General features: G+C 36.9%; 2 pseudogenes across 2 annotated transcripts; both read right to left on the reverse strand.

Annotated features, from left to right (window-relative positions):
- Nucleotides 1–12,517: 12,517 nt before the first annotated feature.
- LOC149214658 (beta-phenylalanine coenzyme A ligase-like) lies at nt 12,518–27,195 on the reverse strand (annotated as a pseudogene). Its single transcript, XR_016250947.1, has 6 exons — nt 25,769–27,195; nt 24,470–24,659; nt 23,917–24,062; nt 23,728–23,795; nt 23,072–23,174; nt 12,518–12,691 (listed from the first exon to the last, which is right to left on the reverse strand). The product of XR_016250947.1 is annotated as a beta-phenylalanine coenzyme A ligase-like (transcript).
- LOC149214659 (protein POLLENLESS 3-LIKE 2-like) lies at nt 18,745–21,766 on the reverse strand (annotated as a pseudogene). The gene is made up of 5 exons (XR_016250408.1): nt 21,634–21,766; nt 20,872–21,544; nt 20,629–20,778; nt 19,026–19,094; nt 18,745–18,936 (listed from the first exon to the last, which is right to left on the reverse strand). The product of XR_016250408.1 is annotated as a protein POLLENLESS 3-LIKE 2-like (transcript).
- Nucleotides 27,196–72,089: the final 44,894 nt, after the last annotated feature.

A 72,089-nucleotide genomic window follows, 5' to 3' on the forward strand; every position in this document is an offset into this window, starting at 1 on the left:
GTATCATGGATCTAACAATGATAGAACAAGGGATAGCCATGCGGGTCTCTGCATTGCAGAAGAACTTCAATAGAATTTAGACAACGAGGCACATAAGGATAGTGCACAGCCTTTAGTGTCTATGTCCTTTTTTTTTTTTTGACAGTTGGTTGTCGGTAACTAGCTTAACGGGTTGTAAAGTTGTTCAGTGATATCCACTAATTCTGTAAGCTTCACAATAGCAAGGTAAGGATGAAAAAATCCCCTTGCGAGCACCTTAGGCTAGTTTGAAAATCGTCAGAGAGATGGTTGTCCAATTATGGACAAACGATGATAAATATGTAGTCTATCGTAGTAATATCATTTTGTACAAAAGTAGCCAAATGAGCTATCTTAATTTTGTTGCGGTTCCACAACGTTGGTTGTTACCCTGCATTAGACCAGTTTAGCCTAATTGGTGGATTCCATATATTTCTGTAGTAACCATGTACTAAATCTCATCGGATGTTCAAGAAACTGTACATCCTAAGTTTTAATAATCCTTAAATTAGAGGTATATATTGCAGTCATTGTTTTTCATGTTTGAGTTGCATGGCTTTCAGCTCAAACTTAACTCTTTGATTATCAGGCACCCACCCTGGCTTGAGAGGTCACACCCATAGCATTAATAGCCTAAGGGGATATTGATTCACTAGTGAGGTTGGCGAAGTATTAAACTGTCCCCCAAGCTTTCTCACTATGGGCTACCCCATCCATATGGCACCAAGGAATGAGGCTAGGTGTAGATCTCAAAGGATTTTAACAGAATAGTTATCCCTTAGACCCGGCACCTCAGTCGAAGAATGCAGCCCCTCACATCATGTTTCTTCTTGAAACGCTCAAAAGGGTAGAAGAAAATTTCTATGTCCTAACGGGACGTTCGCTGGTATTCAGGCATTACTAAAATTTTCTCTCTGCAATCATTGGGTGGATTGTATGACTGTAAAAATCTCCAGTGCCAGTTTATTATGATTTGTTCTAATAGAAACATAGATGAGAAATTGGGTCAGGATTTCTAAGAATGTAGAAGCTACGAAGAACCTAGCTCCTTTAGTTGAATTGAATAGAACTACAAAATTTAGTTCGCTCAAGTCAGGCATGATACAGAGAATTGTGCTTGGCTTCAGGCTTTGGATCTTTAGTGTACAATATACTATAATCTTCTACAATTGGATGGCTGAAAATAATGGTAGACGTTATGGAAGCATCATCGCGAACAATGACCGATACCAAACTCACTCGTTGAATCATTGGATGGATGGTACTCACCAAGGCAAACAAAGAGAATTCCAAAAGGCTTGAAGGTTGTAGATGAATCAGACGCCATGGACCTCAATGCTTCTCTTCGTCCTCCTGGTGCTCCTCTTCGTCCTCTTGGTCTCCTGCAAGTCCGGATTAAACCTCCAAACTTTTGGCTTGAAATGAGATGATAAGTTGTGCTAAAAATGGGTGAAGGTGCAACAATTTGGGAGGGAGAAGATTTTAGAGAAAAGAATGAACTGAGAAAGAATGGGCGATGAATGAGGTTGCACACCATCAACTTCATCTGCCACCCATGGATTGATAAATCTACGCAATTCTTAGAGCGAGAGTATTCCTTTGTCAATGTAGACCCGTATTTTGATTGCGTTGATTGGTCATTGTCATCCATAAATTGATTACAAGGAAGAACTATACTAGATTTCTCAGCAAACCCATATCTTCCATATACATTGCATTCAAATTCATGACGTTTATCATCATTTGCAATATCAAGATTCACATTAGAGCCTTGGGATTTGCAGTCCTTACCTCTTCCCGTATGTTCTTCTTCTTCCGCACAATCCGAAGGTGTTAACTGCAAAACTCCTCCCAAGAAGCCCTCAATTCCTTGGAAGCAACAAAAGCACATTTTCTAGATATATCTCCATCTGCTTTCCTTTCACTGTATTTGCATTCAGCGGGTTCCTTCTCGGGCCGATCATGCCTCTTTGGAACAAGGAATTTGCAGGGTTGAGCCTTGACCGAACCGCAATCTGGGTAGTTAGCAACACGTCTCCTAGATTTAGGTGAATGAATCCCAAAGGCATTTCACAGGCCCATTAGATGTTTTCGCACTAAAATTAGGATCACGGTTCTCTCGAGCAATGGCAGTAGAAGGAGAATTGAGCCCATTGTTAATATCCTCTTCCTGACTTTTTCTTCCTATTGCGAGGACTCTTGAAACGAGCGTTGGGACTCCGCTGATTTGGGTTTCCGAGGAGGGGCATTGAGCAAGAAAGTTTCCTTCAGCAGGGAAAGATTTCTCAGCAAACCCATATCTTCCATCTACATTGCATTCAAATTCATGACGTTTATCATCATTTGCAATCTCAAGATTCACATTAGAGCCATGGGTTTTGCAGTCCTTACCTCTTCCTGTATGTTCTTCTTCTTCTGCACAATCTGAAGGTGTTAACTGTAGATTCTCCTTGCAAAACTCCTCCTGAGAAGCCCTCAATTCCTTGGAAGCAACACAAGCACATTTTCTAGATATATCTCCATCTGCTTTCCTTTCACTGCATTTGCATTCAACGGGTTCCTTCTCAGGCCGATCATGCCTCTTTGCAACAAGGAATTTGCGGGGTTGAGCCTTGAAATTGACCAAACCCCAATCTGGGTAGTTAGCAACACATCTCATAGATTTACATGAATGAATCCCAGAGGCATTAGCCAACGAAGGTGTTTATGAAATATTGGATTTCAGAGACCCACCAGAGCTTTTCACACACCCATTAGATGTTTTCGCACTAAAATTACGATCACGGTTCTCTCCAGCAATGGCAGCAGAAGCAGGATTGAGCCCATTGTTAATATCCTCTTCCTGAGACTTTTTCTTCCTATTGCAAGGACTCTTGAAACAAGGGTTGGGACTCCGCTGATTTGGGTTTCCGAGGAGGGGCATTGAGCAAGAATGTTTCCTTCAGCAAGGAAAGCGTTGGGTTCTGTTGAGGACCCCGAAATCGGGTCGACAACAAGGGGGATACCCACCCGGTCCGGAACCTGGTTGGCGGCTCCTTGCCCGTTTGGAGTAGCGGGTCCGACTGGGGATAACGGGACCAGTTTCCCGATGTAAGGGGTGTGCGTGTGTGTGAGTTTTGATTTATGCTGTTTCTAGAGAGCTTTTTGAGAACTAATTTTAATCTAACTCATTATTTGACTACAAGCTGCTAAAATCAGAATAAAAATAACATATATAACCTACGCTAACCCGGGATATATCCTTTCCATCATGCGATCTAAAAAGATTTCATATAATAACTGGTAATGAAGATTATTCAGCTACTATAAGAATATAAACCATTTGAGATAAACCATTCTGCATAAGAAGTTACACAGGACGGTTGTGGACTGCATATCACATGATAAATCATTTACATGTCAAACATAAACAGATGATTCCACCGTACAAAAGTGCCAAATGGTAACCATAATTCTATACATTAACATGCAAATAATATCAGCTGTATATCACTTTAAGCAAATCAGCAGAAATTCGTCAAGAGATAAAAGTACCATTTATGATTCATTTCTACTCACAACTTCAAGCAATAATGATCTACTTCTACTTACTTAAAACACCTACTAAGAGTACAGAAATGCAACATCAGTAGCAGACACTAAAATGCAAATATAAATAAATCCGATCCTTCCATTCATCAAACCCTCCTCTGAGGTGCAGAAGTGCATGTTCTGAGGACAAGTTCTTGACAAATTTCTGGACCCTTCTCCAATGCAATGAGAAGGGTTGAAATACTACTACCTAATCTTAATAATAGTATGTTTACAAAATTGAGGATACGGTTCTCAAATGACCGCCCTTTTTCTAATTTAGTCAAAAAGGAAAAAACAAAATTCTAAATGGAATTACTTCTGAATCTGGTCTCTGAAATTGCAGTTGTCAAGCATAGGCTTGAGAAGAGTAGGCTGGCTGATTTTTGTGCTTAGCTGGGCTGCGAAAACAGCATCCATAAGAGCTGGCGCTACCTTCTCGGCTGCGTTCATGATGCATCTTACTGTCATGCATTGGCTGTGCGGCTTAACTAAGAAAGTCCAGTAACTTTCCCAATTTAGTCTAGCCAATGCCTGGATTGTTTTCCCGTTTGCCTGTGTTCTCTGTCTCCATTCTGCCTCCAGTTGCGACGTGCTCGGTAGGTACCCCGGGGTGCTTTCTGAAATCAAATTAGCCCTATGTCAATTTTCATTTACACTGTCAATAAGGATACTCGCTTGTGTCGTTGCTGTCTCTGCTGCTTGCTCCGCCTGTGTAATTTGTTCGTCCCATTTGTTAAAGAGCAGCTCCTTATGATTTTCGTTAATCTTGGGTGCCCCTGCTCTTTTCCCTTCTTCGTCATTTTGCCAAGTTAGGTATTCTGTTACTCTTTTGTTGGCCTGGTCATAGTCGTTCCGCAATTCCACCACCTGGCTGGTGATTTTGTCGCTTAGTTCACAAAAATGCCTCCACTGCGATATTCTACGCACCATATCTTCCTGTTGCTGTGACAGTTGGTCGTTCAAGCTGATGGACTCTGAAATGAACTCTGACAGCTTTGGTTCATCTTTATGCATTTCTTGCACCGTCTGCAGCTGCTTTTCTTTTTCTTCGAGATTTCTTTGATAGCTCACCTGCATCTGGCGAAAGTCTTCTTGTAGTTTTTCAAGCTGCCTGGAGGCTTCAGCGTTCGCATTGGCTTGCTGCAACTGTTGTTGTAGCAGTTGTATTTGGTTTTCATGTTCTTTCAGAAGTTGCTGGACTTCAGAGGCCTTGTCGATGGTTGCAGAAGCATATGCTCCTGCAATCTGAGACAGTTTCGTAAGATTCTCGGTTGGATTACTATTCGGGTCTTTCCACAAGACATCTAGATGTTCAGCATCTTGAGATAGTACATTCTCGAGTTTTCTCTTCTTTCTTTGTCTCCTTACAACTGCTTTGTGCTGGGGGCTGTAGAATACGTCCAGTGGAGGAATTTCTTCTACGCTGAGTAGAAGTTCTGAGGATGGAGCGATAGGGAGATGCTCCGTTTCTGCGGCACTACTGACTATAGTTGAGACGACCTCTTGCACCACCTGTGTATCGCTCACAGGTGTCTTTGGGGTTTGACCTTCAAGGTTAATCAATTCATTGAAGGTGTCCCATTCTTTATCCAACTCTACTGTGACAGGAGGTGTTACGACGACAGGAGGGGGAACCTCTCTTGGTGGCGAAGTGATAACTTGCGGCTGAGCCATCGTGCTTGATTGAGCTGTGTCTTTAATTGTCTCTTCGTTCTGTTCTTTGTTGTGCACAGACTCTTCAGGATGTTCAGATATTTCTTTAACAGCGTTGGACTTAGATCTGGAAGCGCTGGAGTTCCCGCTGAGGCTGATGCTCGGAGTCGTTTCTCTAGTAGCTACCCGCAGTCCTTCCAGTGGAATACTAGCCAGTCTCCTTTCTCTGAACAACGTGAATTTCTGAAAGTATTCTGGAGACAATCTTGACTGAGCTTCTCGCAAAACTTCTTTGAGCGAGTCTTTGTTCAGGAAGAGATCGTCAAACAGATCTTTCTTCCCAAAGAATACCCTTATCTTGACATTGGTTGTAAATTCCTGGGCCACTTTATGCGGGTCGAATGGTCTCGATGAGAACTTAAATAGTTGGAGACACGTCACATTCTCCACCTCATCAAAAGCGTGTCCCACATCGAACAAAGAGAAGGCCCCACAAGTGACGGGGAATGGAGGCCAAATGGCCTTCTTTTTGTCCTTTAGTTCCTTGGTTAGGCCGCCTTCAGAACAAGTTTGATAAGCTATTTCCCGGGCCAACAATTTATCAGGAACATACAAAGGTAAGACATGTGGAGGTACATTGCTTCCAAAAACTCGAATATAGGTAAACCATTCTTCCCCAAACCATCTTGCGATGGGGAGGATATCAACCAGGGCTTCGGGAGAGCACCTTGGGGGGTCCTTATTATATATCATTCTATGCATGGGCAATATGAGCCCATGGCAGATCTGGTAAAAATGAGGGGCAAACTGGGAATCCCATAAGACTTTATGATAGACATGAATGGGCAATGGGTCTTGGGTAGTCCATTTCCAACCCATAGTAGGGAATTTCGAAACAAGACAGACAGAGTCCATTATATAGGCAGACAGATAAAAAGGAGGATAGGTCCTTTGGGAGAAGGATCTCTTAGAACGGTAGTGGAGAACTATCATGTATAGAGTGTCAGAAAGGATTTTGGCCCAATCCACTATTTCAGAACTAGTCGCGGAATCAATTAACGGTAGCCATTCAGATGAAAACTTGTTAATATCGGGCTTACCAAATAGCCTACAGAGCATGGCTGCAACAAAACAATATGGAGAGTTAAGGGAACCAGTGCTATACATACCGTTCTTATATTTTTTCAACGGCTCATCTCTTCTCGACCATTCCTTAGTGGTGTCTGATAGGTCCGAATTCTCCACTGCGAACTTCCTAACAAACTCTGCATTATAAGTCGCTTGTGGTTCGGGAAGATGATACATGAGCTTCAGGTCTGAGGCAGCAAACGATCCCACGAGCCCATATCCCCGGACTTTGAACTGTCTGTGATGTAACTCCGCATCATCTAAAATCCACTTGATCATGTCTGTATACGGTAGAATCTTCGGCCTTGCCGCTATTCTATGGAGGAAAGAACACGCCAGGTCTTCCAGGGATGCTTCTGAAGGATGTGATGCACCCGCGACGGCAGCAGTTGCTTTGATTATTCTAGGGTTCTCTTCTTCTAACAGCCTATACATGCCTTCCCATGTTGAGATACCTGCATCTTTATTGCATGCAGTATCTGTGTATAGGGGCGCCATCTCCTTGGTCTTCTCTCTTGTTTCTGAGCTTTGAGCTTTGTTCTTCTTCCCCATTTCGCTTAGCGTTTCTATCTGATTTTGCCTTCACACTTTGCTCCTGCAGGTTATGAGTAAAATGGAAAGATTGATCAGAAAGGTGATGGGAGAGTTTTAAATGCAAGAGATAAATCAGATACGCCACCTTACGTGAAGCAAATCCGCATTAAGGCACGCGTCTTGATTCCACTTAATAACTGACAACTGATTTATTACTATCATTAAAAGCGCATAATTCCAAGTCAGGTCATAGTAAGTGGCTTTTCTTTGGGTGGCGCGCCCGAGGGATTCGTACTAAGGTGCTTTTATGATCTGCCAACGTACCCTTGCATGTCGCGCGATCGCAAACAGTATTGATCGCAATATCGCAGATCGCCATATCACAGATCGCAATAACTCAATGCTTGTTAATCTTCGCCTACCTCATTTATGCGACATGCGATCGTGCGATCGCAATATCGCAAATCGGCGGGTTTGTAAGCTTTTCTTTATGGGTACAAACATGTTGCGATGCGATGTTGTTATTAACACTGAGGCGGTGCGCATATTGGTCTTTAGAAGGGAAATGAAGGTGTTTCTCATTCTCTTTTGTGATGCACCCTTAAAGATTTGCTTTCATGAACACAGGTTTAGGCTTAAGTCATTCAAGAAACCCTTTTCTAAGTGTATGTTTGTACTTTTAGAATGAAATCTTTGTTTCTCAAAAATTAACTAAGGGTCCCCATTTATTCTAGCATCGTGGCTGATACTAGATTGAAGATAAAAAGGGGGGGGGGGGGGTTGTTGCTGGCCACAACAATTGGCGATTCACTTGGGAGAACCAGTTATCTCTGTTCTTTTTCTATTGACTTCTTCAGACTCCTAAGAAAATTTTTCTCAGAAATTTTGAACTTTATTATAAAAAGATAAAAACAAATGATACTTTAAAGCATCAATGACGTTTTGTTTTAGCCCCATTCTATTTCAATTATTTTCATTCCCAGATTGTTTTCGAATTCAGGTCAGTCATTACTTGGTCTTGTAAAAATAAAAATAAAGTGATCTCTGTGTATCAACCCCTTTTTAAGAATGCTCCTTTGTCGCAGGTAGAGCCACTGCTGTCATCAGGCGTCCATAGCCTCGACAGGGTTACCTATTATCCAGGAATGATCCTTTATCCTGCTTAAGTTTATTTGCAACTCTTTCAGAAAAATCCCCTTCTTGATGCTTTTTCCTTTTTTATTCTCTAAAGAACAATGTCTTGGTTTGGTGGCCAAATTATGACACAGTCATTCACTTGATTTACACTTTTGTTGAACAAGCTGGCCCGCGATGAGACCCATTGTCTCTTGATTGCAACAATCTTGAGTCATTGCCCTGTTTTGGTAGACAGTTTTGGCAAAGTCAGCAAGTTATAATATCTGTGATCATGATAAGTCGGCTCGTGATGAGACCTCTTATTCTTTGAGATATAGCATCTTTTTAGGTCGTTCTTCTGAATGTCGCGTTTTTCTTCAACAGGGAGGAAATCAAATTCTCTTTCCTTAAGAAAGTTCTGGACGACAATGATAGGGCTGCTTTTGATAGTGGTTGTTTCCACAGAGAATCTTTATTTTAATATTGATACCTTTCATGGTGCTGACCTAAAACGATTTCCATACTGAGATAGCTTTTTTAGTTTTTTGGAGCTGAAACTATCATCATTTCTGGGTTAAAGTTCTATTGATAATAAAGATCAAATTCTCAAAAGACTTGCTGTTAATAGGAGCCGAAGTTTCAAAATCTTCAATAGAGACGAGGCTTCTTTAGTAAATGTCAAATACTGTTTAGTCAGAACGAACTTTATTTGAGAGAGGCAAACATTCTCTAGGGTTATGTAGAGAATATAACTAACTTTGCCTATCAATTATTGAAAGCAAAACTACTCCTACTCCTATTCTAATTATATACAGGAAATAACTAGGTAAAGTGATATTTCCAATGGAACCAACGATTCATTATTATCCCTAGCCATATGGATTTCCCAAGCATTGGTAAAAAAACTCGAATTTCCCTTGGATTGAATTTGTTGGCTAGGGAGTAAGAACTTACAAACTCAATTAGAATTCTGTCTGATTTTATTTTCTCATGAGAGGTCTTTTCTAACTGAGTACCTATTGGATCAAAAAATCGGGATCGATTTCTTTTGTGATTTGGTGATCTTTCAACAGGAGGGATAACAAGTCAAATTGTGAAATGGGTTTTTCGGTTTCGATGGCTTGTAACTCATTGCTTGTTGTCGTTGAGTTTTTAGCGATTTCGTTTGAAATAAAAGTTGTTATATGTAAATCGCTGAAATCTAATCTATCAAAAATTTGAAAATTTGAAAAGAGATTGGATTTTGTACAACCTGAACGTGAGTGAGAAAGAAAAGATTGGGTATGTACATAAATTGTGGTATCGCACAACTGGGAGTTATTTGTGACTCTCTGCTTTTCACAAGAACTGGCCAAGTTTTGTGAATCAGGAACTGAGTTATGATTGCGAACAGGGATGAAGCTTTCCTCTTGATATGAATCATAGATTGGAGTATCATTTTGGATAGTAAAATTATTCAAATGAGCTTTTGCTTTGAGGTAAGGGTCAGCTGGTATAATTCCTGATCCAAGATGTTCTTTATCATCTGACCCTAGCTGAGTTACTTGTGATAACTCATCATCATCATGATCGGCAAAGCAACTATCACAAAAGACCTTAAAGTGCCCCCTAGGTTCTTCTTTTTCATTATATGTTTTCAGATGAGGGAGGTGAGGCAGCTCTCGTTTAATATGGGTCAAAAGCTGTGTTAAAGTGATCTCTTTATTTTGAAGACCCAATGATGGTTCGTTCGAATAACCTTCTGTTTCTGTTGAAATATGCTTAGTATTATGAGGGGAATTATTGTCATCACTAAAAACATTGGGGTAAAGAGAAAAATGTAAATCTGGAACAACGCATCTAATAGAATCAACTAAATCTCGTTCATCAGATTCATTATAAGCATCGGGTTTTAGATCATACCTTTTTATGCCGATATTTTTCGAGAGAGAAACAGTAGGTGGATCTAACCTTGGCATCATCATTTGTTGGTTTGAAATGATATTGTCTGACTCGATGTCAAAGTCATCTTCTGGTGCTACAGTATTCTCCCTTTCGGTACTTTCGCCTTTGTTTTCTGGTGTCAGAGCATGCAATATTCCTAGGCTGAATTCTGTTTGGTCAGGTACAGGAGGTAGGAAATACTCATCATAATCTGAAGATTCTTCATCTGTGAGCTCATTCTCGAGGTCATATTGTAGACACTTAAGATGAAATCGCATATTGAAATCCCTTACGGGTTCGTCTTCTTTCCGCAGATAGTCGATTTCATCATATACCTGGTCGTATTCATAGCAATCAAATTCCAAAACGAAAATCCTAACGAATTGGTCCCAGTTGTTAACTGATGCAACTGGGAGGCTTCTGCACCATCTTCTAGCTTCGGCTGTAAATGTAAGAGTAAAAATTCTGCACAAAACGCCTTCGTCAATTTTTTGAATATCAGAACTCAAAACTCTTTGAATGAATTGCAGGGCGTGATGATATGCAGAAGAATTATTCTTACCATTGAATTTTACCTAAGACAATAGGCTTACCACATCTGGTGGAGTGTTGGAAGAGGCAGGAACATGGATGCAACTCCAAATAGGAATTTTGTGAGTAGCCATCCTGTTTCGAGATTTATAATTAAAAACATTCCAATCAGACAATGTGCTCAGGCCCTTATAACATATTTGGTAAGCCCGATATTAACAAGTTTTCATCTGAATGGCTACCGTTAATTGATTCCGCGACTAGTTCTGAAATAGTGGATTGGGCCAAAATCCTTTCTGACACTCTATACACGGCGGTTCTCCACTACCGTTCTAAGAGATCCTTCTCCCAAAGGACCTATCCTCCTTTTTATCTGTCTGCCTATATAATGGACTCTGTCTGTCTTGTTTCGAAATTCCCTACTATGGGTTGGAAATGGACTACCCAAGACCCATTGCCCATTCATTTCTATCATAAAGTCTTATGGGATTCCCAGTTTGCCGCTCATTTTTACCAGATCTGCCATAGGTTATATATGTTATTTTTATTCTGATTTTAGCAGCTTGTAGTCAAATAATGAGTTAGATTAAAATTAGTTCTCAAAAAGCTCTCTAGAAACAGCATAATCAAAACTCACACTCACGCACACCCCTTACATCGGGAAACTGGTCCTGTTATCCCCAGTCGGACCCGCTACTCCAAACGCGCAAGGAGCCGCCAACCAGGTTCCGGACCGGGTGGGTATCCCCCTTGTTGTCGACCCGATTTCGGGGTCCTCAACAGGTTCCAAAGAGGGGCATTGAGCAGGGGAATCATCCACTGATTTCGGTTTTCCAGGAATGCCATTGATTTGGGTTTCCAAGGAGTGGCATTTCAAATCAGTATGGTTTCAGTTATAGTTATATGTTTAATCCAACGATGGCAATTATTTGAATCGTGTAACATTTCAATCAAACAGATTATAGCAAGACAGGTGTGACAAGAGGGGAGTTAATTTCATAGGGAACACCTTACGGCGTAATTAAGTTAAAATAAAATATTTTGTTGTGATATGAGTTACCATTTTTCAGCATGTGAAATTGATAAGTCATAGTATTGGTCCATGGTAAAATGGGGGTGAACGTATTAAGTTTTTATGTGCTTATTAATTAAATTTAAATATGTTTTGACTCTAAAAATGGATTTTCCGATTTACCATTATTAATTTATCATTCACCAATCCAATTTATAATGTTTAACTTTGAAAAACAATATTTGGTTTTCAATATCATTAAAAAAAATAGTTTTCAAACATTTGATGGAACCATAACTTGAAGGTCTTATTGTAGTCTTTGCATAATATAATCTCATCTAGATAACTACATCACATATTTTAAGCCATAATTTATAGATATGATTCCAATATTCATGCATGATTTTTAGATATTTGTATCCAAAAATAAAAATAAAAATTCAAAATAACTCATACTCACGTAAATAACGTATTTATCATAAGTTACTCCCCATCATAATTTAATCAAGTCCTTGCATAAAAATGGGTAGAAATAAGATGTAAATAAATATACTTATTAGGAGTCACTTCCCACCATTATTTATGCTTTCTTTGCCACTTTTGTAGGAGTGAAACAATAGATGTACAACTTATCTATTTAACAAAATTTATGCAAGTTCTTGCGCGTCGAGGATCAATTAATTTATCCACTTCACATCTCAATTTATCAACTTCTTCCAAGGCAAGACTATACGATTGCAACACTTGTTTTAATTTATATGTTAAAATGGATTTTAAAATATAACTAGTATTTATATGTTATATATTTTAATGTGGGCAGAGTCTAACTTATAGACAAATGATTTCTTTTTCCAATCATTTTTTTTGGTTAATTTTAATTAAAATCCAACAAAGATTTTTTAAAAACTTGAATTTAAGTTGTTTAATTTATAAAATTTAAATGTCCTATGAGTTTTTCAAGACAAACCAACATTAAAATTTTTATATTCATTTACCGATATTACAATATCTCTCCGGAGTACAACATCTCTTCGAGGCTCTATGTCACTTTTTTACTAAATTGTAAAACACCAATCCAACCGCAAATACATCATAATTTGGGGATGGCCAATTTAATCAAGTCCTTTCTTAATATCTTTCCTGCAGCATTTTTGGAATCTCACATACAAAAGCCACATGACGAACCTTCTTGTATGGTGCCACCTATGAAGACAAACCCAAACCAGGAAGAGGTATGACATGTTTAATAATGATAGTAGTGACATAACTAGCATTTGCACTTAATGTTGCAAAGGAAACATCGTAAGGCATATAGAGTGTGGAGGAATATTGAAACGTATTGTCTCCTATGTTGTTTAGGGTTGGTGGTGAATGTATTAAATATTCATTGATGGAATTTCCTTTTTCAAGTGCAAAGTGATTTTCGTATAGGAAAATAGGTGGAAAATAGAATGGCCCTTCCTTGAATTCTTCAAGTAGTGTATGGAAGACTTTTTTTAGAAAATGTTAGATCTCTTCCATGTGTGGTGTCATGAGAAACATGGATGATGGAAACCATCTTCTCGAGGCTGGTTTGGAAGGTTTTTATGGAGAATACAAAAGAGAGATCAATACAAATTTCATCACCAATAACCAAATCAGAGGACTTTATTTGACTTTATTTTGCAACAGTTCATTCCTATCTTGTCATATGGTAAGTCTCTATCTTTTCTTCCCATGTTTATATTGTACAGGAGTGATTAAAAGCTTGAGATTGATAGGTTCTTACAAACTTAGATCTATTCTCTAGACTTCAATCTATATTCGAGATGTTGGGTTTTTACAGAAATTGATTGAGTCACAACAGTTGTTGCATTCATTCATGTAATCTTATAGGCATGCAGTTCATTATTATAGTAACAAGTGTTCATTGCTTGGTCATAATGTTTGAGTTTTCACTAATATATTGAGTCACAACAGCTGTTGCATTCATTCATGTAATCTTATAGGCATGCAGTTCATTATTATAGTAACAAGTGTTCATTGCTTGGTCATAATGTTTGAGTTTTCACTAATATATTGAACTGTGATTTTAACTTTTAAAGGCTTGTTGTGGTAGATGAGGAGACCCAACTTTCATTTTTGTTCATTGCTCAGTCATAATGTTTGAGTTTTCACTAATATATTGAACTGTGATTTTAACTTTTAAAGGCTTGCTGTGGTAGATGAGGAGACCCAACTTTCATTTTTGTAGAGTTGGATAAAGAGCCACCTTGAAGATGGAAGCAGGATATTGAAAAAACCAGTTCTGTTAGTATGGGAAATCTTACAAAGACCCATGATTTCACATGAGTGAGAGAGACAATTAAATTGATGTGGTTTATGAACATGTATATGCATCTGCTAAATGGGGAGGAGTAGGTGGAGGAGCCATGTTTTGACAGATGATGGCAAAGGAATGAGTTCATATGGAGATGGGTATCAGATTGTTTTGTCTGAGCATCCATCCGCAACAGCTCTGGTTTGTGCAAAGTCTCATAAGTTGGTCATTTATTTACCAGGATGTAAATATTTGTTTGAATGGCATTTTGTTTACTAATTTTTATATTGAGTGATTTTCTATATGTCACGATTCTTCTAGAATTTATGCCTTGCGGCGTTTCTTTTGCAACATTTGGTACAAATGCTAGTATAATACCTTTTCAAATTTAATCTAAAAATCTAAAAGATTTCAAAATAATTTGGCCAAATAACCTACTATAAATCTATACACATCTAATATCATTGATCTTTATCTGCGTAAGAAAGAGATATCAAAATAATCTTCTGGCCAAATAGCCCATTATAAATCTACACATCTGATATCATTAATAAATAGGCCAAAATCCATCTACCCTGTTCAGTCAAACACCCTGGCACCTAATAGGTGACCGCTTGTATTGCTTTAGAAAATGGGTCCATCAAAAGTTCTGCAGCAGAAGGCCTCACTCGTGCTACTGTCAGGCACTTTTCAATAAACTATATCATTTCTTGATTCATAACATTTCCCAATGCTGCAAGGCTTATATCAGAACTCACCATCTTATAAATTTGAGCAACGCTACGGTACTCACTTTAAGGAATTTCCAAGGTAACGATCTCCAGCAAGCACATGTCGAAAGAATAAATATCTACAAGCTCATTATAATCCTCCTCATATAATTCTGGAGCCATGAATTCCAGAGTACTGAGGGCAGAATGCGCAGCATGAACATTTCCCAAGGTAGTGGCAAGACCCAGATCTCCAATCTTCAAAACGCCACCATTTCCATTCCCAAAAATATTGATGCAATTCAAATGTCTATGAATTACACAAGGCTCATGATTATGAAGATAATGCAACCCTCCAGTATCTGAAGTGACCAATTCTTCAAAACCTTCATTGAGACATGACGGTGCTTCTGGCGGTACTCTCTCAGAGTCCCCGAGGTACAGACCTCAGTAATGAAATTCACATGACTTGTCTTTCTGTCCAGCCATGCATTGTAGAGCATAATTATGTTTTCATTCCAAGAGATTTCAACAGACAGACTTCTGCATAGATCCTCTGTGTGGAAGCATCATCTAGGTTTTGCAGAGGCACCTTGTTCCAAGCAACCTCAATATCCTCTTCTTGATCAAAAGCTCGGTATACCTTCTTCATAGCACCACGACCCAACACATCTTCATAGCGACCATACCTACCAGTGGGATCCAGTTCCACAAAGGGCTCCCTGTCTTTATCACAGGTGTCATATTCTACACTAGGCATTTCTCCACCTCCTATAGGAAAGGAAAGCCTTACCCCAGAATTCCAAATTAGGTTCCTCTTCTAATTTGAATTTAATGAACAGAAACCCTTGCAAGGCTATAGGATGACAGAGAAATAGAGATTTTCCCTAAATTCGGAAGACGAACAGACAACAAAGACAGAAGACTTTGCTTCCTGTGGGATTCAAAAATCCACCCAATAAATTTAAGTGTAAAAAATAAAATTGCCACGCAATCTTAAATCAAACTAGGAAATCCAAAACCCTAACTCTACATAGAAACAAATTATGTTGGCAAAAAAGAAATCTCATAAAACTATTTTCATAAATAGAATCCTCGAAAAATAAATCTGTGAACAGAACCCTTGCATGCATAGGGTTCCATACACAGTGTGCCACGAGTTCTATGCAGATTGTTTTCAATAAATTGTCTCATTTCTTGATTCATAACATTTTCCAATGCTCCAGGGCTTATATCAGAACTCACCATCTTATAAATTTGAGCAACGCTACAGTACTCACTGTAAGGAATTTCCAAAGTAACCATCTCCAGCAAGCACATGCCGAAAGAATAAATATCTACAAGCTCATTATAATCCTCCTCATATAATTCTGGAGCCATGAATTCCGGAGTACCGAGGGTAGAGTGCGCAGCATGAACATTTCTCAGGGTAGTGGCAAGACCCAGATCCCCAATCTTCAGAACGGCACCATGTAAAAGTACGATAAGAGTTTGTTCAATTGGTTTAACCATAAGCCAAAAAGCATCTTGTAGATAGGAATACCAGAAGGGATGGTTTAAATTTGATAGAGTCGAGCAAAAAAACTGATAAGCATTAATTTCACATTCATATTCAACCATTAACATCATATATATATTTTTGTTAATATTCGACACATGCAGGCACAATGTAAGGATCAGCTGACTGCTGATTTTGAAGGGGAGCCTGGTTGGGAAGGCGATAATGCAGCAACTTTCGAGATGACCATCGTAAGGACGTTGCAGGGGGAGTTTCAAATCTCAAACGGTTATGGACCCGAGAAAGCTACACAAGTCTTGAACGTAATGGGCAATTCCTACTAAACATCTTACTCTTACATTGTTGAGAAATAGTAGCCAACGGGGCCTCTCATGATTTTACTTTTTGGTCTCTCAGGAACACCGAAGCACTTTCATTACAGAGAATGATTTCGTTTTCCTGGCCAAGCACGGGATAAATGCTGTCAGAGTTGTTGTTGGATGGTGGATTGCAAGTGATCCAAAACCTCCTGCTCCTTTTGTTGCAGGATCTCTAGCTTGTCTCGACAAAGCCTTCTCGTGGGCACAGTAAGTGAAAACTGGCCTTCATTCTGACAATTTTCAATCCTGAAAATAGAAAACAATCAGAAGTCAAGATAATGGACTATAGGTTAATTAACTTTTTGGAAACAATGCTGCAGGAAACACGACATTAAGGTGATTATCGATCTCCATGCTGCTCCAGGCTCACAAAACGGTGATGAGCACAGTGGCACCAGAGATGGATTTATTGAATGGCCTGAGTCGCAAGAGAACATCGACAAGAGTCTTTCTGTCATTGATTTTCTTGCTGCGAGGTACAACAAATTCCTATAGCAGTAATTCATTTCGATAGATTTTGACATGGCTTAAGAAATTGCTCCATAGAGTAACTATATTTCTGGATATAGTAGAAAAAAGCCCCTTCTTTTCCAATCAATCAGGTCCATAGCAAATTTTTAAAAATTGCTTCTGTGATTGACAGATATGCTGCACACCCTGCCCTTTTGGGCATTGAACTATTGAATGAGCCACGTTCGCCTGCAGTTAGCTTGAAAAATGTGACTGATTACTACTCACGGGGTTACGACATAGTTCGAAAGTATTCGTCGTCGGCGTATGTGATAATGTGCAACAGAATCGGCCCTGCTGATCCAAAAGAGTTGTTTCAAATTAACAACGGCTTATCCCGCACAGTTGTGGATGTGCATTACTACAATCTCTTCGATGACGCCACTTTCAAAAATATGACGGTTCAGCAAAACATCGACTATATCAAAACCACAAGAGCTCAAACTGTGCAGAGCCTCATCTCGGCCAATGGTCGCACTTTTCAATAAACTGTCTCATTTCTTGATTCATAACATTTTCCAATGCTGCAGGGCTTATATCAGAACTCACCATCTTATAAATTTGAGCAACGCTACGGTACTCACTGTAAGGAATTTCCAAAGTAACCATCTCCAGCAAGCACATGCCGAAAGAATAAATATCTACAAGCTCATTATAATCCTCCTCATATAATTCTGGAGCCATGAATTCCGGAGTACCGAGGGCAGAGTGCGTAGCATGAACATTTCCCAGGGTAGTGGCAAGACCCAGATCCCCAATCTTCAGAACGCCACCATTGCCATTCACAAAAATATTGTTGCAATTCAAATGTCTATGAATTACACAAGGCTCATGATTATGAAGATAATGCAACCCTCCAGTATCTGAAGTGACCAATTCTTCAAAGCCTTCGTTGAGACATGACGGTGCTTCTGGCGGTACTCTCTCAGAGTCCCCGAGGTACAGACCTCAGTAATGAAATTCACATGACTTGTCTTTCTGTCCAGCCATGCATTATAGAGCATAATTATATCCCCAATCTTCAGAACGCCACCATTGCCATTCACAAAAATATTGTTGCAATTAAAATGTCTATGAATTACAAGGCTCATGATTATGAAGATAATGCAACCCTCGAGTATCTGAAGTGACCAATTCTTCAAAGCCTTCGTTGAGACATGACGATGCTTCAGGCGGTACTCTCTCAGAGTCCCCAAGGTACAGACCTCAGTAATGAAATTCACATGACTTGTCTTTCTGTCCAGCCATGCATTGTAGAGCATAATTATGTTTTCATTCGCAAGAGATTTCAATAGACAGACTTCTACATAGATCCTCTATGTGGAAGCATCATCTAGGTTTTGCAGAGGCACCTTGTTCCAAGCAACCTCAATATCCTCTTCTTGATCAAAAGCTCGGTATACCTTCTTCATAGCACCACGGCCCAACACATCTTCATAGCGACCATACCTACCAGTGGGATCCAGTTCCACAAAGGGCTCCATGTCTTTATCACAGGTGTCATATTCTACACTAGGCATTTCTCCACCTCCTATAGGAAAGGAAAGCCTTACCCTAGAATTCCAAATTAGGTTCCTCTTCTAATTTGAATTTAATGAACAGAAACCCTTGCAAGGCTATAGGATGACAGAGAAATAGAGATTTTCCCTAAATTTGGAAGATCAAGAAACAGCAAAGACAAAAGACTTTGCTTCCTGTGGGATTCAGAAATCCACCCAATAAATTTAAGTGTAAAAAATAAAATTGCCACACAATCTTAAATCAAACCAGGAAATCCAAAACCCTAACTCTACACAGAAACAAATTATGTTGGCAGAAAAGAAATCTCATAAAACTATTTTCATAAACAGAATCCTCAAAAAATAAATCTGTGAACAGAACCATTGCATGCACAGGGTTCCATACACAGTGATCAAGGAAAGCTAGCTTACAAAAACAAATAGGAGCATGCGTGCAGTTTTGGTGGATTTCCCATTGAATGCAACTCCTTGCTGAATTAGGCGGAGCTTATGCTTCAATAGTCTAATCTGCTCATCAAATCTCCCACATTTCTGCAATACAAACGCACGACATAATATGTTATAGAGCAGAGTATATACTGTATAGTGCTTATGAATATGTGATTTGTTTGAGATTATACCTTAAAGAGATCAATGAGTACATTATCAAGAGACTCCTGTGCTTGCTTAGAATAGAGGTGTCTGAAGGACTTTATGGTTGAATTGAGGCTTCTGTGATCCATAACAATTATAAGAAGAAATTTCAGCGTAAATCACATTCAGAAAATCATTGTCGACGCGTTTCGAACCAACCAGTGTGGTTCATCGTCAGGACAAGTTGAAGAGACAGATCCAGCTTTGCATGTTAAATAGTCTGAGCAGAGCTTCCAACGGCTACTTTGACCAACGGCTAATTTCGACTTAGGGAACAGAGTCATAAAATCAATTTTATAATTTAAAAGAAGTTAGTTAAATTCGGTGACCTTACCTTTATAAAATATATAAATATATAAATTTTTTTTTTTAATTGGTGTTTAAGTTAATAGTTAGTTAAAAAGGTATCATTTAATAATTAAAAATTATGAGTTATTTGTAATTTAAATGGGATTTAGTTATAAGGAAGACCTTTCTTTTTATATAAATATATATAAAGTAATTTTAAGATAATAGTTAGTTAGAATATATATTAGAACTAGAAAATAATGATAAGTTCAAAATAAATAAATACATTAACAACGAAGCAGGGAAAGGTTAAAGTTAGTTGGAAAAAATAAAAATAAAAAAAAATAAAAAAAAAAAAATATATATATATATATATAATAAAATAAAATAAAAATAATAATAATAAATAAATAATAAATAAAATAAATAAATAGATAAAAATAATAATAAATAAATAAATATATCCGAAAAATAACATTCAGTAAAAAAAAAAAAAAAAAAAAAAAAATAAAATTAAATAAATAAATAAATAAAATAAAAAATAGAAACAAAAAATAAATAAATAAATAAATAGTGATAATATAACAAATATATATATAAGTATACCTGAAGGAGAAAACTAAAAAATAGGCCCGGGGGGTTATTTAATAGAATAAAGAATATTAGTTAAGATTTTATTTATTAATATCTATCCGGAAAAAATAAATAGAAAGAGCGACACAAAATAAAAAGACGGAGAAGGACAGGAAAAAGACCAATAGAAAACCTAGGAAAAGACAAGGCTCCAGGGGGAACAACGAAAGCTCAAAAAGGATAAAAGGGGGGCGGGGGGGGGAAAAGACTAGGAAGAAAGGGCAGGGATCCAACATCTACTGATCTTCCAGCCGTCATCTCTATTGAGATTGTTAGGTCTTCTTTCAATCTCAATAGCTTCCCTGAATTTACGATGATGGAACTGAGCAACTTTGGCAATAACCTTGGCCTCCTCTATACAAACCTAATGCTTGGTCTTTTCCGCATGCTCTGCTAACACTGAAGACTTGGTTCTCCCATGTCTTAGGTCAGTTGCATGTTCGTTGATCCTCTGATGGATGGAGCGCCCTATTTCCCCGATATAAGGGGTCCCACAAGAACAAGGGATCAAGTATACACCCTTCATGTCCTTAGGGTCAACGGGATCTTTCACCGATCGGAGGGATTTACGAATGGTGTTGAAGGGCCTAAAGGTTGAGGGAATATCATACCTCTTAAGGATCCGAGCAATCTTGTCCGTGGTTCCTTGGACATAGGGAAGATGGACACCTAGGACTTTATGGTCTCGATGGCCTCCAGTGACCGATTCTGCTGGTTCATCACGACGGCCATATCCTTCAATGCGCTGTCAATACGGTCTCCGGCATTAATAGCTTTTCTGAACAATGCAATGGCGCCAGCAGGATCCTTTTCCACGAGCTGTATCCTCAAAATTTCGATTAATTTGATCTTTCACACAGAAGGTATGAATAAAATAGCATGTTCTAAGAAACATCTGACAAAATAGTTCACCTGAAGGTGCTTGGCTCTACCGTAAGGGGTGTCTCCAATCGGGACCTTGTACAGAGCATGAAAAGGATCAGTTTTCTCCTGTGTTTTCAGGAAGCCGATTGGCTTTGCCTGAGCAGAAGCAGGGAACGCATTGTCCTGCTCATAGCACCGGGTAACGCGAGGATTTCTGGAAGAAAACGGAGAAGACTCGGCTTCGATTGTCATTTCCTTTGATTTTACAGTCTATTTCACCGAAATGTGCAAAAAGGTTCCTATGCCACGAGTTCTATGCAGATTGTTTTCAATAAATTGTCTCATTTCTTGATTCATAACATTTTCCAATGCTGCAAGGCTTCTATCAGAACTCACCATCTTATAAATTTGAGCAACGCTATGGTACTCATTGTAAGGAATTTCCAAAGTAACCATCTCCAGCAAGCACATGCCGAAAGAATAAATATCTACAAGCTCATTATAATCCTCCTCATATAATTCTGGAGCCATGAATTCTGGAGTACCGAGGGCAGAGTGCGCATCATGAACATTTCTCAGGGCAGTGGCAAGACCCAGATCCCCAATCTTCAGAACGCCACCATTGCCATTCACAAAAATATTGCTGCAATTCAAATGTCTACTGAATTAGGCGGAGCTTATGCTTTAATAGTCTAATCTGCTCATCAAATCTCCCACATTTCTGCAATACAAACGCACGACATAATATGTTATAGAGCAGAGTATATACTGTATAGTGCTTATGAATATGCGATTTGTTTGAGATTATACCTTAAAGAGATCAATGAGTACATTATCAAGAGACTCCTGTGCTTGCTTAGAACAGAGGTGTCTGAAGGACTTTATGGTCTCGATGGCCTCCAATGACCGGTTTTGTTGGTTCATCACGACGGCCATATCCTTCAATGCGTTGTCAATACGGTCTCCAACATTAATAGCTTTTCTGAACAATGCAATGGTGCCAACAAGATCCTTTTCCACTAGTTGTATCCTCAAAATTTTGATTAATTTGATCTTTCACACAAAAGGTATGAATAAAATAGCATGTTCTAACTTCTAAGAAACATCCGACAAAATAGTTCACCTGAAGGTGCTTGGCTCTACCATAAGGGGTGTCTCCAATCGGGACCTTGTACAGAGCATGAATTAGGTTCCTCTTCTAATTTGAATTTAATGAACAGAAACCCTTGCAGGGCTATAGGATGACAGAGAAATAGAGATTTTCCCTAAATTCGGAAGACGAACAGACAGCAAAGACAGAAGACTTTGCTTCCTGTGGGATTCAGAAATCCACCCAATAAATTTAAGTGTAAAAAATAAAATTGCCACGCAATCTTAAATCAAACCAGGAAATCCAAAACCCTAACTCTACACAAAAACAAATTATGTTGGCAGAAAAGAAATCTCATAAAACTATTTTCATAAACAGAATCCTCAAAAAATAAATCTGTGAACAGAACCATTGCATGCACAGGGTTCCATACACAGTGATCAAGGAAAGCTAGCTTACAAAAACCTGTGAACAGAACCATTGCATGCACAGGGTTCCATACACAGTGATCAAGGAAAGCTAGCTTACAAAAACAAATAGAGCATGCGTGCAGTTTTGGTGGATTTCCCATTGAATGCAACTCAGCAGGGAACACGTTGTCCTGCTCATAGCACCGGGTAACGCGAGGATTTCTGGAAGAAAATGGAGAAGACTCATTTCCTTTGAGTTTACAGTCTATTTCACCGAAATGTGCAAAAAGGTTCCTATGCCACGAATTCTATGCAGATTGTTTTCAATAAACTATCACATTTCTTGATTCATAACATTTTCCAATGCTGCAGGGCTTATATCAGAACTCACCATCGTGGTCATTCGGCTCCGAATTAAATTGGGACATTTTGGAAATCTAGATCCAAGACGGATTCAGCAACGAATTTGTAACCATTAGACCAGTGCGCAAACAGTTTCAGCAACTAATTTTTTGTAACCATTCTTATCTAACGGCTGAAACCTTTGCAATTGTCTAACATATAATCCTATGGCGTATAAAGATGACAGGTGGGCAGAGGGGAGTTGATTTCAGAGGGAACGCCTTACAGCATAATTTGGGAAATTTGATGAAAAAATTAAAAAATTCAAAACTATACCTCTGCTAGTTAGCAATTCTCAAAACCTCTATTGACAGTCTAAATATACCATATTTACAACGCAAATTACCTGTTGAGTTACAAAGTTGATTACACTGTTTTGAGATAGTATGCTTCCCGGTTTCCTTACAATATATGCCATTGGAACCTGGCCAGCTTCTTTGTCTGGAAACCTGAAACCATGCATAATATTTTAAATATGACTCTTCAACACCATAGAAACCAATGACCAGGTATACTATATTTTGCATAGAGGATTCTTTGTGACTGACACAACTCAGGATTATAATTGTAAACTTTGTACCTTTGACTCTTAGGGGATCGGTCACATCATGAGCGTTGGTCCTTTAGTAGCCTACCTTGTATGTACCATAATAACCTAACAGAATACAACATGATGTTGATTTGGTTTGGGTGAAGCACAAGGCCCAAGTATAACTCTGTGATGATTAGGCATTCATGATTATTAGGAATCCATGTCTTTACTGTGGCTTGGGAAGTTCATATCAGCTGGTTATAAATACAACACCTATAGGCATTTTGCACCATTAGGTCAAGAGAATTTGAGATGAAACCTTAGAGCTAAATAACAGAATAGGAAACCTCTCTGAAGTAGTTTCCACTTCAGTTTCTGAACAATGGTCGTGGCAAATGAAAATTTAAAAAAGGCAAGAATTACTCAGAACTACATGCTAAAAATTGAGTATGAAGAAACATTGTACTTACGGTATTACTGCAACATCTGTAATCTCAGGGTGAGAATGTAGAAGTGATTCTAATTCAGCAGGAGCAACCTACAATGCCATGTCCAGGAAAAATTAAAAATTATGTTATGGTTGAGGTTAAGTATTGAATCATTTGCAAAATTTGGACATCAACAAGTTAGGAGACTTCTCAAAGAGATGCAGATTATACCTGGTAACCCATATATTTGATAAGCGCTTTCAATCTGTCCACTACAAAGATGTAGCCTTCTTCATCAATGTGACAGAGATCACCTGTTCGTAGCCAACCATCCGAATCCAGAGTTGAACAAGTCGCTTCCGGATTGCTGAAATAACCTGCAATAGAGTAAAACTGATTTTTTAAATCTTTAAATCTGAACTTTAAACGATCTGTTTATTTAAGGCAACGTTACATATCCACGATCCTCATCTTCCAGAAGTTTCCTTTTCCAAAAGATATAATTTTCTCAGAGTTAAGCGAAGAAGTCAAGTTCAAGGGCTTGCTTCACCACAGCTAATTGAGAACCTCCAGAGAATTGCATTGAATTCTTTCGCCTTGCATAACTCTATTCCACCATCTTAAAGTTTTGTTTGTTGGTATAAAACTTCGATGAAATACTTCCTCTCTAGACCAGGTTTTGAACCATGCATTGTATTTAAGGTTGTCTTTGTTCAATATCTTTATAATTTATTTCATGATATAACTATTATGAACAAAAGAAAGTCTAAGAAAGAGAACATACCTTTCATGACATATGGACCACGAAGCCACAGTTCTCCTTTCTGGTTTGGGGGCAGAGGAGTTCCTGAAACAGGATCAACTATCTTTGCTTCAGTACTTGGAGACAACAAGCCAGCCGTTCCATAGTGTCTACTTTCTTCTTGACTGTCTGTGGATGCCCCCGTTCCCATTGTTTCCGTTAGCCCATAGCACTGAATATCATGCAACCTTATTTGAGAAAAAGCATAGCCTAGGTGTAAGCTTACCGAGACAGTTGTAAGGTCATGGCTCTAATACCATGGTAGCAAGCAAAAAAATGGCAGAAACTGTCTTAGTTGTTGATGATTAGTCAGAGATATTCAATGCTCAATGCAAGCCCCTGTACTTGTTGGATGCTCGTGTCTAAGCATGGTTAGGCATATACACGCTGGCTCGGAAGATCCCATAGGTGTGATGTTGCTAATATCTGCGTTCCATCATCCAGGATATACTTCAAATTACTTCTAAATGCTTTCTATGTTTGGTACACGTGCTTCTGGGCTCTAGAGTATCATATGGGTAGGAACAAGCTATCAGTCAAATTTCTGTGCAGGCCAAGAAAAGGCTGATCCTACCCATACAATCATCTGCTCACTAGGCTTCAAGTTTGTGACTAGCTATTTTTTAATCCCAGATGCCTAGTCACCCAAGCTATAGCAATTTGGTGCTGTAAACAGAATTAGCCAGACTACACAACCTGGTTTGATAAGAGGAAGGAAATCTGCCTAACATCGAAACCGGAAAATAGTCTAATGAACTCTACTTTTCCTTGAGATAAGTGATTCTTGAATGCAGATTCTTGCTTCTAAAAACTTGAAAAAGGTCCATGGGTTTTAATCTTTACTTTGTTATAGCTACCTAGAAGGAAAGGTTATTGCTTATTAGTTCAATTCCAAGATACTGTTCTCCGATCCATAGCCAGGGCCAGATGCATTTCAACAATAGATTCCAAATCTGGCTGGTAAAAGCTCTGTTGTATAGGTACTGAAAGGTCAATCCTGTGTTTAAAGGTAAAGAGAGAAGGCCTCTGTTAGCCCTCATTTTCCCTTACAGGAAGACCACTGCACTAGGCTAAAAATTAATGAGGCACACTTGACCTACCTAATAAAGACGGGTTGTAACTTTTTATACCCTCCTGAGTGGTTGGAGAGAGTGACTATCTAGTCAGTGTCCATGTCTTTAAAAAACTTAAATTCTGTAAAAGAAAGCAAATTTGGTGTTGTAGTTTTTGTATTTCTATAGCAAGTAGACAGCATGGCAGAAAAGAAGAAAACAACTTTACTTGTCTTATTGTGACTCCAGGGAACCGAGAAATAAACTCCTCTGTAGACTCCTTGCTCAGGGGAGCTCCACCACATATAACAGTGTGCAAAGAACTCAAATCATATTTCTTTGCAATATCGACTTTGTTCTTAGCCAACAGGATGGGAGGCACAAGTGGCAAATAGGTGATTCTGTACTTCTGAATCAACCGAAGCATCTCCACGAGATCAAACTTAGACAGCACAACAATGGTGGATCCGGAACCAAGCAACGCACAAGCAAAAGCCGCAAGCCCATATATATGAAACATGGGCACCGTGACCATACCCAGGAACGAATCAGTCTGGTTCCGGGTACTATTCTCAGGAGTGAATCCCAAGCGCTTCAGCACAATGCAAACCATAGCAATCAGATTTCTGTGGGTGGAAATGACCCCTTTGCTCATTCCAGTAGTCCCGGATGAATAGAGCAGTGTGGCAGTATCGTCTTGCCGGAGTTTAACAACAGGAGCATGGCCAGGATTCGAAGTCAGGAGCATGTGTAGAGTAGAGATGTAATTTTGGTCATTCTGGGAGGCTAATTCAGATGAAGAAGAAGAAATGAGCACAATGGCCAATTTGGTGGCTGCCAATTTGACAGCCAAAGATGGCGTGGCGAAGGCCAACACGGCTGCCGAGTCTCTGGCTTGCTTCGCTATCTCAGCCGCGGTATTTAGCGGATTGGTGGTCGTAACGATGGCTCCAATGGACAAGACAGCCATGCAGATTATGGGGAAATAGATTGAATTCGGCGAGAGGATGAGTACAACGTCGGATTTTCTGATGCCAAGGCCGGCTAAACCAGCGGCAAGTGACTTTACGCTCTGCCATAGTTGGGGAAATGTGGTGGTTTCCCCAGTGGCAGAGTCGATGAGGGCTATGCGGCCATTGTGGCGAAGCGAGGAGATGTAGGTGGGGAGATCCAGGAATTCGTCTTGGGGAAAATCTACTGGTTTTCGATTGCTGTAGTACGTCTGGTTGGAGCTGCAATATCCGCTGCGGGGATCGATCTGGAGACCCATTGCTCTGTGGAATTCTGGATTCAATATACGAGGAAAAAAGAAAAGAAATTTGTGTGCAGCGAAGGGAATTAGCAGATGGACGGAATGGAAGGGATTGGGACTGGGTTTTCATGGTATTTATAGATGCTGGCTCTGTTAATACGACAAAATATAGTACAAGGACGATGGCCTGTGATGCTGGTTCTGTTAATATGAGAAAATATGGTAGCAGGCCGAGGTCATGGTATTTATAGATGCTGGCTCTGTTAATACGATAAAATATAGTACAAGGACGATGGCCTGTGATGCTGGTTCTGTTAATATGAGAAAATATGGTAGCAGGCCTAGGGCCTGTCCAACTTCGTGCTTACTTTTAAAATTTGGGAGCTGCCGACTGCGCGCGCGACAGTTATGGAGGGCTGTTGGGATTTTATGATGATCGGAGTTACATAATCTGGAACCTTTATGGATGTGGGTTTTTTTAAGGTTATGGATCTACCACAATTATCACTCCTCTCCTTATTGTGATGAAGTAAAAACGGTAATATTTTTTTTTTATTTTTTTATTTTTTTTAATATGAAATTTAGATTTGTGTTATTTAAATTGGTTTTTCACTGTATATATTGGACATTTGGATTGTAGGTGTTATCCATCAACTTTGTGATTTCAATAAATTTCTGCCAGATTTTAAACCAATTAAATTAGAAAAACCCATCTGAAAAAACTTCTAAAAAATTTCACTAAAGACCACTGGTTTTAATTTTTAATACAAAAGTTAAAATAATTAAAGTTAGTATCTTTACATTAAATGTCAGATTATATAAATATATTATAGGGATTTTTAGGTATCTTTTTAGCAGGAAAGTTGGAATCATTATATTTAATATTATAATATATTAATTTATAATAAACATTAAAATATTTACTTCATTAATTTATAATATACATCAAAATATTTACTTTATTTAATTGAAATTTAAAAAATAATAAAAACTATCTAAATTATAATTTTTTCTTCATTATTATTATTGATTATAAAAATAATTAACATATAAGTTAAATATATATAGATTTCAAAAAACAAGTAATAAGATTTTTAACCATGGAGATTCACTCTTATTTTATCATGGAGATTCTTGTAAATAGGTTTTGTTACAATATAATGAGCCAATACCTTGACTACAACTCATTTCATATAACATTTGTTCATATAACATGTTTTTTATTAATCAATTATATTAAATGGAGAAAAAAGCATAATTATTTTAGAGATAAATTTTAACATTGATTATTATTAAAAATATTCTATGGAAGTTAAATCTCTATAATTCACCTAATAATTATTATGTCGATAGACATGCCTATTTCAATATATGCCTTCCAAATTTTTAATATAATTATCAATGATTATTAGGTGGATGGTTTGTAGAAATATGATGTAGAATTGCAACTGAAGTTTTATCTAAAATCAAGAGACACAATCCTACTCTACTGATTTGTGGAATTTAATTTACAATTTAGAACAATAATCTCAAATATGCAATAAGAAATAACACATATGCACAATATTTTTCCAAACTGCTAAAAACTCCTTAAGCCTACTTGCATTAATCAAATGAATAGGGATGTATCACAATTGCTTGCTCGCTCTAAGCACAACTTGCAAGTGAATAACATATTTGTGCTCAATGAGAAGCTCTGACCGAGACTTAGTCAAATTCCGCCTCAGCTTGAGCCCCTATTTCCTTACACAATTCCTAGAGAATTATGCCTTGTTTTTTAGGATTTGTTCTCCAAATTGATTGTGTGATTCTCAAGGTTGATCATATGGTTGCATGCAACACCTATATACTATGAACTAGTCTACATTTGATGTTACACTTCCTTCGAATCTCCTCCACAACTGGGGAACACAAATTCTCTACATGCACTAGTTATTTTGAGTTGATTGACCAATTAACTAGATGATCACTAAGTTAGATTATTGTCCCACTACACAACTGGCCTTCCACTAGTTCCTCCAATTGTTAGAACTAGTTTAAATGAATACAACTTAAAATAATTGACCTTGATTGCTACAAATTAACAATCACGCATGCTTAACTAAACTCCAAGCCCTCTAACTCAAATTTACAAAGTAAACTGAGTGACAAAAGCCATGTCACACAAGTTAACTGCATACAATTTGTCAGATGATGTGGAAATTCAAATTTTCTCAATTTGACCAAGGCAAAATCAAATTGAGACTTTCTTGTTGCACTTCTCAACACTCCCTCTCAACAAGAAAGGGATTATCAACCACCCCTATCCTGCACCTGTGGAACTCGAACTTCCCTCTTGACAAAGCCTTTGTCAAGATGTCAGCATCTTGTTCCTCTATTAGAATGTATTGTAGCAACATTATCCACCTCTGCACACAATCTCGTAAATGATGATATTGAATATCTATATGCTTGTATTGATCGTGAAATACTAGATTCTCATAGAGCTTAATGAAACTATAATTATCACAATAGATCATTGTTGGATCCATCATCTAACGAAACAGTCCCACAAGTGTCTTCCTTGTCCAGATCCCCTCACATGTTGCTTGACTTGCAACCATGTATTATGTTTCTATAGAGCTGAGCACCACAAATCTTTGCTTCCCACTATACCAGGAAACTATTGTGGACCCAATACTAAAAATTCCACCTAATCTACTCTTTCAGTCAGATGGACTCCCTGCCCAATCTGCATTTGTGAAGCCACACAGCTTCACTCCATATGTCCATCTGTACCATAATCCATATTGGGTAGTGCCTCTGAGGTACCGTAAAACATGCTTTAATGTCTTCCAATACAATTTGGTTGGCCTAACCATAGCTTTTTTTAGTTGGCTGACTGCATAACACATATCTGGTCGTGTGTTTACAAGATACATTAGTGAACCCACTAATTGTTGGTAAATGGTAGCATCCACCTCTTCACCTAAAGTGGCATTCTCCTTCCTCTAGTTAATCTCTAGAGGTGTCTCCATGGGCTTACAACTCTCCATGTGGAATCTTTGCAGTATCTCATTTTCATACTTGGCTTGAGACATAAACAATTCTCCATCACCTTGTCATACTTCTAGCCCTAGGAAGTAGTGCATGAGACCTATTTCCTTCATTTCAAATTTCCTTGCAAGATCCTCCTTGCAAGCATTAATCAGCTGCTCATCACCTGTCAATATTAAATCATCAACATATAAAACAATGATAAGCAATTTACCTTCTACCAAAATATGATAAAGGTTCGCATTTGCTTCACTTTTGGTGAATCCCAAACCAGTGAGATAATTGTCGATCCTGGTGTTCCAAGCACGGGGTGCGTGTTTGACACCGTATAATGCTCGCTTGAGTCTGCACACATGAGACTCCCGATCAAATGTCTCAAAACCTTATAATTGCTCAATATACACCTCCTCCTCAATAACACCATTAAGAAATGTTATTTTTACATCCATCTGGTGATCTTCCACCCCATATATGCATCTAGTGCAATAATTGATCTAATGGATGAATACCTTGCTACAGGAGAAAATATTTCCTCATAGTCAATTCCCTTAACTTGAAAGAATCCATTAGCCACAAATCTGGCCTTATACTTCTTTATGTTTATGTTTGTCCCATGCTTAACTTTGAAGATCCATCTCGAACCCACAACTGAAATATCTACAAATGTTGGGAGCACTTCCAAAACACTATTCTTCATGATGGATTCATATTATTCCACCATTGCATCAACCCAAATAGATTTCTCAACTACTTCCTCAAAAGAGAATGGCTCAGTCTCTACAAACTCAATCATTAGAGCCATGTAACTAATGTACCTCTCAAGTGACCTCCTTTGCCTACACAAGTTTGAAAAAACTCCTACATTCTTCCTTGCATCGTGCACCAATCTATCAACTCCCCTGGTTTTTTTTCTCCCTTCTCTGGATGGTCCTACTTGAGTGGATGTCTCCACTATGCTTCCTCTTTGTTCCTCCATTTGTGGTTGCTCCACAACTTCCTAAGGCTCCTTCTTTGGAGCTAAAATATCCTCTTCTAGTAGGATATGAAGCTCCCTATCAAGAGAGCACCACATCACTTTCTCCTCATCAAACTTTACCTCTCTTCGCACAATTAACATTCCTAGGGAAGGTAAGTATACATGGTAATTGTGTGGAGTTTCAATGTAACCCACAAAAACTCCCAACTCTATTGTTGGCTTAACCTTCTTCCTCGAATCTTTGGAGACATGGTAGTAAACAGAGGCTCCAAAAATTCTGAAGTGAGACACATCTGACTTTCTCCCCAAGAAAGCTTCCTCTGGTGTAATCATACCAAGAATCCGATGAGGACTCCAGTTTTGCAAGTAGATTGTTGCGTTACATGCCTCGGCCCATAAATGCAGTGGTATGCCTTCCTCATGTAACATAGCTCTTGCAGCTCCAACAACGCTATGGTTATTTCTCTCAGCTACCCCATTTTGTTGCAGGTTTTGGGTTGTTGTCATCTCTCTTCGAATGCCTTCTTTCACACAAAAATCCTTGAATTCATTAGAAAGATAATCACCTCCATTGTCGCTCCTATGAGCCTTCAACTTCTTGTTAGTCTCTTTCTCAACTAGTGCCTTGAATTCTACAAAATTTGCGAATGTCTCATCCTTCTTCCACATGAAGAAGATACAACACTTCCTTGAGAAATCATCAATAAAAATAACAAAATACTTATGTCTAGGTGTGAAGGTTGTTGAGAAAGGTCCACAAACATCAGAGTGGAGTCTTTCCAAAACTGCATGTGCTTTGTTGTCTCAATCATGGAATGTGGATTACACATACTTTCCCAAGGTACAACCTTTTCATACATCTTTCTGCTCAAGTGCTTCTTTTGAGAGGCCAGTGGTTATTTGCTGCATAATTTTTAGGGCGCCATGATGCAAATGGCCCAATATCCTATGCTAAAGTTCACCGACATTGCGACTCTGCACTTTCTCTGCCTTACTGCTTATTGCAATATAATCTTCCACATCCAAATTGTACAGGTTCTTCACTCGAACCCCGATCTGCTTCACTTGTCTAGTGGCTATGTGTCTCAGGAATGATTTTCCTTAGTTGAAGATCACATCATAACCACAGTCTTCCAAAACTGCAACAAAGATGAGATTCTTCTTTAGGCATGGAACAAACATGACATCTTTGAGGCGAAGAGGGGATCTTGATTCCCTCCGAAAGGTGACTGTACCAATCCTGGTAGCATTGTACCTTTCGTCATCCCCCAGCTTAATATGCATCTGGAAATATTTCTCCTCTAGGTCACTGAAAAAATATCTACACCCTGTCATGTGGAATGAGACACCGAAATCCAAGTACCACACACTCCCCATCACAGAGTTGGCCATGCATGCGATAAGGGTGAAGTCTAGCTCAAACTATGAAGACGATACTTCACCTGTTTCTCCTCCTGAGTTCTTCTTGCTAGACTTTGTGTGGACACTTCATAACATAGTGCCCAAATTCATGACAATTGAAGCAAATTTATTTTGGACAAGTCTTTCTTCTTTCCCCCTTGGCTAGATTCAGGTTTGGTTTGAGATTTCTTCCCTTTGCCCTTCTTTCCCTTTCCTACCAATGCAAAATTTTCTTCATCCTCTACTTTGGATGGAGTTCCATCCTAGTTATTTCTCCTGAACTCTTCTTGTACCATGTCAAACTACAACCTTTCCCACTTTGGTAAATTTTCCCTTCCATTCATTGAGTCCTGGTAGTTGTGTCAGGATTTTGGAAGTCCTAGAAGAGTTAGGCTCACCAAGTCCTCTTCTGCAACAGCCACACCAACCCCTCCAATTTCATTTTGAACTTGTGTAAATTTGGTGAGATACTGCAAAATAGTATCATTCTTCTGCATCTTAATGTTTCGAAGTTTGTCTTTGAGGGCCAGTTTTATATAATCACTGTTATTCTCACACAGCTTTGTCAGTTCCTTCCACACGCGAAAGGAGTTTCTTTTCCATGGATATTTGGGACAATGTGGTCTCACAATCCCTCCAAGATTGTTCTCCTGAACTTGGCTAATCGTTCTTCTAATGGGATAGGTTTTGTGCATCAAATGCCTGTGGTTTTGCAATATTTGTCTTGACATATTCTAGCAATCCATTGTCATCAAGCACTGCCTCCATGAGATCCTTCCATGCAATGAAATTCGAGTTGCCTTCCAAGGCATACTATAATCTCAGCCCGTTGAATATCATCTTCCCAATACTAAAGAAATACTACTACATTGAAGCTGTAAATTTGAACCTCCTGAGGAAAAACTTCGAAATTCCAATTTAATGTGAATCATGCTCCGATACCATGTAGAAATATGATGTATAATTGCAACTGCTCAATCATTTTTATTTAAAATCAAGAGACACAATCCTACTATACTGATCTGGGGAATTTAATTCACAATTTAGAACAATAATATCATACATGCAATACGAAATAACACACATGCACAATATTTTTCCAAGGGAAAGCAACTGCTAAAAAACCCTTTAGCCATCTTGCATTAATCAAATGAATAGAGATTTATTACAATTGCTTGCTCGCTCTGAGCACAACCTGAAAGTGAATAACCTATCTCTCTATGATCCGAATCGGATCCACAAAAGACTGTCAAAAACCTTGACTGTATCGGGTTGAACAAATCTCTAATGAAATCCAAAACAGCGATAAAAAACGCCTTGAACCAGTGGCAATGGCCGCCGACGTGGAACGACGAGGACCTCGGTCAAAGCGCGTTGACCGAGGCCCATGGAGACTGCGCAAGAGGTCAAAACAACCCCTGGGAGCCCCGGATCGGGAAAAGGAGGCGGTTCTTGAAGCGCGATCGTGCATCGCTAGGCAAAAAGGGCCAAAGTGGAAAAGCCTTAAGCACTCGGTCACGTTGGGAGCCGAAGAACCACGGGCAGAGAAAGAAAATCGCTAAAGGACAAAGGTGGGACCCGCGCTCTAGAAAATCGATGGTATTGATCGGGGCGCCCTTGAATGGTAAGAGGTTTTGGAGGAAAGTGAAGCGATCCCACTCAGCGATCGACGCATGGCAACGGAGGTGAGAGAAAAACCGTCGTGATCATGTGCTATCGGTCGAGCAAGTCAACCGCGCTCGACGTGCGTATGAAATTGGATCTGGAGGAGCCCAGATCGGACGGGTGAGATTGCGCCCGATGGAGGAAGCGGAATCGACAGGGGGATTAAGGCGCATTCTAAAAGGATTTGGAGTCCGGTTGACCGCCACGGTGGAGAAAGGACGAATACACGGTGTAACGGAAGAAACGAACCGACGAAGCATGCTGGCACTAGTTAGATGGAGACACGTGGCCACTTCCCGAGCGTTCATGATGACGCCGAACAGGGAACTCCAAGCGCAACTGCAGAAGGTGAATTGACACAGGCGGGAGAGGAATCGAACAGGTACAGGGATCGAATGGCTAAAGCCATGAACAGAGACAGTCGAACAGAACAAGGGAAAGCCGAAGAAGAGTCCGAGCGACCAGAAAGACAGTGAACAGTGAACCCTGAGAGGAGGACTGAACACAGAGAGCAGTAAAGCCAAGCAGAGGAGACAGAGGGCCGAGCTGACCACAGGCAGCATCGAGCACCAGAGAGCTTGAAGATTCAAGCCTTCCCATAGAGGAATCTGTCTGGATTGAGCATCACAGTTGGCTCTTTCCACTGTAGACCAAGGGTCGCAAAGCTAGTAGGAAGAGAACGAGTCTGTGTACTCCGAGTGGCTTGGGGAATCCAAGAATCACCCTGCCAAGCAAAAATCTGTTGTCGGAAGAACTCATATTGAGTCCTTGCAATTGTAAATCTTTGCTTAAAGACACAATAAAATAAGGCCACCACTGAAAGCTAGACCGGAGATGTAGCCCTCGAGAATAGGGTGAACTCCTTATTAAAAATTCTTGTGTCTTTATGTTGCTTACTGTATTTCTCTGCTGTCTTTCCATTTATTTTTCTGTGTATTGGCAATCTGATCGATCCGTTGCTTAAATAACACAGAACACACACCAGCACATGAGTCTGTAATACCTTTTGTTTAATAAATCTTCAAACTGAAGTCACTCATAGGGTGATTATTAGATCACTCTACTCAATGAGAAGCTCTGATCGAGACTTTGTAAAATTTTACCTCAACTTGAGCCCCTATTTCCTTGTGCAATTCTTAGAGAATTAGGCCCTATTTTTTAAGAATTATTCTCCAAATTGATTGCGCAATTCCCAAGGTTGATCATCTGGTTGCATGCAACACCTGTACACTTAGAACTAGTCTACAATTGATGTTACATTGCCTTGGAATTTCCACCACAACTAAGGAACTCGAATTCTCTCCACGCACTATCTATTTTGCACCGAATAATCAGTTAACTAGATAATCACTGAGTTAGAATGTTGTCCCACTGCACAATTGACCTTCCACTAGTTCCTCCAACTATTGGAACTAGTTTAACTGAACAAAACTTGAAATAACTGACCTTGATTGCTACAAATTAGAAATCACACATGCTTAATTGAATTCCAAGCCCTCTAACTCGAATTTATTGAGTAAACTAAGTGACACAAGTCATGTCACACAAGTTAACTACGTCCAAGTTGTCTGCTAATGTGGAAATTCAGATTTTCTCAATTTGACCAAGGCAAAATCCAATTGAGACTTTCTTGTTGCACTTCTCAATAGGTAGAGATTGGACCTCTATGAAATGTACTGAAATTTTCATAGTAGTATTCACAAATCAAGGGTTCATATTTATCTCCAAATTAGTTATGCTCTTTTAATTAATTTATCTCAAATGAATTTAGTTAAAAAATGTCGTATCAAGAACTCTCATATTGAGTAAATGGCATTGACAAGTCACAATATTGGCCCATGATATTATAATAAAATCTATTCACAAATTAATAATTTCCATGGTAAAATGAGGGTGAATTTGCATGATTAAGAATATTATTTAACTCATATATTAATTATTTTTATAATTAATAATAATCAATTAAATTAAAATTCCAAAACAAACATATCTTATTCCAAAATAAACATGTCTATCAACATAACTATTTATCTATATATAATTGGTGTAAATTAAATTTATTCACACTGAAATATTATTATAAGTATAATTTTTACATATGGTTTTTATGTTTAACATTTATCAATAACTTTTTAGCTTAAACTTTGATAATCATTAAATTTTATAAAATAAAAATTATATATATGTCTAAGTTTAAGTTAAAGGAGTCTCTCGGTTGCATGGGGAGTTTAAGTCTATATACTAAAATAGTGGTAGTTGTTTTATCTGGTGAAATAGTGACAACGGTATATACAAAATTACTAATTCTATTGAATAAAATGTAGTCATTCCTATTAAAAAAGAAAAGGAAAAAAAAAATAATTAAATGTGTTATATTAATTAAAATAAAATTAGATTTATTATAAAAAGGTTAAATTATTCAAAATAAATTATATATATATATAATTATAATTATAATTTTTAAATAGAAGTAGAATTTCATTATAAGTCAAAATCATATGTACAACGAATATTGTTTTTAATATTTTATATAATTTTAAATGTGTTTAATTTTTTTTAATATTTTATTGAATTCTAAATGTATTTAAATTTTTAAAAGTGGCTTATGTATTATTGTTTTTAATATGTATTATTGTTTTTAATATTTTATTTAATTTTAAATGTGTTTAATTTTTTTTAATATTTTTTTAATTCTAATTGTCTAAATTTTTTAAAATTATTGATGTATTATTAGATTTAAATTTTGATAACCATAACAAAAGTTTACAAGAATATATGATTTTTAAAATATCTTATTAGTATCTAGACTAACTTGGTCTATCAAATATGTATTAAACTCCATTATTGATGAAAGGAAAGGTCAAACACCTTACCTCACATGCATATAATGGTTCTATATTCATGTTTGAACAGGATTTTTTTTTTGCATGGAAATACCTCACCCCAATAACTAATAGCATGATACATGCACCCATGTTTTCACCTTTAATCATCATATTTTCAAGCAATATGTGCAAGTTAATGATAGCTTTTTTTGTTTATAGCTTAAGGTTTGTCATTAGTGCTTATTGTTTACCCAAAAGTTAGAATAAATTAAAAATCATCCATTACCACATATGGAATACACAAGATATTTATACAAAACATCTTAAAAACCCTAGTTGGTACCGATGAAAATAGTTATACACCAACCCATAGTGCATTCCCCATTTTGATGTGGTACTCATCTCCTCACCAAAACGTAGACAAAAAATAACTTTAATCATAGTGAATTAGGATATTTGTTCTTTAACATTTCCATACTCAATTGCACTACATCACATCTCTTGATTATCAAACTTAATATTTAAAACTCAATAATAGTTTTTTTTCCAAGATTTATATACAATTTCCAATTCCAATTAATATATGTGTGTGTGTGTGTGGGGTAAGCTTAGCAATACTTTTCATTCATTCATCTATAAACAAGCAGGTTACAATTATATATGTCGTTTGGTGGTCTTAACCTACCTAGTGGGAAACCAGGTTTGTTGGCCACTGAATCACATTATAAGCCATCCAAAACATAAATAGTTTGGGTCTATTTAACCAAGCCTTATAACGCTGATAGTGTGGAAACCAACTAGTAAGCATAACACTGAAAACATAAATGCTACCTACCATATACAACCAAAATTAACAGGAATAACTTCGACCAACTAATCATCTGATGATTCCACCAACGCAGGATCTTTAACACTTGATCCTGACAATTTAGATTGCGATAGACATAAGATATACCGCTCAATACGGCCCAAGCAAGCGTTCTGATTCTGCAATTGAAATTAAATAAACTAGAATTTTTTTTAGTATCTCATAGACCCAACTAAGAAATTTTAATATTTAAAAAAATTATATATTATTTTTTTTTTCCAAAACATATCAAATAAAAATTAATATTTAATTTTCAACAAATTTCATAACTATAACTATAAAAATACATACTTACATTCTTAAAAAAGAAGAAGAAGTTAAAGTAACATTTTCTACCCTAAAATGTTTATAAAATAACCAACTTTCATAATCTCCTCTAATTTTCCTTCTCTCACAATCTTAGCCATAGAACGTTTGTATAGGATTTAGTTGAGAGGAGGTTTCTTAAAGCCTCTTAAATTGAGGGAGTGAATCATTTGTTCATCCTTTAAGCATGTGAATATCGACTTCCAGGGATTAATGATGGATTGACTTCTTCCTAACCTTTTTAGATGTTTATTAATGATTTATTTATTTAAATGTTTCAAAGCCTTCCATGGTGCTTCAAATTTTTTATAATAAGATATTAATAATATAATAATATATGCGCTTCTATGTTTTTATGATATATTAGTTTTTTAATGATATATTGTTTTTAGTTATAAAGAGGATTGAAATTCGGTTAGTCACCTATTTAGAAAGTCTTGTGGAAAGTTCTTCTATATAATGGAATTTAAAGGTAGTCATACAAAGAATTGATATTGGATATAAAGGAGATGGATGGGATATAAAGGAGAGTAGGTGGGAAAGGAAAATAAAGAGTGAGTGTAAATATAGAAAAATTGAAAGAGAATATGGTAGATAAAAAATTTATTGATATTGTATTATTTATGGAATTGAAATATAGTTAAACAAGAAATTGATATTGACGAGAAAGAGTAAGTGAGGAAAGAAAAATGGGCGAGTACAAGAATTATAAGAAAGATGAAAATTATAAATATTTAATGAGAGAAAATTGAAGAGATTTTATGAGACTAAAATTTAATGTTTTGTCATCCAAGTTTATGTTTATCTAGATAATTAGTTTTTTAATGTACTTTGAGATGTTTGGGATTGATGATATTATCATTTTCAATATGATGTCATTTCAATTTGATTATATTAAGTATATATTTTTGCATATTATAGAAGGTTATACATTTAAATTTAAATTTAAAATATCAGAGATTAATACTCAAAACAATAACTTGAAGAATGCATTCCAAATACTACAATTTATAGACAAAATTCGTTGGAGATTCAACAATGAATCCACCAACTACCAATGACTCCTGCCGACTATTAATTACAAACTTTCTACCCCTTGTATTTTTCCGACTAGGGAACAATCATCGTGATTAATCGCCTATACTTCACCGACATGTGAATAGTCATGATTATTTTGACACCTCCCCTTAATCACGACCTCTATGTTAACTCGCTTGCTAGTCTAAGTCTTAGCTATGCTTACAACATAATTTGGATTTTCTACACACAAAGGTTACTTCTACAAATTTAAAATTTAGCCTTTCCAAGAGGCTTGGTGAATATGTTAGCCACATTTTCATCTGTATTAAAATATGTTAAGTCAAATTCTTTTGATTCCACTTTTTCTCTTACAAAATGATGTGTTTCTATATGTTTTGACACTGCATGATATACATGGTTTCTTGCCAATTTGATAGTGCTTTGATTGTCACATCTGATTGTTGTAGGTTCTTGTTGTATTTCTCCAACATCTTCAAGTATCCTTCTAAGCCATATTGCTTCATAGGTACGACTGTTTAATGCTTTATACTTAGCTTCATTGGATGACAAGAAAAAAATTGGTTGTTTCTTACTGCTCCATTATATCGCTCTTGAACCTATATTGAACACGTATCCAGTAACAGATTTCTTGTCATCTAGATTTCCAGTCCAGTCAAAATCAGAATAACCTACCAACTCAACATCAAATTCATCAATATACAAAATACCAAAATTAAGTGCTCCTTTCACATATTGGACTTTCTTTGTTGCTTTCCACTGGCTTTCAAAAGGCTTAGCCATGAGCTGACTAAGTATGTTGATAGAATATGTTATATCTGGCCTGGGAGTGGTGAGGTAGTTCAGACTTCCCACCAATTTACAATACAAGGTTCCATTCACCTCTTTGGTTCCATCTCCACTATACAATTCATCATTATTTTCTAAAGGAGTAGATACTACCTTGCATTCAATCATATTGAACCTTTTACAAGTTTCTCTTATATATTTACTTTGTGTGATTAGTGTCTTACCAGGTTCCCTCTAAACTTTAAGACCTAAACAATAATGCAATTCACCAAGGTCTTTCATCTCAAATACCTGTGACAGCTAACTTTTAATTTCTTCAATCGACTTGGATGCATTGCTTGTAATGATAAGATCGTCAACGTATACAAATATCAAAGCAATATTCCCATATTTATCTTTCTTGATGTATAGATTAGGATCATTTTTGCTTTTCATAAAACCTTTCTCATAGAAGAAAGAATCAATTTTCAGATACCAATATCTTGGTGCTTGTTTCAAACCATATAAATCTTTCTTTAACTTGCAAACAAGATGTTCATGTCCCTCTTTTACAAACCCTTTAGGCTAAACCAAATAAACTTCTTCTTTTAACTCACCATTCAAAAAAACAGATTTGACATCTAATTGATGCATTTTCCAATTATGTTTTGTAGATAATGCAATCATGATTCTAATTGTGTTCACCTTAGCTACAAGTGCAAATGTATATTCATAATGAATTCCCTATGTTTGTGAATAACTTTTTGCAACCAATCTAGCTTTATGTTTATCAATACTTCCATCAATATTAAAGTTGGATTTATACAACCATGTGCGTCCTATGTGAACTTTATTTTTACGCAATTCTATTAATTCCCATGTATCATTATTCATTAGAGTTATATTCTTCATTGATTACATCTCTCCATTCTTTATATTCTTTAGATTCTTCATAACTTGAAGGATCTACAATCTTCATATCTTATATGTGTTTGAATTTGACGTGATGGCCTTCTTGGAGTTTTACTGCTTTCATCTTTCTTTCTTCTTTGTGGAGTCTCCTCTGCTCTTGCCGGAGTGTCATGATTGCTTGATTCTCCTTGCTCTTGAACCCATACCTGTTCATGTTCTTGTTCTTGTTCTTTTTCAACACTTGTATCTATTTTGACATAATCATCAATATCTTGCAATACACTAGTATTATTCATTTTTTCACCTTCATCTGCATTCTCATGAAACACCACATCCCTACTTGCAAGCAATATATGAGAACTAGGATCAAACAACTTGTATGTTTTTTTATCACCACAATAACCAATAAATGTGCACTTGATTGATTTTGCATCAAGTTTTCTTCTTTCATCTTTTGGAATATGAGCAAATCCCTTGCATCCAAAAACTCTTAAATGACTCACTTTTGGTTTATACCCATAAAATGCTTCAAAAGGTGTTTTAAGATCTAAAATTTAGGGTTGGACTCTGATTTTTCAAATAAACTGTAGTATTAATGGCTTTAGCCCAAAAACCATTAGAAACATTTTTACCTTGAAGCATACTATGTGCATATTCTACTAGTGTTATGTTTTTCCTCTTAGCAACTCCATTTTGTTGAGGTGTAGGTGGCACTGCAAATTATTGTAGAATCCCATTGTTTTTAAAATATTGATTAAATTCTCTTGATTTATATTCTCCACCTTGATCAGATATGAGAATTTTGATGCACTTGTGAGTTTGTTTTTCCACCATATTTTTGAACTCTTTAAAATACTAAAAAACACCACTCTTATTTCTTATAAAATCTACCCATGTATATCTAGATCTATCATCAACAAAAATAAGAAAATACTATGCTCCACCAATATATCTAGTTTTCATTCCCGGATGCGGGTGCTTGTGATGGACATTAATATGACGGGACAGGGTTGGGGCGAGGCAGATCACCACTTGCCCGATCAGTACAAGAAGTTAAAGAATGGTATGGCATCTGGCGCATGGCATGAGCGCAGAGATCGGAATATAGGACTTCAATCCAGACGGTTCAGCTCACACATCAGGTTCAACGTTATGGTTTCTACCTCAGTACACACCAGCCTGCATCAGAAGGCGAGAAACATCAATGCGGAAGTAATGGGAGGAGCCTCCCGAGGCATGACAAAGAATGATAAGGTCAGGGGAGGTCCTGGGGAGGTGACAACATTATTGTTTTATTTGCTCTTCTCTCTCGCCTCCGGTCTCACTTCGGACTTCAAGTCGCCTGAGGGGATTCAGGTTCCTCTGTCGCTTGGCTCGGCCCTCTTGGCGAAGCAAATTCTGTTCCTCTTCGCGTTTCTTTTCGGCGTTCTGTGTTGTTGCTTTCATGTCCTTATCTCAGTGATTCATCTCCTTTTCTGGTCGTTGGTTTCTAGTACAGGCAGGGATTTCTCTGAGCTAAGTTTGGCTCTCCTGGAGGAAGGGTTTAAGCTCAGCAAAGGCTGTTCGATCAGCAGGCAAAGCTGCTGCCACCCGCCGGTTCGTGCTGTTGTGCCGCATTCCTGGACCTCTGCGGTTGCTATATTCCAGATGCCTCGTTTACGACCAAGGATGGGCTGCCGTAGAGGCCAGCCAAGGCGAGCACCCACCAGTTCGTCATCTAGTGAATTGTCAGCTGGACGTCGCCCATTTACCCGAAGCAGGAGAGGGCGATCCCGCGCCACTAGTTCCCGCCACGGGCCTATCCCCACTTCTGGTTCTGCCATCTTCACCTTTGATAGCACTCTGAATAGACCCAGGATAACTGCTTATTTCACGGTGGTCTTTCATGAAGAAAGCCAAGCCGAAGATACAAGTACTCATCCTGGGGGCTCGGGGGAAATCTCGGCTCCTTCTTCTTCCCTCCAGTTGAATGTCGAAAATGCTCCTCGGCAGGCAGCAAATGAACAGACATGCAGAGCTCAGGATGTGATGATGGCTGACCCGGGTCCCTCTGTTCAGAATGCGGCACAAGCAGGGGATTTGCCAGATTTTGGATGGTGTCGTATCATAGAAGAGCCTCCTGATGACTAGCTCGTCCACCCAAGCCTCTTCTTCTTGCAGTGCGCCCTTCACCACTGGGCATGATTGTAAGGAAAATAGTTTTTGGGTTCTCTGGTGTTTCTTAGTTTTTTGGGTAATTTTGCACTGTCATATGTATCTCAGCTCGGTCCCCTGCGTGGGTCCTAAAAACAAATAGTTTTTACACATGTTTTTTTGGATAGTTCTGCCTCCTGCCAGTGCAGAGTTCTTGACTCCGGTCATGCTGTAAATGTACCTTTACCTTGTTAATAGAAATAGTCTTATGTAGAAATATATATATATATATATATATATATATATATATATATATATATATATATATATCTAGTTTTCATAGGCCCACATACATCAATATGAATTAATTCAAGTATTTTTCCTCTTTCAACTCCAACAATGCTACGGTTATTTTTCTCAGCTACCCCATTCTGCTGTGGGTTGTGGGGTGTTGTCAGTTCTATTCGATTTCATTCTTTCACACAAAAATCCTTGAAGTCATTTGAAACATACTCACCTCCATTGTCACTCATTAGATCCTTCACCTTCTTGTCAGTCTCTTTCTCAACTAGTGTCTTGAATTCTACAAAATTTGAGAATGTCTCATCCTTCTTCCACATGAACAAGGTCCAAGACTTCCTTTAGAAATCATCAATAAAAAAAAAATACTTATGTCTGGTAGTGGAGGCTATTGAGAAAGGTCCACAAACATTAGGGTGGATTCCTTCCAAGGAATATGGATTTCACATACTTCCCCAAGGTACAACCTTTGCAAACATCATGTTGCTAAAGTGCTCCTTTCAGGAGGCCAGTGGTTATTTGTTGCATAATTTCCAGGGCACCATGATGCAAATGTCTTGATCTCATATGCCAAATTTCACTGACGTCGCGACTCTGCACTTTATCTGCCTTAGTGCCTAATGCAACACAATATTCCACATCCAACTTGTACAGGTTCTTCACCCGAACCTCGATCTGCTTCACCTATCTAGTGGCTATGTGTCTCAATAATTCTTTCCCTTTGCTGAAGATCACATCATAACCACGATCTTCAAAAACTGCAACAGGGATGAGATTATTCTTTAGGCATGGAAAAAACATGACATCTTTGAGGTGAAGAGGGGATCTCGACTCCCTCTGAAAGGTGACTGTACCAATCCCGGTATCAATGTGCCTTCCATCATCCCCCAACTCAATATGCATATGGAGATATTTCTCCTCCAGGTCACTAAAAAAATCTCTACACCCTGTCATGTGGAACAAGGCACCTGAATCCAAGTACCACGCACTCCCCATCATAGAGTTGGCCATGCATGCGATAAGGGTGAAGTTTGGATCAAACTGTGAAGCCAATGCCTCACTCGCTCCTCCTCCTGATTTCTTCTCGCTCAACTTTATGTGGACACTTCGTAGCATAATGCCCAAATTCATGACAATTGAAACTTTTTATTTTAGACAAGTCTTTCTTCATTCCCCTAAGCTAGATTCAGGTTGGTTTGATATTTCTTCCCTTTTCCCTTCTTTTCCTTTCCAACTAATGCAAAATTTTCTTCATCCTCCACTTTGGATGAAGTTCCATCTTGATTATTTCTCCTGAACTCTTCTTGTACCAAGTTGGACCACAACCTTTCCCACTTCAGTAAATTTTCCCTTCCATTTACAAAGTCCTGGTATTTGTGCCAAGATTTTGGAAGGCCTAGAAGATCTAGGCTCACTAGGCCCTCTTCTACAAAAATCACACCAACCCCTCCAAGCTTATCCCAAACTTGTGTAAATTTGGTGAGATATTGTGGAATAATATCATTCTTTTGCATCTTAATGTTTCGAAGTTTGTCTTCGAGGGCCAGTTTTCTATGATCACTGCTATTCTTGAACAACTCTGTCAGTGCATTCCACATTGTGAAAGGAGTTGCTTTTCCATGGATATTTGAGACAATGTGGTCTCGCACTCCCTCCAAGATTATTCTCCTCGCCTTGGATACATCTTTCTTCCAATGAGATAGGTTATGTGCATCAGATGCATGTGCTTTTGCAATATCTACCTTGACATATTTTAGCAATCCATTGTCATCAAGCACCACCTCCATGTGATCCTTCCATGTAATTAAATTTGCGCTACCTTCCAAGGCATACTCTAAGCTCAGCTCGTTGAAGATCATCTTCCCGATCCTGAAGAAATTCTGCTACACTAAAACTGCAAATTCAGACCTCCTGAGGAACAACTTCTAAATTCTCGTTCTAATGTGAATCTTGCTCTGATACCTAGTAGAAAAAGGATGTAGAATTGCAACTGCTCAAGAAGTTTATCTAAAATAAAGAGACACAATTCTACTCTACTGATATGTGGAATTTAATTCACAATTTAGAACAACAATTTGATACATGCAATAAGAAATAACACAAATGCACAATATTTTTCTAGAGGAAAACAACTACTAAAAATGATCTGAATTTAAACAGGAACGCAACAAATTACAGATATAACCATAAATACAGAGATGTAGCATAAATAACACTTCCTTTGATTAATATCAAATAATGAAATATGCTTACAAACAATATGGAAATAAGACAAGCTCAACGATGGTAACTTATCTTTGAGAAGAGATGTGGTGGCTACATGCCTATGAACTGCGTTACAATGAGGCTCAAGGGCCTTTTTATTATTGAACAATAAGAGAAAACCCTAAACAACCAAAACCCTAACCCGAGGAGATGTAACACCAAGAGTTTATGGGCCCCGTTGGGGTTAGCTGGACAACCAACTTCCTGGGGTTGCGACTTGGTCATATTATCTCCATTTGATGCACATAATACCCCGTTGGAAAGATCTATCTGAGGACTACAACAGAAAAGATGATTTTATCAAAAAACCATTGGTGGTAGATTATCCAAAAAAAAGTTGTTTAGGGCCTCAAAATGGCTCCGGAAGTTTAGGACCTGAAAAATTGCTAAAAATAGTAAACTATGCTACAATTAAGGAAACTGAAAAAACTGAAAGAAACAATGTTGGGGTTCCAAATGGAATTGGCTCACCAATATCCACCTGGATCAAAAAATCCTTTAAGCTTGTTTGCATTAATCAGATGAATAAAGATATATTACAATTGCTTGCTCGCTCTGAGCACAACCCATAAGTGAATAACCTATCTCTCTACTCATTGAGAAGTTCTAATCGAGACTTAGTCGAATTTTGACTAATCTTGAGCTGTTATTTTCTTGCGCAATTCCTAGAGAATTAGGCCCTATTTTTAGGAATTATTCTCCAAATTGATTGTGCAATTCCCAAGGTTGATCATCTGGTTGCATGCAACACCTTTACACTAAGAACTAGTCTACAATTGATGTTACATTGCCTTGGAATCTCCACCACAACTGAGGAACTTGAATTCTCTACATGCAATAGTTATTTTGGGTTAATTGATCAATTAATTGGATGATCACTGAGTTAGATTTTTGTCCCACTGCACAACTGACCTTCCAGTAGTTCCTACAACTGTTACAACTAGTTTAACTGAACACAACTTGAAATAAATGACCTTGATTGCTACAAATTAGCAATCACGCATGCTTAACTAAACTCCAAGCCCTCTAACTCGAATTTACTAAGTAAACTAAGTGACATAAGCCATGTCACATAAGTTAAATGCATCCAAGTTGTCTGTTGATGTGGAAATTCATATTTTCTCAATTTGACCAAGGATAAATCAACTTGAGACTTTCTTGTTGCACTTCTCAACAGGTAGAGATTGAATCTCTATGGAACATATTGGAATTTTCATAGTAGTATTCAAAAATCAAGGGCTTATATTTATCTCCAAATTAGTTACGATCTTTTAACTAATTTATCTCAAATGAATTAATTTAAAAAATGTCGTATCAAGAACTCTCATATTGATTACACGGCATTGATAAGTCAACGTATTGGCCCATGATATTATAATAAAACATATTCACAAATTAATAATTTCCTTGGTAAAGTGAGGGTGAATCTTCATGATTAAGAATATTGTTTAACTCATATATTAATTCTTTTTATAATTAATAATGCTAATAATAATTTAAAAAAAAGTTTTAGTTAATTTTTAAGATATTTTTCTTTTAACTTGAACAATGTTTGATGTATCGTGGCCATTTAATTTATATAGTTGCACTAGTTAACAATTAAATTAAAATTCCAAAACAAACATGTTTTTTTCCAAAATAAACATGTCTATCAACATAACTATTTATTTATATATAATTGAGTGTAAATTAAATTTATTCATAGTGGAATATTATTAGAAGTATACTTTTTACATATGGTTTTTATGTTTAATATCTATTAATAAAATTATAGCTTAAACTTTGATTTTATATATATATATATATATATATATATATATATATATATATATATATATATCATTTCACCGGTAAAACAACTACAACTATATATTATTTCTCCAGTAAGCTAATATTGGAAATAGTTGTTTTATGTGCTAAAATAGTGGTAGTTATTTTACCTCATAAAATAATAACAGTGGTATGTATACACTGCGATTACTACTTCTACTAAATAAAATGTAATTTCCCTTAAAAAAAGGAAAAATAAAAATAAAATGTATTAATTAGATGTGTTATATTAGTTAAAAATAAAATTAAAAAAAAATAGAATTATTATAAAAAAAAGTTAAATTATATATATATATATATATATATATATATATATTAATTCACCAGGTAAAATAATTACCACTATATATTATTTCTCAAATAAGGTAATCTTGGAAATTAAATTATTTACAATAAATTATATATATATATATATATAAATTTTGTTAAAATGTTTAAATATGATTAGAATTTCATTATAACTCAAAATCATATTTACAATAAATATTGTTTTTAAATATTTATTTAATTTTAAATATGTCTATATTTTTAAAAGTTACTTATGTATTATTATATTTAGATTTTATAATCATAATAAAGGTTGTTACAAGAATATATGATTTTTAAAATATCCTATTAGTATCTACATTAATTTGATCCATCAAACATGTGTTAAACTTCATTATTGATGGAAGGAAAGGTTAAACAACTTACTTCATATGCATATAAGGGCTCTACACTAATGAGTATTTGAACATGGTTTTTTTACATGGAAATATCTCACCCCAACAACTTTGTGATGGTTTTTTTATATGGAAATACCTCACCCTAACAACTATGTGATTGCATGATAGATACACCCATGTTTCCATTTTTAATCATCATATTTTCAAGCAATGTGTGCAAGTTAATGATAACTTTTTTTGTCTATAGGTTACAGTCGGTCTATTGCTTACTCAAAAGTTAGAATAATTTAAAAATTATCCATTACCACATATGAAATAGACAAAATATCTATACAAAACATCTTAAAAACCCTAGTTGATATTGATGAAAATAGTTATACACAAACCATAGTGCATTCCCCCATTTTAATGTGAAACTCATCCCCTCACCCAGAATGTAGACGAAAAAAAAAAACTTTAATTGTAATGGATTAGAACATTTGTTATTTAATGTTTCCATACACAATTGCAAATCAGATCCTTGATTATCAACCTTAACATTTAAAACTCAATAATATTTTTTTTTCTAAAATTTATATACATTTTTAATTTCAATTAATATTTAAACAAATTATATATTAATTTTTTTCCCAAAACCTATCAAATAAAAATTAATATTTAATTTTAAACAAATTTCATAACCATAAAAATACATTCTAAATGAAAATTTTAAAATAGAATTTTCTACCCTAAAGTTTTAATAAAATAACCAACTTTCATAATCACGTCTATCTCACAATCTTAGCCATAGAACGTGTGTCCTTAAGAGGAGATTTCTTAAAGCCTCTTGAATTCAGGGAGTGAATCATCGACTTCGAGGTGTTAATAATGGATTGACTTCTTCCGAACCTTTTTAGATGCTTATTAATGATTTATCTTTCAAATGTTTCAAAGCCTTTCATAGTGCATCAAAGTCTTTCTCAACTAAGTTTTTAATAATATAATAATATATTTTCTTTTATGTTTTTATGATATATTAGTTTTTTTATTATATATTGTATTTAGCCTTTTTTAAGTTATAAAGAGGATTGAAATTTGGTTAGTGTATCACCTATTTAGAAAGTCTTGCTGAAAGTTATATACAATGGAATTTAAAGGCAGTGCTATAAAGGAGAGAGATGGGATATAAAGGAAAGAAGGAAAGAAATAGTGATGAATTATAAGAAAGAAGAAAATTATAAATATTAAATTGAGTTTACGAGAGGAAAATTGAAAAGATTTTGTGAGAGTACAATTTAATGTTTTTGTTATCAAAAGCCATGTTTTTTTAAGTAGTTAGTTCTTTAATGTACTTTGAGATATTTTAGATTGGTGATATTATTATTTTCAATATGATGTCATTTCAATTTCATTATATTAAATATATATTTTTGCATATTATAGAAAGTTATAAATTTAAATTTAAATTTAAACTTAAATATCAGAGATTAATATTCAAAATAATAGCTTGAAGATTGCATTCCAAATACTATAATTTATATACAAAGTTTGCTGGAGATTCAACAGTGAATCCACCAACCACCAATGACTCTTGCCGACTTTTAATTACAAACTTTCTACTGCTTGTATTTTTCCAACTGCAGAATAATCATTGTGATCAACCACCTATACTTCATTGACATGTGAAAAATCGTGCTTATTTTGAAACCTCCCCTTAATCATGATCTCTATGTTAACTCGCCTGTTATTCTAAGTCTCAGCTAGGCTTACAACATAATTTGGATTTTCTTCAACACACAAAGTTTAGTTCTACAAATTTCAAATCCAGTCTTTCCAAGAGGCTTGGTGAATATGTTAGCGACATTTTCATCTGTATTACAATATGTTAAGTCAGATTATTTTGATTCCCACTAGTAGTGGTGAGGTAGTTCAAACTTACCACCAGTTGACTATACAAGGTTCCATTCACCTCTTCGGTTCCATCATCACTATACAATTCAACATTCTATTATAAAGGAGTAGATACTACCTTGCATTCAATCATATTGAACCTTTTAAGGATTTCGCTTATATATTTTCTTCATGTGATTAGTGTCTTACTAGATTCCCTGTAAACTTCAAGACCTAAACAATAATGCAATTCACCAAGGTCCTTCATCTCACATACCTGTGACAAATGAATTTTAATTTCTTCAATCAACTTGGATGCATTACTTGTATGATAATATCATCAACATATACATATATCAAAGAAACATTCCCATATTCATCTTTCTTGGTGTATAGATTAGGATCATTTTTGCTTCTCATAAAACCTTTCTCATAGAAGAAACAATCAATTTTCACATACCATAATCTTGGTGCTTGTTTCAAACCATATAAAGCTTTCTTTAACCTACAGGCAAGATGCTCCTACTCCTATTTTAGAAACCCTTTAGGCTAAACCAAATAAACTTCTTCTTTTAACTCACCATTAAAAAAACAAAATTTGACATCTAAGTAATGCATTTTCCAATTATGTTTTGCAGCTAATATAATCATGATTCTAATTGTGTTCAACTTAGCAATAGGTGCAAAAGTATCTTCATAATCAATTACCTCTTTTTTTGAATAACCTTTTGCAACCAATCTAGCTTTATATTTATCAATACTTCCATCAACATTAAACTTGGATATATACAATCATTTGCATCCCATGGGAACTTTATTTTTTATGCAATTCTGTTAATTACCATGCATTTTTCTTCATTATAGATTTATATTCTTCATTCACTGCATCTCTCCATTCTTTATATTATTTAGCTTCTTCATAACTTGAAGGTTCAACAACATTCATTGCAAGAGACATTAATGCACAATATTTATATCTTATAGGTTATGAATTTGACGTGATGAAATTAGTGGAATTTTATTGCTTTCATATTTCTTTCTACTTTGTGGAGTCTCCTCTCCTCTTGTTAGAGTGTCATGACTGCTTGATGCTCCTTGCTCTTAAACCTATACATGCTCCTGCGCTTGTTCTTGTTCTTGTTCAACATTTGTATATATTTTGATATAATCATTAATATCATGCAATACACTAGTATTATTCATTTTCTCACTTCATCTGCATTCTCATGAAACACCACATCCCTACTTGAAAGCAATCTATAGGAACTAGGATCAAACAACTTGTATGCTTTTTATCATCACAATAACCAATAAATGTGCACTTGATTGAATTTGCATCAAATTTTCTTTTTTCATCTTTTGGAATATGAGAAAATGCCTTGGATCCAAAAACTCTTAAATGGCTCACTTTTGGTTTATACCCATAAAATGCTTCAAAAGGTGTTTTAAGATCTAAACGTTTGGTTGGACTCCTATTTTTCAAATAAACTGTAGTATTAATTGCTTCAGCCCAAAAACCATTAGAAACATTCTTACATGAAGCATACTATGTGCACATTCTAATAGTGTTCTATTTTTCCTCTCAGCAGCTCCATTTTGCTGAGGTGTATGTGGCACTGTAAGTTATTATAGAATCTCATTATTTTTACAATATTGATTAAATTCTCTTTATTTGTATTCTCCGCCTTGATCAATCTGAGAATTTTGATGCACTTGTCAGTTTGTTTTTCCACCATATTTTTGAACTCTTTAAAGTACTCAAAAACATCACTCTTCTTTCTTATGAAATAGACCCATGTATGTCTAGATCTATCATCAACAAAAATAAGAAAATACCATGCTCCACCAAGAGATGTAGTTTGCATAGGTCCTCATACATCAATATGAATTAATTCAAGTATTTTTCCTCTATCTTTTTGCTTTATGTACAGGAAATTCCTCTCTAAGTTGCTTTCCAAGTGCACATGCTTCACATTCAACATGATCATTCTTCATAATAGGAATACCTTCAACCATTCTTTTCTTTTGAAGTAACGTTAGATCATTGTGATTTAAATGCCCATACATTTGATGCCATAAGTCTACTGTTGACATTGTTGTAGATGCCAACCCTTAATGACCTGTCCTAGTCACATCTAGCTTATACAAACCTCTAAGTCTGGTACCTGTGGCAATAAAATTGTAGTGATATTGAATGTCTTTAACAACACATTGCGATTTAACAAATATCACCTTCAAATCTTGGTCAACAAAATATTAAAAAAATAAAAACTTTTTGATACCAAGAACATACATCACATTATGGATGTGTCTCTCTTGTCCATTAGGAAAATTCACACCTTTTACTCCATAACCTTGAACTTTAAGTGATTTGTTATCTCCTATATAAACATATGTTACATCAATGTTCTCATAATATTCATCAAACAAATCCTTATTACAAGCCATATGGGGTGATGCATTAGAATCAATGAACCAAACTTCACATCATCAATTTCTGTAGACAATGCTGCATCAGAAACAAACAATCTAAGATTTTGAAATCCATCACTGATTGAGGTGTCTTTATCCACAAAATTTCCATTATGCCTTGTGTTTCTTTGTTTAGACTCATTATATTTTATTTTATAGCAATCTTTAGAATGATGACCAAGTTTACCACAATAATAACAATCATTATTTCTCTTATCATGAGTTGGAAATTTAGATTGTGCCATACCTTTATGTTTTGCTTGAAACTTGTCTCCTTAGTTCTTTTCCGATGGATTTAAGTATATGGTTTTTTACCCTAGTCTACCAATGCCAAATATGAAATACTAGATCCCAGATTAAAGGTATTCATCCTCTCTTCCTCTTGTAGAAGAATTTGTGTCAATTCATCAAATGTAGGGGGCTTCTCTCTAGCTAAAAGAGCTGAAACAAAAGTTTGATAATGTTTCACTAAGCCATTTAATGTGATGGTAACCAAGTAAGTACTTGACACCTTTTTACCAATATCTCCTAACGTATCACTTAAATATTTGATACAACACATGAAATTGCTTATATTTTCATTTTCTTCCATTTTTATAGACAAAAGCTTAGTCTTCAAAAATAAGATTTAGTTTGTATTTGTTGTTTCATACAAAACTGTTGAGCATATCCCATATTTCTTTGGATGTCTTGCAATCTCCGATGTGAGGAATAATTTTGTCCTTTACGAACATTCGCAATAACACCTTTGACTTCATCTCCTGTTTCTCCAATCTAGAACAAAAGCTGCAATAGTGGGTTTGGGTTCATCCCCACTCACAATTGACCACAAATTATAACCCTCAACAATTGTCAACAACTTTAATTTTCAATTCACAGAATTTCCTCCATCAAGTTTAGTGGATTCATTCAAATAGGTATCAGCTAAATTTCCCAAAAATTACACCAACTCTTAGATAAAAATCAAATACCCAATACCAAATAATCCTATATCCAAACACCAAATATAAGAAATACTTTCACGGCACACTTTTAATACCCAATACCAAATAACCCTAGATCCAAACACCAAAGATAAAAAAAATACTTTCACCACACACTTTTACAACATCATAAATTTTTTTACCAACAACCTTTTTTATTTATTTAAAAATCCTTTCTTTTTTTTGTGTAAGTCAGAATTTGAATTAACAAAAGAAAGTATAGTACAAACTTCTGCATCTGCAGAAGACTGGCCGCAAAACAGCAGGCCTGACAACAGGAGACTGCAAATAAGCAACAGAGCACCTGAAAACTAAGAACAACGCGCCACGCAGGGCGGTAGAAAACCAGAACTGTCAGAGGGACAGAAACAAAGTGGAGCCTGACTGACGACACTACAAGCTAAAAAGAACGACTTCAGAACCCCTGACAAGAAAGCGAGCAGCCGGAAAGGATAGACAATCCACCTCGGTCCCGAAGAGAGGTTCAAAAGAGAGTGGAACAGAGCAATAAGAAACCAGACGAGCAGAAAAGCATGAGCCGAACCACGGAATCTATTCACCGGTGGTAGAAGCTATGGTTCGGCCTTTTTTTCCTTTCTTTTTACCAACTTTTACCCAGCCAGGATTACTCTGCTGGGCTGCCACGATTTGTAAGCTAAGCTGGGCTGAGGGAGAGCTCTCCTTGTCTGAGTCCGAAGGAGATGACACATGAGTTCTCTTTTGTAAAATAGGAGGGATCTTGGGAACCTCCAGAACAGTCGATGTCGGATCCTGTGCTAGCGTTGCGTCCATATCTTCCTCAACCTCCTCCTCAATCTCTTCATCTGAGCTGGAATCAAAAACACCCAATGGGGGAGGTGCATGTGGTTTCCAGCTTTTGGATTTTGGCTTAGAACTAACTTTCTTATTCTTGGCAGGCATCGAAGGGCACGAATTCTGAAGGTGCCCTGTAAGATGGCAGTTTCGGCAGCGAAAGGCTGTATTCTCGAAATCCAGAGTTTGAGTCCAATGGAAATCTCCCATTTTGAGAATAACCTGCTCGGGGAGACCTTTGCTGATGTCAATTTCTGCGTAGATTCTGGCGAAAGTGTATATGCTCTTTTCCCCTCTGGAGGCGTCTACGTCGAGGTAGCGTCCTAGTGAATTACCTATTGCTTGAAACACAACAGAGTGCCATAAGTGCGCCGGAAGGTTGGGAAGTCTTACCCAGATGGGGAGTTTGGTAATAACTGCTGTAGACGGATCAAAGTCTGGGAACCAGGGGGTTAGGAATAGACCCGCAGAGTCCCAAAACCATGGTCCTTCAGTTAATGCTTTTTGGTAGTCCGCATTACAAGCAAACAACACCATGAAGAAACCTTTAGAACAGAGAAGGACCTTGCAATTTTTGGTCCAGTTAGAGTGAATCCATTGGAAAAGATCTGCTGTGCGTGGCCATAGCCCATTGAACCTGCAGATGATTGCTGTTTCTACGAACATTTGGAATTGCGAGTCCATCAAGGGATGCTTGATTTCAATGGATGGGGATTCTTCCAGTCTGTCCACCAAAAAAGGTTTTGGAGCCTGGGCTGGTGGTGTTGTTTTCTTGGGCATCTGAGCATGGACAACATCTTTGTAAGAAGGCGCTGCAGCTGAAGATGACTGTCCCCCTGCTCCCCCTCTCAGACGCAGGGAAAAGATGATGGAAGCATTTCTTCGGATGTTGTAAAAAGAAAGAGGATTTGAATCCTCCAGTTGCTTTCCTTCATATAGGAGTCGTTGAGATGCCGAGGAGATCCCCAACTTAAATTCCAGGATTTGTTTGAGGTCTTGGACTAGATCTGAAGAGCTCACCCACTGAAGAAGAGATTTGCCAGAGAGGAGCACCATCACGATTTGGAAAGATACTGGGGTGTCTGACTCCTGCTTTCCTCTATGAAGTTGGGAGGAGCGGAATCTGGTGCAAGCAGAGCTTACTGAGGGCTCTAACTGTGCTTGTTTTTGAAGTTTTTTCATATGGCCACCAACACTATTGATCGCTAAGAAAGGGTTGCAGAGGTACGAAACCTCTCTGAAGTCCATTGCTTCCTTTTCTGCAGAGCACAGCACAGGCTCTGCAGCTTCCAACTCCTTCATCTCCCACCCATTTCTTAAGAGCTGTACAGAGAAATCATTCTGTGCAGAGAAATAAAAAAGTCTCCTCCAGGAGACCACATGTCGGTGAGGCATTTCGTCAAACACTTGTCGCATATCCTCTTTGGATCGGGCAAGTGAAAGCTTTCTTTGCTGGGCCTGGAAGTCCGAGATTCCTGTTTCCCGAGCCATTACTTTCAACTCCTTTGCGTCCCCATCGTTTTGCAACAGCAGAGGGATCCCCAACAGATGTAGCTGATCCACTGAGCACCGCAAATTGTCCTGGAGATTCAGCGCTTGAGAAACCAGCACCGATATTGACCCTGGGCGTGGTATCGGGTGCTTTAACAGTCTTTCTTTCTGGGTAATTCCTGCGCCGTGAACATTGGTCTCGTTGATGTTCCTCGGCCCTGAGAAGAGCCAGATGGTTCCCAAGGGCAAATGATGTCCAGGAGAATTATTTTGGCAGCCATCCGGAGATTTGGTCCGAGCAGGGACAAAAGAAATGCCCCTCAGAACCGCCGTTTCAGAAAATGTTTTTGACTGCCAAATAGCGGCTCGACTATGGGCGTTCGAGTGTGCTTGAAACCCCGTATCTACGATGTGTAGTCAGGTCACACAAAAGACCCTTGTCATTCCATCTGTTTCGACGGCCAGATAAAGAACTGGAGCTTTCTGCTGGGTTTGACGCGCTGTGGAATTCGCCTTACCGTGCGCCGTAGCCACTTCCGCTGCCACTGTGGGGTCACAAGCTACCAGGGTATTCAGAATCGCCATCCCAATCAATACCCTATTTCTTATTTAAAAATCCTTTCACCACTTAAAAAAGGCAAATATTTTAAAAATCCTTCTCTCTCCTTTAAACTCAAGCAATTTACCTTCCATTAAAAAACAAACTCAAATAAATTATTTTCACCATTAGGAAAGCACCAGACTCATTTGTTTTTAAATAATATCACCACATAATTTGGGTTCTTCTAATACTAATATAATTCCTTCTCAATAAGTAAAACCTTATATTAAAGCAAAAGACTTACTCCACATGTTCATACCAAGTTTTGATATTAGAAACAAAAAGCTCTCTTCACTAATGGACTTGTCTCCTTCAACGATGTCCAAAACCCACATACCTTCTTCATTCCAATGAACAGTGGCTATGGATACCCAATCAGTTCGCATTTTAGTATTGTATCACACTCAGATTTCAAATTTCGACTAGTCAAGGTAGTCAACGATTTGCAGACAACGACTCCTTAACAACGACGATGGCTCTGTAAAACTTCACCAAACCTCCCACACAATGCTCACACAACAAATTCACACAAGAATCTATGTCGCTTTCACACAACAACATCTACCACAAGTCTCACGCTCTATGCACATTGATTCACCAAACCTCCCACGTAGTTCTCAAACTTCACAAAGGCTTCACAACCTTGTTTTGATATTGTATCAAAGATGAACACTCAAATCAACAGCTTGAAGATTGCATTTCCAATACTGCAATTTATACACGAAGTTCGTGGGAGATTCAACAATGAATCCACTTATCAATGTCTCCTGCCAACTATTAATTACGGAGTTGCTTTTAGTGCGAGTTTTTAGAAGTTTTTTCTAGTAGATTTTCTGCTCTAATTTCTCTTAAATTTGGCATAAATTCATTGAAATCGCAAGATTCATGGGTAAATCTTGCACAATAAAAAGTGCCTTAGGGGTTTTTCATGGTGCTGAATCCATATATACAGTAAAAAAGCTATTTCACCTCAAATTTTTCCACTTGATTCTGACACACCGGAAACTCCAAAAAATCACACTATAGACAACTCCATTTAATTATAAGCATTCTACTCTCTGTACTATCAACATGTGTACAATCATAATTAACTAAATGTAAAAAAATTAATATTATAAGTTTTGAGTAATTTTTTTTATTGTTATTTTATATTTTTAATTAAAATTTTATTTGTATTTATAAAAAAATAAAATAACATATAAACATTTTTTTGGTATTAAATTAAAATTATTAAGTAATTTCAACAAATTGTTTTTGTTCTAGGATTCACATCAATAACCATCATTTCACAATATAAAAGTTGTGAAGATAAATATTAATGATAATAAGCTGAATTGACTACATATATAGTCAAATTCATTTTTATTTTATAAATTCAAAGACTTGTTTTATTTTTTTGGGTTGGCTGATCCAATGGTTTGAACCCAAAAAAAATCATAAAACATAAGTCTTCCTTGTCAAGATGATTTTAGATCAAGTTATTGATATGAATTTAAAAAACTTTTAATTTAAAATGTTATTATTGTTATTATTATTATTATTTCCTTGTATTAAAGCAACATGACGACATATGTTTAAAAAACTAAATTCAACTATTTTGTATTTGTTTTAAGAGTGTCCAATTCAACTTTATCCTTTCCATGTATTTATTTGTAAACATTGAATTGTGCCATAATGTAGCTAATCCCTATTAAAGTACGGAATATATTGTTTTATTTGCAAGTCAAAAAGTGTTTTTAATTTTTCATCTTATTCTTATTGATAGGTGAAAAAAAAATCACCAATGCAAAATATAATATATGTTTTTTGAATGTAATTTATTTTTAAAATATATAACAAAAAAATTGCATTTAATAAAATATATTTATTTTTAAAATATATAAACAAATCTCAAAAAAATTACATTTAATAAAATATATTTATTTTTAAAATATATAAACAAATCTCCAATGGGGTGTAATAACTTCAATAATTGAGGTCAGTAATTAAGAATGGGGTTTTCATATCCCACTTGTTCATTACAAAAAATGACATAGCACATGGAGGCCAACTTACATGATCAAGAGGTCAGCTCGCATGCCTTGGCCAACTTTCATCCTTGGATTTCAAATACTCGCATGTTGTTACAGTTGGGGTGGCAAAGTGTAGTGGCGCAGAGAGGAGAGGGTGAGGCATTCTCCTCCCCTCGTACCCTTGGCTTTCCTGTTATGTTTATTGATGTTTGGCTTATAGTGGAGGGTGAGGTTCTTACCTATCGTTGTGGTGGTATTGGTGATTTGTGGTCGGAGGTCCCAAGGGTGGCAAGTCTACTTTTTGTAGCGACAACCAGTGGTTTTTCGTTCCAAGACTTGAGGGTGGTGAGTTTGCACTTGGTGTTGAGGATGTTTTTCTCATGAAAGGGCTTCGATATGTTGTGGATGGTGGAGAGTATATCTCAGCGTGCCTTGCATATCAGTTAAATGTTCTTCATACTTTTCTTGCATAATTCTGAACATGGCCCGAACTTTGAACTAGTGGTCATCCTTTCAACTTTGACACCCTTGGTTCTTGACTTAACAAGCATTTCATTTGTCTACCCTGTCTTGGTTTGTGGGTGTTGGTACCCTGGAAAATTTTCCATCTGGTATTAGGGTTAAGATTTATGAATTAAATTGTTGGTCAACTCATCACTTGAGTGTTTTCAATTACCCTGTCCCTTGTAAATCTGTGTTTTTTCAAATTTGTAAATATTGGACTTGTGCTAGATTTGTTGCTATCTGTTTCAGTATGTTTTCAATTTTCGTCACATGGTCACTTCGTCCACTACAACTCCTTTATGGTTCTTATCTCTGGGTTGGTTTATGTTTTCGGGTAGGAAGTGTTCACTTTTTGCATTGGTTTTCCTTTCTAATTACTAGGGTTGTCGCTATCTTGTTGTTCGTTGTTGTCAATAGTTATCCTCAATTGTATTCAGGCCCTAATTTTCTTGTGGTGTGTTGGGTGGATGACTTGATCCTATTTGGTGTGTCTAGTTCCATTCCTTGGCTTCCTCTCTTTGTTTCTCCAATTAGTCTCACTCCTATACTCGGAGGTATTTTATTCCCATATACCATGGCCCCACTGCCAACGACAACCCAACTGTCGAGGTGGGTCTAGTTCGGTTCATTTGCAACCCCGACGACTTTTCACCTGGGAAGCAATCACTACATATTTTGATTTACTGCCTCCAGAATTAAGAAAATATTTTTTTCATATGGAATCTCAAGTATTTGGAGAACAACCCTATTTTTTTGATTCTGAAATTGGTGATAAGGGCCTTCAATGGATCCCAATCTCAGGAAGGTTAAAAACTTATAGGCTATACTTTCTTCATTCGTTAACAGTCCACCATGAATTGGACACTTTGTTCTAAATGATTTTAAGAGACAAACAGGTGGATAAATACAAGTTTTTTGTTGGCTAGGAGGATATCAAACGGATCCTCCAAAATCTCAGGTATGCTTTGGATGAAATCAATGCTCGGTCAATGGGAGTGGAAAGTTATGTGATCTCTGAATCTTCCTCGGTAGACTCGTCTGATCCCCCCAGTGGTTCCATGATTTCTTCAGTTGATAATCCACATACTCTCACAATCATTTCTTCTGACTAGCTTTGTCAAAGGTTATCGGATTAATATTTTGATCTGACAAGTTATATGGATGCTGCTGTTTATGGTTTTTTTCTCATCATAGTTTCTAGTAGCTACTAAGAGACATCCTCTTTCGGTAATAGTTTCACGGTTTCAATTTGTTGTTCTCACATGGTTTGTTGCACACTTTTAGTCTTTCTTGAGTTGTTATGGTGTGGCGTATAGAGCATCCAAATGTTTGTTGGGCTCTCATTTTACTACATGTTCCTCTCATTCAAATACCAACACTTATGGCTTGCCTGGTTTTGTTCCCTGGCTTATGCGCAAAAAGCTATATTTGCAAAGCCTCTACTATTTTTGTTGGTTGTTGGACATTGATGCTCTAATCTTCGTTTATGATTGATATGTTTGTATGGAGTTTATGTTTTTAAAAGTCATAAAATGGATTATGTGGTTTCTATCTATACTGGTACAATGGTGTTGTCATTTCTCCATTGGGTTAATGGCCTTGAAAGCTCTGAGGTGGCAAACTCTGCCTATGTTTTACTCATGACTTCACAATCTATCAGATGTATTTGCAATACTTTGTATATTAATAGAAATCCTTCGTATTAGCTTATGTGTGTGTGTGTGTGTGTGTTTAAGGATTTTTAAAATTGTTATGTAGTAACTTTCATTTATTATTGTTGATTTTTGTTTCTTATATATATAAAAAAAGAGAGCGATAAATATCATTTACATTCAGTGTTTTGATTTTAAAGTAATTAATTTTATATATTCTATTTCAATGTTTTTATGAAGATATTCCTTGATTAATTGAGAAATTATATATATATATATATATATATATATATAGATATAATTTTATTTTATTTTCTAATTTACTTTATGTGTTTCTCTATTCATTTTAAAACTTATTTATTTTCTCCCCCTGATTGGGATGCGAGACAACTAGGGGCTTCCTTGGGCTTGATTGATATGACAAATATTTTATGATTTTGGGACAGTGGGTGGTATCCCCCAGGCCCTCACATGCGTATTCAGTGTGATAATATGCAGTGTCGCAGATCTTGGCAGATCTACGACGTGAAGGTTGGTAATCATTGGCGCCTATAGGTAGTGGGAGTGAAGGTGGAGATAAGACCATATGTCCAACATATAAAATTGGGTCCTCAACTTCTTAAGGAGCCTAAGTTTGTTGGTTACAGGTTCGCGATGCTGGGAACATGAGAGGAATACCTAGCTGTTGCCTATCTCTGCTCGAATTTGGCGTATAAAGTCTGTTATGTTATAATGCTATTTTTGTATCTTGGGTGGGGAGAAGCTCTTGGGATAAACTTCGCACCCGAAGGGGAAACAAAACACTACTTAAATTAGCAGTTTCTATACTGGCAATTAGGCCTTCTCGATTATGCAATGTTGACTTCCATATTCTTTGGAAATATTCTTTATCGCATGGGCATGTTTACTAGTTTCGAAATTTTTATCATGATGTTTTCTCTGCATGTTGATAATTGGGTTTCCCGATTTAAGCTTGAATTGTCGGGACAAGCCCTCTGGAGAGCAAGGGTTTTTGAAAATGATCATGGCCAAGTCTAAGGACTCAAAGCTCAGGGGGCATGGGGGACACCATTCTTATTCTGGTGATACCTCCTATCTCTAGAGGGTTATTAATTATATATGTTTACTCTCTCGGGTGGTGGAATTTTGAAGGGACGCAGTGTTGTCTGGTGTTGCATTTGTTTTTCTGGCCATTCATTAAGTTAATGCTTGTTTTTTGGGTGGTTCTCTATACAAATTATTATATGTCCATTTATGTTGTCTTCATTTTTGGCCTTTATAGAGTGGGTTGGGTCACGAGTTTGGGAAAGTGGGAGAAGAGTGAAGAAAGGGGGCCCGACCTTGGTAGATATGGTGAAGTCTCAGCCTTGCGGTGGAGCCCTGGGTCAAGGCGGAAGAGGCAGAAGACACTAGGAAGATAAATGAAAAGATGAAGATCCATCATCCAATCAGACTGAGCGGCAGAGGACTGGGCGACAGAGGATTGAGCGATGGGAGACTACGCAGCAAGGGACGATGTGGAGGAGGACTTGCGGAAAGGAACAACGCGCCAGGGGACTATGTGGCAGGGGATTGTGTGACATATGGGTTGAAAAACAAACACTAAGAATCCTCAAGCCACGGTCCAGGCTTACTGCGAAGGGACCCCGACGCAGGTGAAACAATTGATTGCGAACTTGGAGGCAGAGATGAATTTGCAAGCTGAGCTTGAATTGTCTGTTGAAGACTGGGGGGAACTAATCATGGACCTTGGGTACACGCGTGGTCGTCTCACCCTGTTCAGACAATCCATTCATCTTTACTGGTTAATGAAGTTCATAGTGGCCAAAGTAATGGTTGCGACCACCATCACAATGATGCATAGTGAGGCCGAGCCGGGCCTACAAGACATTCAAATGAGCTCCAACTTATCAAATGATAGTTGAAGAATTAGATCGCTCATCTGGGCCGCATCGAGCGACATATCCCATGTCTACCGCAATTTGAATTACTAGGATCAAGTGCTAAAGATCTTGTTTGGGTGAAATCATCAGATGATTAGTGGGTCGGAGTTATGAATGTTAATTTTGGCTTAATTTTGGATGTTTATATCAGGCAACATTTTTTTTTTTAGTATGATGTTTACTAGTTGGTTTCGAAACTATCAGCGTTATAAGGCTTTGCTAAAAAGACTCAAACTATTTATGTTTTGGATGGCTTATAATGTGATTTGGTGGCCAACAAATTTGGTTTCCCACTGGGTGGGTTGAGGCCATTGAATAACTCGTATATTTGTAACCTACCTATTTATAGATGAATGAATGAAAGGTACTGCTAAGCTTACAAAAAAAACACTTATTTATTTTCTCAATTTTATATTTGAGAAAGTCTAACGACTTTGGCTTTGACCTGACTCGGCAAGGCATCTGGAACCCTAGCTACCTCGACCCTGGTTCATGTCGTTTGTTGCCTCCCGCGGCTCATTTCCATCGCGGTGTTCCACATTGCTAGTGTGGTTATAGTTTGTGGTGGCCTTTCTGCAGATTTTGGTATGTGCTATTGTTCGTTGGGGTCTTTTTGTATCATAAAGACTGTTTTAGGGTCTGCTTCTAGGGTTTCTATTTCATCAACAGAGTAATTTAGATTCTAGAGGGAGTGGAGGTTTCTATTTCATCATGAATCATTGACACCTCAACCTTGGTTCACGTTGTCGATTACTTCCCAAGTCTCATTTTTGCCATGGTGTTCCCCTTTGTTGGTGTTGCTACAGTTCGTGGTGACCTTTATGCATATTTTGGTGCGTGTTGCTCTTCATCAAGGTCTTTTTTGTTTCACAGATGTTGCTCTGGGGTTTGCTTCTATGGGTTCTCTATGGTGTTGTCATTTTCCATATGTCGTCATTTTTTTGGATACCTATTATGTCTGCGTTCGTTGTCGTTGGGGACGTCATTGGGGGTTATGAGCCTTGAAACCTTGTTTTCTTGTCATGAAATAGCTTTATGCTAGCTTCCATAAGCAATGAGGCGACCTTCCAAAGCATCTCTAGGAATTTATTTCTAGTCAGAGTATCTTTCGGTGTTTACTTTCTTTCCTATTAGAGTATCTTCCTGCTATGTTTTTCTTGTAGTTCAGAGTATCTTTCGGTGTGGCCAGGGTGCCCTTTTTTCATCTCTAGGTGCACCCAATATGGTCCGAGCATCTTCCGACTATTTTTCATGACTATTTATGCATGTGCATGTGATGAGGCCTGTCGAAGCATCTCCAAGTGCATGCTGGTCAAAGCATTTTCCAACTATTTTTTTGCATGCCTTACACCCTTTTTTATTTTAGATTTATGTTGGGGTCTATAGACTAGCATTGTAATGATTGACTTCCCTTTTGTTTAGGTTATATATGGTGCTCCCTATGGGGTATTTTGGTAAGCATGCATGCACTGCTATCATGTTTCTTTCACAAATTACGTTAACAATTCCATTTTAATGAAAATTGTTGGTTTTTTCCTTCTGGAAAAAAGTCTAACCACTTTGTGGCATGTTCACTTGTTTAGAAGAAAAATGTAATTTTTATTTTGCAATTTGTTAAACATGAGACTAAACTGTCACATTTCTTAAAGGAATATTCTTCAACCCACAATGTAAGAATGTGATCCAAGTTCAAAAATATCCATATAAATTTGAAACCATTAAAATTTGAACACCATTCAAATTCATAGATGCATGTAAATAAATAATGTAACATAAATTAACATGATCAAACTCATTAAAGCTGCAATTTGAAACCATTAAAATTTGAACACCCTTCAAATTCATAGATGCATGTAAATAAATAATGTAACATAAATTAACATGATCAAACTCATTAAAGCTGCAATTTGAAACCATTAAAATTTAAACACCATTAAAATTCATAAATACATGTAAATAAATAATGTAAAATAAATTAACATGATCAAACTCATTAACATGATCAAATTCATAAATGCATGTAAATAAATAATGTAACATAAATTAACAGATCAAACTCATTAAAGCTAAATATCCATTTTATTCACAAAATTAATATAAACTTAAATTGCAAAATTATAAATAAAAATCAAACACAAAAATAAATATATAAGTAGACATTTAATAGCCCCATTCCCCTCCTTTTATCTTTTCCTACGGTGGACTCATTGCTCCTCACATGCTCTCCACAACCATTTTTGGCCTTTACATTAGTTTTTAACAAAATATTTACATATCTTGAACCATGGAAAGCTTACCTAATAGTATATGAACATTGTAATTATTGAAAATTGTAATTACACGCATAACTATTCACTAATCAAGATTTGGCATTGATTTCAACACTAATAATTCATACAACATATTTCGTCATAGCGTTCCTATTTCGTCATAGGTGGATAGGGCAACATTGACTTTACTTTTTAATTTAATTCGTTGGGTGAGCTTTAACTTGAGAGAATATACCTAAAATATGCTTCGTCTCACATCCACCAAGCGATGGAAAACAAATTATTTAACTTTGCGGTGGTGAAATTTTGTTGGCAGCAGCGGCCGTGACACACGTCGCTCATCTCCGTGCGAACCATCTCCCTGCAAAGGTAATAGATTGATCATTGCTTGTGATGGATTGTTGGTAAGAAGTCATCATTTATTCAACCTGATAGTTATTATGATTTTAAAAGTATTCAAGCTTATTATATTTAAAATTATTTTTTTAAATTTATTTTAGTTTTTAATTTTTAATTTTTTATAAAATTTTTAATATATTAAAAAATATACATTTTTTTTTTCTCGGCAAACTTAACTACTATTGTATTAATATGTACATAAAAATTATACAAGCAAGGTGTTTGGCAGCCCAAGGCTAACTGCGGCACTTGGGTGCATTTTCAAACATTTACAACTGCCCTGTTGGGCTTTAAGATGTTGCAACAGAATACTAAGACTTTCACAAAACAACCCACGCAGGGGCGAACCAAAACTGACCTCCGGCCCAATCCAACTATGAAACGTTAAGACAAAAAAACTGGAACTTACAGAAAAAAACCATGCAATCCCACAGGAGTTGCGCCCCATAGTAGTATATGTCCCCACTGCCATAGTATAAACCGCAAACTGATCCAGACATAACATAAACACTGTCCTCTGTGTGACACAGAAAAAAACGCAATTATGCTTACCCCGAAGCTCGACAAGAGTGCAGAAGACCAAAACACAGAACCACCCTCCGAAGTTATTCCTCCGACTCCACATCCATTGCTGCCAGGTTATGCACCGAATCCGCCTTCTCCATAACTTGAGGCGGGGCTGAGGCCATAGAGCGGTCCGAATTGCTTTCCTCTTTCTCTGACTCCGCCTGAGGCAGTTTCCCTTGACTGGTTGCCGACCCTTCCTCCTCAGAAGACGGCACCTCCATGGGGAGTTTGCCTTTGTCAAGCACAGCATTGTCCTCCGCCATGACCAGAGAGGAGTCTTCAACATGCTCCTCCTCAGTTCGAGTGAACAGCACTGAGATGTGGGCGTTAAGGCCTGGATTGTCCTCAGACCTGCCCAAAGAAAAAATAACAGAGCCAAAAGCAGGTAGCTTTTGCTCCCCACTGCTCGAGCCTCCGACTTCCATAGATTGACAGGGCTGGATAGGATTGGCTCCCATCCGCCAGTGACAATAGCAATAGCAACAGTGATGGTGCGTGTCAGCAGCTGGAGGGCGAGAGGATTCTCCACGCCAAGTTCCTCTGCGACAAGGCATTCTCTCCCGCACCATGACCACCAGCAAACGTTTTTGCCCTTCCCCGCCAGACGACGTCCGACGATGAAGCGGCCTCTTGACAAAGATAAGCTTATAAAGGCAGTGTACCAGTGCGAGGAGCTCGTCCAAATTCTGGTTCGCTGCCCAACATTCCAACCTCTGCTCCGCGCATTGAGGATTATCCCTCTGCCTGAGCCTATAACCATGATAATCTCCCGTCTCCAGGCATCCTCCCTTCTTAAACCGCCCCTCATTACCAATGAAAAGACCCGCCATTAAAACCTCCCGCATGCTAACAACACTCTCCCCCAACGCCATTAAGTTAGCACAGAGTCCGCATAGGTTGATGGGAACCGGCGGCTATGAGCATTTAAGGACGAAGGGCTATCACGTGGCAGCCCATGGCTGTCATGTGGCTCGTTGCTGCATGTCAAACTGTCACCCGCATCCGGGGTTAAAAAATATACATTTATATAAATAACATTTTTTAATATTATTATAATAGATTTTTTAAATATAACTAAAAATAATAATTAAGAATCAAATTTTTTTTGGAATCAAAATTTTTGATGACCTTCTTTCTTGGTATCAAGAAGGTAGAGATGGGTATCAAGTTAAGTGTTGGAAAAGCAAAAGATTTAGTTGAACTCCAAGCAAAATATCTAAAGTGGGGCTCAAAGATCCTTGCACTTCCCATTACAAAAATTTTCAACAACATCATACAATAGTGGCTCCCCACATATTGGACAACTATTCTAGCAAAACTTCTTTTCAAGAGCAGTGACATTAATAATCCCTCCAAATATAGGACCATCATGAAAAACCCTTTGTTCGCAAAGCTATTTAGAAACATGCTAGAAAATAAAATTAGCAAGTGGGAAGAAGAAAGAGATAAGTTTGCTAAAGGGCAAGTAGGTTTTATACCTAAATATTCCACAGTTGATCGTTGTATAACTTTAAGGCACATCATTGAAAAAGTTTGGGAGAAAAAGGAAGAAGCCTTTTGTTGCTTTGTCGATTTCTGAAAAGTGTTTGACTCAGTTCCTAGGGATAAACTTTGGCACAGAATAGAGGAACTTGGGTTCCTAAACATTTGAAAGCAATTGTGCATAGGCTGTATGAAGAGGTGAAAGTCAAAATTAGAACTTTAGCAGGCATTTCTGAAAGTTTTAGAAGCAATATCGGGGTCAAGCAAGGTTGCCCACTATCTCCTACACTTTTTGGTTTATACATCAACAAGCTTGAGCAGTGATTGAATTCGCAAGGGGGTGATGGTCACGTTATGGTATCTATTTGGAGAAGTTTGTTATAAGGCTTCTTTTGTATGCATATGACCTTACTCTGAATGCTAAATTGGCTCTTGGTTTGCAAGAGCACTTACTATCCCTTGAGCATTTTTATAGAAGTGTGGGGATGCAAGTCAATATCAGCAAAATGAAAGTAGTGGTTTTCTGTAAGAAAAGAAAACATAACCAGCATAAGTTCTTCTTTGAAGACAACATTCTGGAAGAAGTTGTGGATTACAAATACCTCAGAATCGACTTCCACAAAAATCTAAGTTGGGATGGTTGTAGAAAGAAAATAACTTTGGGGGGTTGGACAATATTTTATGCTTTTCAAAATAGGTGTAGAGAGGCAGAGTTATGGGACTCGAAACCACTCAAACTATTTTTGGGCTTCTAGTGATTCCGATGATTCTCTATGGTTGTGAACTATGGGTCAGTAGTACATCCGACATGCAGCGGAAACAAATTGAGAAAATTTAGAAGCATTTGATTACAAACAAATTCAAGATTAAAAGTGCAGTTCCTTATGCTATCTTGTTAAGTGAAATAGGGGTTGCTCCTATTGAAGCAACTGCTATGGTGCGAGTCATAAGGTATTTAAAAAAATGAGAAAATGGAAGAGGGTAGATGGCCTAAGGTTGTCTTTAATGACAGATTGTGCAACAAAAAAAAAAAACTTGGATGCAGCAAAATAATAAATGGTTTAGTAAATGGGGTATTTGCTTGAACGCATGTCCCATAAACAACAAACAGATACAAGATTTTGTTATGGAAAAGTTCCACAAGCGTACTTGGGATAAGGAGCTAGGAAGAAAGAAAAAGTACTATATTGAAGTGTTTAATCCCACTCATAGTCATCAACCAAAATCATACATAGAGGCCAATATCTCTTGGAGAGCCAAAATTCTTATTGCTTAGTTAAGGACTAATTCTCATCAACTCCGTTGTGAAACATGGCATTGGAAAATGCCAAAAGAAGTGTGAGTGGAAAGAGTATGCATTTTTTGTTCTTCCGGAAAAGTGGAAACATAAAAACATTTCATTTTAGAATGTGAGGCCTTCAAAGACAATAAGGAAAGTTATGTAGATATGCTGGCAGCTAGCTCTTGGGATAATCTATTTAGCGAGGGGTTTGTCAATAAGATCGGAGCATTTATTGTGAAGCTTCACAGAAAAAGGACCAAATACATCAAGCAGATGAAGAAGCAATATTTCCCATAGGCTATCTTTAGCCTCGTGGACGTTAAAATAATTTCTTTATTCTTTCTTTACAAATAATAATCAACAATAAATATATGTATTACTAAATAACAAATAAATTTGTAGTATCCTTAAAATGCTTATGGAGATTTTAACTTATTTGTTATTTTTAATTTTCTATTTATAATTGTCATTTTTATTATATTTACACTTTAGCGTTGTTATGGCTTAGAATTTATGAAATATTATATTTTTCCTAAGATTCATGAATTATTTTCATTAGTATTATTTAAAATATTTGTTATTTTAGCTATTATTATTTAAGATTTTAGTTATTTTATTTAAAAAATATTTTGTTCTTTAATTTTTATTTCATATTTTCATTAAAATATTAATAATAAGATAATTAAAATTAATGTAATTTAATATATTCTAAAACCTCCTATGTCATGGAAATAGACACTTTTAATTCACATAGTTTTACTATTATTAATTATTATTATTTCTTTATAAAGGCTGGATCAACTATTTTATTGCTAGAAAAAATTTATTATTATTATTTAGTAGATCCTTGAGTTTATCAATCCCTTGGGTGTATTAAACTAAGGGTTTATATTCTTAAAGTATAATATGATTCATAGGGTTTATAATATTAACCCTAGGGTCTAATATAAATCCCCTTAGTTTATAATCATGGTCAACCATGGTCCAACGCCACATTGTGACAAAGATTTCATCACTATGAAAATCAACCATGTTCAATCATGGCAAACCATAGTCCACCATGGTCCAACGTCGCATTGTGACAAATATTGTGTCAATCTTAAAATCAATCATGATCAACCATGGCCTATCATGGTCAATCATGGTCAGACATGGTCCACCATGGTCCAACATCACATTGTGAGAAATATTGTTCTATATGAACATCAACCTTATGTGAACCATCGTCAACCATGGTCAACCATGGTCAATGATGGTTAACCATCATCAACCATTGTCAACTATGGTCCAACGTCACATTTTGAAAAAGATTATCTCAATATGAAAATTAGCCATGGTCATCCATGGTCGAAATGTTGGTGACATTGTGTCAGTCAACCAGTCAACCATGTTCAATCATGATCTACCATGGTCCACCATGGTCCAACGTCACATTGTGACAAAGATTGTATTTGTCTTAAAATCAATCATGGTCAACCATGGTCTATCATGGCCAATATGAAAATCAACCACGGTCAATCATGTTTATTCATGGTCAACCATGGTCCAACGTCATAGTGTGACAAATGTTGTCTCAAAATGGACATCAACCGTATGTGAACCATGGTCAACCATCATCAACCATTGTCAACCGTCATCAATCATGGTCAATAACCATGGTAACATTGTGTCAAAAGTTGTCTCATGGTCCAACACCACATTATGACAACCATGGTCGACCTTGGTCCAACGTCACATTCTGATAAAGATTGTCTCAATATGAAAATAAACCAAGGTCAACTAGGGTCCAATGTCGCATTTTGAGAAAGATTTTCTCAATATGAAAATCGATCATGGTCAATGATGGTCCAACAATGCTTGTGACAAAGATTGTCTCAATGTGAAAATAAACCATGGTCAACCGTGTTTGTTTTAGGGTTTATAATATTTATCTTAGGTTTATATAGCTTGGGTTTATAATATTAATCCCTTGGCTTTATTAGTGCCTTGAGTTTATCAATCTAAGGGTTTATTAATCCATTTGGTTTATTAATCTAAGGGTTCATATTCTTAGGGTATAATATTATTGATAGGGTTTATAATCTTAAAATCAACCATGGTCTATCATGGTTAATCATGGTCAATATGAAAATTAACCATGGTCAACCATGGACCAACATCACATTGTGACAAATATTGTCTCAATATGAACATCAACCTTATGTGAACCATGGTCAACCATGGTCAATGATGGTCAACCATCATCAACCATTGTTAACCATGGTCAAACGTCACATTTTGACAAATATTGTCTCAATATGAAAATCAACCATGGTCAATAACCATCGTCACATTGTGTCAGTCAACCATGGTTAACCATGGTCAAACATGGGCCAACATCGCATTCTGACAAATATTGTCTCAATCTTAAAATCAATCATGGTCAATATGAAAATCAACCATGGTCAATCATGGTCAGTCATGGTCAACCATGGGCCAACATCACATTGTGACAAATGTTGTCCTAATATCAACATCAATCGTATGTGAACCATGATCAACGATTGTCAATGATGGTCAACCATCATCAACAATTGTCAACCATGGTCAACTGTCACATTTCAACGGAGATTGTCTTAGTATGAAAATCAGCCATGGTCAACCATGGTGAATAACCCTAGTCACATTGTGTTAAAGATTGTTTCATGGTCCAACGTCACATTGTGACAACCATGGTCAACCTTGGTCCAACGTCATATTTTGACAAAGATTGTCTCAATATGAAAATAAACCATGGTCAACCATCATTAATCATGGTCAACCAAGGTCCAATGTCGCATTGTGAGAAAGATTCTCTCAATATGAAAATTAATAATGGTCAATCATGGTCAATGATGGTCCAACAATGCATTGTGACAAAGATTGTCTCAATATGAAAATCAACCATGGTCAACCATGCTTTTTTTAGGGTTTATAATGTTTATCTTAGGGTTTATATAGCTTGGGTTTACAATATTAATCCCTTCATTTTATTAGTGCCTTGAGTTTATTAATTTAAGGGTTTATCAATCCCTTGGGTTTATTAATCTATGGGTCATATTCCTAGGGTATAATATTATTGATAGGGTTTATAATCTTAAAATAAATCATGGTCAATAATGGTCAATATTAAAATCAACCATGTTCAGTCATGGTCAACCATGGTCCAACGTCACATTGTGACAAATATTATCTCAATATCAACATCAACCTTACGTGAACCATCGTCAACAATGGTCAACCATTGTTAACCATGGTCCAAAATCACATTTTGACAAAGATTGTCTCAATATGAAAATCAACCATAGTCATTCATGGCCAATAACCATAGTCACATTGTGCCAGTCAACCATGGTCAACCATTGTCCAACGTCACATTCTGACAAATATTGTCTCAATCTTAAAATCAATCATGGTCAACTATGGTTTATCATGGTCAATATGAAAATCAACCATGGTCAAGCATGGTCATTCATGGACAACCATGGGCCAACGTCACATTGTGACAAATGTTGTCTCAATATGAACATCAACCGTATGTGAACCATGGTCAATGATGGTCAACCTTTGTCAACCATGGTCGAACTTCACATTTCGACAAAGATTGTCTCAATATGAAAATCATTCATGGTCAACCATCGTCAATAACCTCGGTCACATTGTGTCAAAGATTGTCTCATGGTCCAAAGTCACATTCTAACAACCATGGTCAACCTTGGTCCAACGTCGCATTTTGACAAGGATTGTATGAATATGAAAATCAACCATTGTAAATCATGGTCAACTAGGGTCCAATGTCGCATTGTGAGAAACATTCTTTCAATATGAAAATTGATCATGGTTAACCATGGTCAACGATGGCCCAACAACGCATTGTGACAAAGATTATCTCAATATGAAAATCAATCATGGTCAAACATGTTTGTAGGGTTTATAATATTTATCTTAGGGT

The sequence above is a fragment of the Pinus tabuliformis genome, chromosome 1_1 (assembly GCF_031772625.1).
Source record: "Pinus tabuliformis cultivar Carrire ecotype Pingquan chromosome 1_1, CPIR1, whole genome shotgun sequence".
Classification (NCBI taxonomy): domain Eukaryota; kingdom Viridiplantae; phylum Streptophyta; class Pinopsida; order Pinales; family Pinaceae; genus Pinus; species Pinus tabuliformis.